Below are 72,089 nucleotides of genomic sequence, written 5' to 3'. Positions count from 1 at the left end.
CCTGTCTGCAGCCACCACTAGGGGGAGCTCTCTGTATACAGAGATACATGATAAGATTCTGTCTGCAGCCACCACTAGGGGGAGCTCCCTGTATACAGAGATACATGATAAGGTTCTGTCTGCAGCCACCTCTAGAGGGAGCTCCCTGTATACAGAGATACATGATAAGGTTCTGTCTGCAGACACCTCTAGGGGGAGCTCCCTGTATACAGAGATACATGATAAGATTCTGTCTGCAGCCACCACTAGTGGGAGCTCCCTGTATACAGAGATACATGATAAGATTCTGTCTGCAACCACCACTAGGGGGAGCTCCCTGTATACAGAGATACATGATAAGATTCTGTCTGCAGCCACCACTAGGGGGAGCTCCCTGTATACAGAGATACATGATAAGGTTCTGTCTGCAGCCACCTCTAGGGGAAGCTCCCTGTATACAGAGATACATGATAAGGTTCTGTCTGCAGCCACCTCTAGGGGGAGCTCCCTGTATACAGAGATACATGATAAGATTCTGTCTGCAGCCACCACTAGGGGGAGCTCCCTGTATACAGAGATACATGATAAGATTCTGTCTGCAGCCACCACTAGGGGAAGCTCCCTGTATACAGAGATACATGATAAGATTCTGTCTGCAGCCACCACTAGGGGGAGCTCCCTGTATACAGAGATGCATGATAAGATTCTGTCTGCAGTCACCACTAGGGGGAGCTCCCTGTATACAGAGATAATGATAAGATTCTGTCTGCAGTCACCACTAGGGGAAGCTCCCTGTATACAGAGATACATGATAAGATCCTGTCTGCAGCCACCACTAGGGGGAGCTCCCTGTATACAGAGATACATGATAAGATTCTGTCTGCAGCCACCACTAGGGGGAGCTCCCTGTATACAGAGATACATGATAAGATTCTGTCTGCAGTCACCACTAGGGGGAGCTCCCTGTATACAGAGATAATGATAAGATTCTGTCTGCAGTCACCACTAGGGGAAGCTCCCTGTATACAGAGATACATGATAAGATCCTGTCTGCAGCCACCACTAGGGGGAGCTCCCTGTATACAGAGATACATGATAAGATTCTGTCTGCAGCCTCCTCTAGGGGGAGCTCCCTGTATACAGAGGTACATGATAAGTGTAGCGTCGGCGTCCCTGCCTCCTGCTAGGCAGGGACGCTGTTCCCCTCACCTCTCCGCTCTGTGCCCGGCGTCTTCCTCCCGCTCTGCTGGCAGCACGAGCTGCTTCCCGGCCACGGTGCTTAGGGCGCTCGCTCCCCCTCTCTTAAAGGGGCCGCGCGCGTCGTCCTAAGGAGTCCCTGGCCAATGGCCGGAGGACTTCACCATATATAAGGCACCTCCTCCAAAATGGAGGTGCCCGAGCAATGTTGTTGCAAAGCCTTCACTCTGCTTCAGCCCTCAGGTCCCATTACCAGTTACCTGCCAGTCACCTGTCAGATTCCTGCTTGATACCTGCCAGATATCCGTTTACCTGCTTGCAAGCCTGCGGTCCGACGGTCTGCCTTCCGACACCTGCCAGTCTGTCTATGGACCAGCCTGCCCGCTCACCTGGGAGCGCCCATCTGCTGCCTGCCTGCTAGCCTACCTGGAGGCTCCGCCTTCACTTGCCGTGACCACCTGCCTGTCCAGAGACTCTCGCCTGCTCACCTAGGAGCGCTCACCTGCTACCTGCTTGCTAGCCTACCTGGAGGCTCTGCCGTCACTAGCCGTGACCACCTGCCTGTCCAGAGACTGTCCCTGTCAATTGCCGTGAGTTCCCGTCCTTCTACCCAGAGACTGTCCCTGTCACTTGCCGTGACTACCTGCCCTGCTACCCAGAGACTGTCCCTGTCACTTGCCGTGACTACCTGCCCTTCTACCCAGAGACTGTCCCTGTCACTTGCCGTGACTACCTGCCCTTCTACCCAGAGACTGTCCCCGTCACTTGCCGTGATTACCTGCCCATCTTCCCTGGGAGCCACCCGCTTCCTTACAAGGACCGCCCCCTTGTATAGTTGCTCAGAGGTTCCGCCTCCCAGACCCGTTACAATAAGATTCTGTCTGCAGCCTCCACTAGGGGGAGCTCCCTGTATACAGAGATACATGATAAGATTCTGTCTGCAACCACCACTAGGGGGAGCTCCCTGTATACAGAGATACATGATACGATTCTGTCTGCAGCCACCACTAGGGGGAGCTCCCTGTATACAGAGATACATGATAAGATTCTGTCTGCAACCACCACTAGGGGGAGCTCCCTGTATACAGAGATACATGATAAGATTCAGTCTGCAGCCACCACTAGGGGGAGCTCCCTGTATACAGAGATACATGATAGGATCATGTCTGTAGCCACCACTAGGGGGAGCTCCCTGTATACAGAGATACATGATAAGATCCTGTCTGCAGCCACCACTAGGGGGAGCTCCCTGTATACAGAGATACATGATAAGATCCTGTCTGCAGCCACCACTAGGGGGAGCTCCCTGTATACAGAGATAGATGATAAGATTCTGTCTGCAACCACCACTAGGGGGAGCTCCCTGTATACAGAGATACATGATAAGATTCTGTCTACAGTCACCACTAGAGGGAGCTCCCTGTATACATAGATACATGATAAGGTCCTGTCTGCAGCCACCACTAGGGGGAGCTCCCTGTATACAGAGATACATGATAAGATTCTGTCTACAGTCACCACTAGAGGGAGCTCCCTGTATACATAGATACATGATAAGATCCTGTCTGCAGCCACCACTAGGGGGAGCTCCCTGTATACATAGATACATGATAAGGTCCTGTCTGCAGCCACCACTAGGGGGAGCTCCCTCTATACAGAGATACATGATACGATTCTGTCTGCAGCCACCACTAGGGGGAGCTCCCTCTATACAGAGATACATGATAAGATTCTATCTGCAACCACCACTAGGGGGAGCTCCCTGTATACAGAGATACATGATAAGATTCAGTCTGCAGCCACCACTAGGAGGAGCTCCCTGTATACAGAGATACATGATAAGATCCTGTCTGTAGCCACCACTAGGGGGAGCTCCCTGTATACAGAGATACATGATAAGATCCTGTCTGCAGCCACCACTAGGGGGAGCTCCCTGTATACAGAGATACAAGATAAGATCCTGTCTGCAGCCACCACTAGGGGGAGCTCCATGTATACAGAGATACATGATAAGATCCTGTCTACAGTCACCACTAGGGGGAGCTCCCTGTATACAGAGATACATGATAAGATTCTGTCTGCAGCCACCACTAGAGGTAGCTCTCTGTATACAGAGATACATGATAAGATCCTGTCTGCAGCCACCACTAGAGGTAGCTCTCTGTATACAGAGATACATGATAAGATCCTGTCTGCAGCCACCACTAGGGGGAGCTCCCTGTATACAGAGATACATGATAAGATCCTGTCTGCAGCCACCACTAGGGGGAGCTCCCTGTATACAGAGATAGATGATAAAATCCTGTCTGCAGTCACCACTAGGGGGAGCTCCCTGTATACAGAGATACATGATAAGATTCTGTCTGCAGCCACCACTAGGGGGAGCTCCCTGTATACAGAGATACATGATAAGATCCTGTCTGCAACCACCACTAGGGGGAGCTCCTTGTATACAGAGATACATGATAAGATTCTGTCTGCAGCCACCACTAGGGGGAGCTCCCTGTATACAGAGATACATGATAAGATCCTGTCTGCAGCCACCACTAGGGGGAGCTCCCTGTATACAGAGATACATGATAAGATCCTGTCTGCAGCCACCACTAGGGGGAGCTCTCTGTATACAGAGATACATGATAAGATTCTGTCTGCAGCCACCACTAGGGGGAGCTCTCTGTATACAGAGATACATGATAAGATCCTGTCTGCAGCCACCACTAGGGGGAGCTCCCTGTATACAGAGATACATGATAAGATCCTGTCTGCAGCCACCACTAGGGGGAGCTCCCTGTATACAGAGATACATGATAAGATCCTGTCTGCAGCCACCACTAGGGGGAGCTCTCTGTATACAGAGATACATGATAAGATCCTGTCTGCAGCCATCACTAGGGGGAGCTCCCTGTATACAGAGATACATGATAAGATCCTGTCTGCAGTCACCACTAGGGGGAGCTCCCTGTATACAGAGATACATGATAAGATCCTGTCTGCAGTCACCACTAGGGGGAGCTCCCTGTATACAGAGATACATGATAAGATCCCGTCTGCAGTCACCACTAGGAGGAGCTCCCTGTATACAGAGATACATGATAAGGTTCTGTCTGCAGCCACCTCTAGGGGGAGCTCCCTGTATACAGAGATACATGATAAGATTCTGTCTGCAGCCTCCTCTAGGGGGAGCTCCCTGTATACAGAGGTACATGATAAGATTCTGCCTGCAGCCTCCACTAGGGGGAGCTCCCTGTATACAGAGATACATGATAAGATCCTGTCTGCAGCCACCACTAGAGGTAGCTCTCTGTATACAGAGATACATGATAAGATCCTGTCTGCAGCCACCACTAGGGGGAGCTCCCTATATACAGAGATACATGATAAGATCCTGTCTGCAGCCACCACTAGGGGGAGCTCCCTGTATACAGAGATAGATGATAAGATCCTGTCTGCAGTCACCACTAGGAGGAGCTCCCTGTATACAGAGATACATGATAAGGTTCTGTCTGCAGCCACCTCTAGGGGGAGCTCCCTGTATACAGAGATACATGATAAGATCCTGTCTGCAGCCACCACTAGGGGGAACTCCCTGTATATAGAGATACATGATAAGATCCTGTCTGCAGCCACCACTAGGGGGAGCTCCCTGTATACAGAGATACATGATAAGGTTCTGTCTGCAGCCACCTCTAGGGGGAGCTCCCTGTATACAGAAATACATGATAAGATCCTGTCTGCAGCCACCACTAGGGGGAGCTCCCTGTATACAGAGATACATGATAAGATCCTGTCTGCAGCCACCTCTAGGGGGAGCTCCCTATATACAGAGATACATGATAAGATCCTGTCTGCAGCCACCACTAGGGGGAGCTCTCTGTATACAGAGATACATGATAAGATTCTGTCTGCAGCCTCCTCTAGGGGGAGCTCCCTGTATACAGAGGTACATGATAAGATTCTGTCTGCAACCACCACTAGGAGGAGCTCCCTGTATACAGAGATACATGATAAGATTCTGTCTGCAGCCTCCTCTAGGGGGAGCTCCCTGTATACAGAGGTACATGATAAGATTCTGTCTGCAACCACCACTAGGGGAGCTCCCTGTATACAGAGATACATGATAAGATCCTGTCTGCAGCCACCACTAGGAGGAGCTCCCTGTATACAGAGATATATGATAAGATTCTGTCTGCAGCCACCACTAGGGGAGCTCCCTGTATACAGAGATACATGATAAGATCCTGTCTGCAGCCACCACTAGGAGGAGCTCCCTGTATACAGAGATACAGGATAAGATCCTGTCTGCAGCCACCACTAGGGTGAGCTCCCTGTATACAGAGATACATGATAAGATCCTGTCTGCAGCCACCACTAGGAGGAGCTCCCTGTATACAGAGATACAGGATAAGATCCTGTCTGCAGCCACCACTAGGGTGAGCTCCCTGTATACAGAGATACATGATAAGGTTCTGTCTGCAGCCACCTCTAGGGGGAGCTCCCTGTATACAGAGATACATGATAAGATCCTGTCTGCAGCCACCACTAGGGGGAGCTCCCTGTATACAGAGATACATGATAAGATCCTGTCTGCAGCCACCACTAGGGGGAGGTGCAGGATTCTATATCCTTTCTGCGTTTCCTTCAGGATATCTTATTTGCATGTTTTCCTTTATGTATATAGTTTACTTCTGAACATTCTTATATGTTGCAGTTCAGACTCCTTGCTGTTCCTTTGCTCACACGGCGTTTTCTCAGTAGCTTTTCCTGGTTTTCTGTTTTGAAGACAGCGAGCCGTCATGATCGCTTCACCCCGATATGTGGTTGGGACATCTGCGTCCCGTAGCTTACTTCTTCCACCTTCACTAAGTGTCGGGCTCCTTCTCTCGGCTACACCGTTTCCTTCAGGGTTGTCGTCTCGTTACTTGTACATTCTCTTCCATTATTTGCAGGCAGAGTTTTGGGCATTCTCCCCAATGTCTTACATACTTTAATGAGATATATTTTAAGTCTTTCTGGAACCTCATTTCTTGCTGTGAAGCAGATAGACGTCTGGATATCTTGAAGAATCATCTTTCCAGGAGTTTGAGGACTCATCATTGGACCACAAGCATCTGTGTGTATTAAGTCCAGAAGCTGTTCTGATTTTGTAGTCCTATTTTAGGAAAGGATTTTCTAGACATTGTCCCTTTATGACGGCTCCTACATTTCATTGTCTGATTACACAGATCGACTTTTACATCATCAGCAACTTGTTTTTTAACTAACTTTCTTATTGCTTCATACTGTCTCTATGTGCAAGACGCCTGTGCCGATGTTACGGGTCCAGGTGGTGGCACCTCTGTGCTGTGATACAAGGAGGGACCAGAGGGGCGTAACTAAGTACCTACCGGGACCCACCCTGGCCACACGGCGGCTTAGTCAACTCCGTGAACCAAGGAGGGACCGGGAAGGTGAACCAGGTGCCACTCTGGGACCGACCTTGTGTGAGGGCACGTGACCCCCACGGGACTCATGGCCGAAGCCGATCGGCACAGCAGATGAGCTCGGCTGGTAGACAGACAGGTGATGCAGGTAGACAAGCAGGTGGGCACGGCTGATAGACAGACAGGTGGGCACAGCTGATAGGCTGGCGGGCACGGCTGATAGACAGGCAGGTGATACGGGTAGACAAGCAGGCGGGCACGGCTGATAGACAGGCAGGTGGGCACAGCAGATAGGCAGGCGGACACGGCTGATAGACAGGCTGGCGGGCACAGCTGATAGGCTGGCGTGCATGGCTGATAGACAGGCTGACGGGCACTGGAACCTGAGGACTGGAGAGAGTGTTAGCACACAAACAACAACTTTGCACAGGCATCTCCATTATGGAGGAGGTGCCCTAAGTAGGGGCAGTCCTCTGGCAATTGGCCAGGGACTTTTTAGGATGGCACACGTGTCAACTTTAAGAGGAAGGGAGCGTGCGCGCGTGCCCTAAGTACAGAGACCAGGGATCTACGTGCGGTGCGCTCACCCCGGACAGATGCTGCGATGAGGCCGAGGGGAGGAGAGAGGAACGCCGGACCGGAGCCACAGTGGTGAGTAGATCGGCGTCTCTGCCTGGCAGGAGGCAGAGACGCGGATGCTACTCCCCCCCCCCCCCCTTTACGCCCCCTCCTCTTCAAGCCCGCAAGAAACTTTTCAAGAAGAAGAGGAGCATGAATGTTCTCCCTGGGCTCTCATGACCTCTCCTCAGGACCAAACCCCTTCCAATCCACAAGAAAGAAGGTTTTTCCTCTTACCCTCTTGGTAGCCAGAATGTTCTCTACCTCAAAAACGTCCTCAGCACTGACTGGAACTGGAGCAGTATCCAGATCATCAGAGAAAGGATTGAGGACCACAGGCTTGAGAAGTGATACATAGAAGGAGTTGGGGATTCGTAATGAGGCAGGAAGTTTCAACTTGTAGGCCACCGGATTCATTTGGCTCAGAATCTCGAACGGGCCAATGAATCGAGGACCCAATATGTAAGAAGGCATCTTGAGGTGAATATACTTAGAGGAAAGCCAGACCTTGTCTCCCGGACGGAGATGAGGCGGATCCAGACGTCTCTTATCAGCGTGTTTCTTCATTCGCTCAGAGGACTGTAGAAGCGCAGATCTAGTGTCTTCCCAAATCACCGAAAAGTCACTGACGAGAGACTCTGCGGCAGGATTGTCCACTGAAGAAGAGACGGGAAACGAAATTCGGGGGTGTTGACCGTAAACCACAAAAAAGGCTTAGCAGAGGACTCACTCACATGGTTGTTATAAGAACACTCGGCCCAAGGCAGACGTTCTACCCAATCGTTATGGTGAGCGTTGACAAAGTGCCGAAGAAAACTGGTGAGGATCTGATTAATACATTCCACCTGACCATTGGACTGAGGATAATAGGCCGAAGAAAAGTCCAAAGTGACATCCAGCAACTTGCACATGGCTCTCCAGAAGCGAGAAGTGAACTGAATTCCTCTGTCCGAGACAATGTGGAGGGGTAAGCCGTGGAGACAAAAGATGTGACGGATGAAGTCCATAGCCAGCACAGATGCGGATGGAAGACCAGTCAAAGGAATGAAGTGAGCATCTTGGAGAAGAGGTCAGCGATCACCCATATGACACTAGAACCGGCAGATACCAGAAGATCAGTGATGAAGTCCATAGCAATGTGTTGCCAAGGAGCAGAAGGCATGGGGAGAGGAAGACGACCAACTGGAAGGTGCTTAGGTATCTTGTTACAGGTACAGGAGGAACAAGCCGCGATAAAATCTGCAACATCCTTGCGCAGGGTGGGCCACCAATAATGTCGGGCAATAAGCAGAAGCGTCTTCCTCTGGCCGGCATGAACAGCCAGTTTGGACGAATGACCCCAGAGTAAGACCCTCTTCCGATCCTGAGCCACAACAAAGGTCTTACTAGGAGGAAGATGAGACAGGTCAAACGGAGCAACAGTCACTATTCTGGAGGGGTCAATGATGTGTAGAGGCTCCTCCTCTTGGTCGGTAGACAGGAAAGAGCGGGATAGAGCGTCAGCTTTAATATTCTTATCTACCGGGCAGTAATGGAAAGTAAAGTTGAAACGAGCAAAGAACAGAGACCATCTGGCCTGACGCGGATTTAGCCTTTGGGCGGTCTGCAAGAAAGCGAGGTTTTTATGGTCAGTGTAAATGACCACTGAATGCAGGGCCCCTTCAAGGAAGTAGCACCACTCCTCCAGCGCTAATTTGATGGCCAGCAGTTCTCGAACTCCTTTGGAGTAATTGTGCTTCGACGGAAAAAAAGAGTTTGGAGAAGAAGCCGCCGGTCACCTTTCGCCCGGACGAGGATTTCTGGGTGAGCACTGCTCCGGTCCCGGAGGAAGAGGCATCAACCTCCAAGAAGAACTGTTTATTGCAATCTGGACGATGTAGCACTGGAGCGGAGGAGAAGGCTTGCTTAAGAGAGAAAAAGGCACTTTCCGCCTTGGAAGTCCATTTTCTGGGATTTGCCCCTTTACGGGTGAGAGCAGAGATGGGAGCATTCCGGGAGGAGAAATGAGGAATGAAGAGGCGGTAATAGTTAAACCGCTGAATAGCCTTCAACCCCTCAGGTCGGGGCCACTTTAAGACGACAGACAGCTTCTCGGGATCCATCCGCAGTCCTGTCTCAGAGATGATATACCCCAAAAATGGTAGGGAGGTCTGCTCATTTCTCGTACTTAGCATAAAGGTGATTCTTCCGGAGCCACAGCAGTACCTGACGAACATCCATTCAATGAGAGGACAGATCAGGAGAGAACACCAAGATATCGTCCAGGTACACCACCACGCAGGAATACAGGAGATCTCAGAAGATGTCATTCACTAACTCCCGGAAGACGGCTGGAGCATTACAGAGATCGAAGAGCATCACGTGGTACTCGTAGTGACCATCCCAAGTGTTGAATGCCGTCTTCCACGAGTCTCCCTGGCGAATTTGGACCAGATTGTACGCCCCACAAAGATCGAGCTTAGTGAAGATCTTCGCGCCTTTTAGGTGGTGAAAGAGCTCCGAGATGAGAGGCAGGGGGTACTTATTTTTGATGGTAATCTGGTTTAGATCCCTGTAGTCGATACATGGACGAAGAGAGCCATCTTTCTTTTTGACAAAGAAGAATACTGCTCCAGCCGGAGAGGTGGATTTCTGGATAAATCCCCTAGCAAGACTCTCTTCTTTGTACTCAGACATAGCACGGGTCTCAGCCAGCGAAAAGGGGAAGATTCGCCCACGAGGAGGTGAAGCACCAGGTATTAGGTCGATGGGGCAATCATACGGCCTATGAGGTGGTAGTGTCTCTGCCTCCTTTTTATCAAAGACGTCCGCATATGACCAGTAGAGTGGCGGCAGGCCAGGTAGGTTATCTGGAGTAGACGGAGGTCGAGCAGGATGAACAGGAACCAGACAGGACTTATGACATTCCTGACCCCAGAAGAGCACCTCACCCGAGCTCCAATTCAGGATGGGCTCCTGTCTCTGTAACCAAGGCAGGCCAAGCAAGAGGGGGTGAGAGAGACCTGACAGCACATAGAAGGAGATCTTCTCCGAATGTAGCATTCCCACCTGAAGAGTTACAGGCTCAGTGACAAACAAGATGGTCTCAGAGAGGCTTTCCATCCACGGAGGAAACCGCTAAAGGATCAGCCAGACATATGGTAGGAATCGATATCGCTCCACAACTGTTATGATCTGCAACATAAACTAGGGAAAGAAGGGGAAAGCTGTCCCTATAGTAAGACTAAGCTGAGTCCCTACGTTGTAGCGGGCTGCCTGTTCCTTGTGAACAGACCCGCCTTCGTCCTCGCCTAGTCTGAACGAAGACCTATAGAATAAAGGGAAGGGTCCCTAAAAGAACTAAGGACTGGGACAAAAATGGGACACCTCCTAACAGAAGTTGTTGCAGAGCAAAAGATAAACTGACAAAAAGTACTAGAGGTCCCAGAGGACCAAGCAAACTAGACAGAGAAAGGCACCGAAGCACCTGGCTAGAGAGACAGTCAAAACAACACTGAAGTCCAGCAAAGCCAGAAGGGCGGAGCTGGAATATATAGGCAGCTGGTCACGTGACCGCAAAACGCAAGATAGAAACAAAAACAAACAGGAGGGTTCTAACAGTACCCCCTCTTTTATGGGGATCCTCCGGATCCTCCAGGCCCAGGCCTATCCGGAAATCTCCTGTGGAAAGCTCTAACAAGCCTAGGAGCAGAGACATCATCCGCCCTTACCCAGGAGTTATCCTCGGGACCGAAACCTTTCCAAGCGACGAGATACTGCAATCTCCCTCTATGCTCTCTGGAATTCAGGATACGAGAAATTTCATATTCGCCGTCTTCCACCACAGGTGGAACTGTGACAGTGGCGTCCCTATCCGATACATCAGCCTTTTTTAACAAGGAAACATGAAACACCGGATTAATCTTCCAGGAGGAGGAAACCTCCAACCTAACCGCAGACGGGTTAACCACCTGAAGCACCTTAAATGGACCCACAAACTTAGGACCCAGTTTTTTAGAGTGAATCCTCAACCGCAGGTTCTTCGAGGACAACCAAACCATGTCACCCACAGTAAACAAAACCTCTTTACGTTTCCTTTCAAAGTACCTCCTGGACTTCTTGTTAGCGTCTTGAAGGTTACAACGTACATTAGTCCAAACTCTCTCCAAATCACCAGAAAAATTCTCCTCCTCCGGCACAGCCGACCCCAATTTGGAGAACGAACCAAACGACGGATGTCTCCCAGTACAACAAAAAAAAGGAGAACACCCAGCAGAGGAGGATATATGATTGTTAAGAGCAAATTCTGCGAGAGGCAGAAACTCAGACCACCCCTCTTGATTGTCCGCCACAAATCAACGCAAAAACTGCTCAACATCCTGGTTCTTTCTTTCAGTCTGTCCATTAGACTCAGGATGATAACCAGACGATAATGACAAATGGACTCCCAACCTGTCACAAAAGGCACGCCAAAAGCGAGCCACAAACTGAGGTCCTCTATCAGAAACAATATCCGTGGGAACGCCATGGAGTCTGACAATTTCCTTAACAAACGCCTTAGCGAGTGTCTTGGCGCAGGGTAGCTTAATGAATGGAACCAAATGATCTTGCTAAAACGGTCCACGACCACCCAGATGACAGTAAAACCCTCAGACACAGGAAGGTCAGTAATAAAATCCATAGAGAGATGCGTCCAAGGCGCACTAGGAACCTCCAGAGGGCAAAGCAACCCCGCAGCAGGAGCATGCGAAGACTTAGATCTAGCGCACACAGTACACTGACGCACCCACTTGATGACTTCCTTCTGCCATCCAGGCCACCAAAAACTGCGACTGATAAGTCTCTGAAATTCCTGGATGACCTGCCAACCGAGACTCATGACACTCCACAAACAAGTCTCTCCTAAAGGTCCTAGGCACAAACAACCTCCCATGGGGAGTGTTAGAGGGAGCATCATCTTGAGCATTCAGAATCCCATCTTCCAAAACGGAGTCCAAAGCCGCCACCACAACTCCTTTCTGTAAAATGCTCTCCTCCTCCTCGGCACCGACCGTAGGAGAGAAGCTGCGAGATAAAGCATCGGCTTTAACATTCTTAGTACCAGGGATATAGGTAACAGAAAAATGAAACCGATAAAAAAAAAGTGCCCACCTAGCTTGACGGTCATTCAAGCGCTTGGCAGCATCCAGATAGATCAAATTCTTATGATCTGTGAAAACCTGAATAGGAAATCTAGCACCTTCCAAAAAATGACGCCAATGTTCAAACGCGAGTTTATTAGCCAGCAATTCCCGATTTCCAACATCATAATTCAGTTCGGTTTCCGAAAATTTTTTCGAAAAGAAGGCACAAGGATGTATTCCACCCTTGTTCTCCTGAGACAAAACTGCTACGACCCCCACCGATGAAGCATCGACCTCGACCAAAAAAGGCTTGGTCTCATCAGGCTGCATAAGGATAGGGGCAGAACTGAACCTCTCCTTGAGATACACAAAAGCTTCAATGGCCTCAGTAGTCCACTGAACCGCATCAGCACCTTTCCTGGTGAGATCGGTTAGAGGTTTAACAATTATAGAAAAATTCTTAATGAATTTCCTGTAATAATTGGCGAAACCCAAAAATCTCTGTATCGATTTCAAACCAATAGGCCTAGGCCATTCCTGTACAGCCTGAACCTTAACCGGATCCATCTCAAAGCCCTCGCTGGAGATAATGTAACCCAAAAAACTAATTCTCTGCACAGCGAACTCACATTTCTCCAGCTTAGCAAAAAGTGAATTATCACTCAATAACTGCAAAACTTCACGTACTCTCCGCCAATGAGACTCCAGATCTGGTGAATAAATCAAAATGTCATCCAAATACACAACCACATTCTTACCAATTAAAGGTCTAAGGATGTCATTAATAAGGTTCTGAAAAAATGCTGGTGCATTGGTAAGACTAAAAGGCATCACCAGATTCTCAAAATGACCTACCGGGGTGTTAAAAGCAGTTTTCCATTCATCACCCTCCTTCATGCGCAACAAATTGTATGCCCCCCGGAGATCAATCTTAGAGAACCACTTGGCCCCCACTAACTGGTTAAACAAGTCAGGAATTAACGGCAATGGGTAGGAATTGCGTACAGTAATTTTATTAATTTCGCGAAAGTCCAGACATGGACGTAAACCGCCGTCCTTTTTTTTTTACAAAATAAAATCCAACAGCCACAGGCGACTTAGAAGGTCTAATGTGACCAGCAGCCAGGCTAGTCTGTATGTACTCCTCCAAGGCTTTTCTTTCAGGGATAGTCAGATTAAATAAGCGACTCTTGTGAAGAGTATCTCCAGGAACAAACTCAATGGTGCAATCATAGTCCCTATGAGGAGGTAGAATTTGCGACTCCTCCTCTGAAAAAAACTTCCAAAAATCCTGAATAGGTACAGGTAATTCCCCTCTTTCCACAGCAGCAATGCGACCGTTACAACATTTATCATAACACTTAGGACTCCAAGATTTAATCACATTAGTAGACCAGTCCAATAAAGGATTGTGCAGTTTTAACCAAGGCAAACCTAAAACGACTGGAGAGGGTAAATTATTTAATACCACCAAATCCAAATTCTCTTGGTGAACTCCATTGATAGTGAGGGGAAATGCAGCAACCTTGTGAGTAATACATTTCAAAGGAGTGTTATCAATTCCAACCACAGAAATAGGAGATAACAAAAGTTTGGATTCCAATTTAAGTTTTTCCAAAAATCCCTTATCAATCACATTCAGTGTAGAACCACAATCCACAAATACCTGAAATTCAATCAATTCCTCCTGTAATGATGTACTCCCTGAAAGAAATACTCCCTTAGAGTTTAAACAAGCAATACGGGCGTAACTGACCTCTTTTTTTTTTTCTTTGTTTAACAGAAGCTCACAGTTCTTAACAAAATGGTCAGATTTACCACAGTAAAAACACAATCCCTTGGAAAACCTGCGGTCTTTTTCCTGAGAGCGGAGTGGCATCACCCCAATCTCCATTGTTTCTCCGTCGTCCGAGCAGACCCTCTGATGACTAGGAGCTGCCATAGCAGGAGTTTTCTCCTCATTAACCCTGGCACGCAGTCTCCTGTCCACCCGTATAGCTAACTGCATGGCTTCTTGCAAGTTTCCAGGTGCAGGGAAAGCAATCAGCAGATCCTTAACCCTTTCACCTAGACCAGCAAGAAACAAACATTTTAACGCAGAATCAATCATTCAGAAGACCACCTTCTGAAGTGTGTACAATAATTTTCAACATCCCCTGACCCCTGCTTTAAACGTCTCAGTTGTGTCTCAGCAGAAGAGACTCGATCAGGATCGTCATACAACAACCCCATAGCAGAAAAAAAATCTTCCACTGATCTAAAACACGGATCATTAGGTTGGAGAGAAAAGGCCCATCCCTGTGGCTCCTTGCGCAAAAGTGACATGATAAACCCAATGCGCTGTGATTCATTCCCAGAGGACCTGGGTCTCAAATGAAAATATAATAAACAAGCATTTTTAAAGGAAAAAAAATCTTGTTGTTTACCATAAAAAAAAATCAGGCAGTCCTACCTTCGGTTCAACAAAATGCGCTCCAGGACAGATACTCACGTGTTGCTGGAGCTCGGCCACCTCAAGAGACAATCCCTGCAGGCATTGAGCCAATTCCTGAACAGACACCATGCTGATCTCCGGATCTCTTTCCTTAGGATTATTATTTTTTTTTTTATTTTGGGCTGGACTTACTGTTATGATCTGCTACAAGAACTAAGGAAAGATAGGAAAACTGTCCCTACAATAGGACTAAGCTGATTCCCTACGATGCAGCGGGGGACTTGTTCCTTGTGAACAGACCCACCTTCATCCGCAGCTAGTCTGAACGCAGACCTATAGATATAAGGGAGGGGTCCCTAAAAGTACTAAGGACTGGGACAAAATTGGACAACTCCTAGCAGAAGTTGTAGCAGAGCAAAAAGACAAACAGACAAAAATACTTAGAGGTCCAAGGAACAAGCAAACTATAGAGATGGGTCCAAAGCACCTGGCTAGATTAAGAGTCAAAGTAACACTGAAGTCCAGCAAAGCCAGAAGGGCGGAGCTGGAATAAATAGGCAGCAGGTCACGTGACCACAAAATAGAAAAAAACTAACAGGAGGGTTCTAACACCTGCTGTGTATAGATGGCTACGTGCGGCCTCCTGCTGTGTATGGATGGCTACGTGCGGCCTCCCACTGTGTATAGATGGCGCTGTGCGGCCTCCCGCTGTGTATAGATGGCTTCGTGCGGCCTCACGCTGTGTATAGATGGCTACGTGCGGCCTCCTGCTGTGTATAGATGGCTACGTGCGGCCTCCCGCTGTGTATAGATGACGCCGTGTGGCCTCCTGCTGTGTATAGATGGCTACGTGCGGCCTCCTGCTGTGTTTAGATGGCTACGTACGGCCTCCTGCTGTGTATAGATGGCTCCGTGCGGCCTCCTGCTGTGTTTAGATGGCTACGTACGGCCTCCTGCTGTGTTTAGATGGCTACGTACGGCCTACTGCTGTGTATAGATGGCTCCGTGCGGCCTCCTGCTGTGTATAGATGGCGCCGTGCGGCCTCCAACTGTGTATAGATGGCTACGTGCGGCCTCCTGCTGTGTATAGATGGCGCCGTGCGGCCTCCCGCTGTGTATAGATGGCACTGTGCGGCCTCTTGCTGTGTATAGATGGCGCCGTTCGGCCTCCCGCTGTGTATAGATGGCGCCGTGCGGCCTCACGCTGTCTATAGATGGCTACGTGCGGCCCCCTGCTGTGTAAAGATGGCGCCGTGTGGCCTCCCGCTGTGTATAGATGGCTACGTGCTGCCTCCCACTGTGCATAGATGGCTACGTGCGGCCCCCTGCTGTGTATAGATGGCACCGTGCGGCCTCACGCTGTGTATAGATGGCTACGTGCGGCCTACCGCTGTGTATAGACGGCGCCGTGCGGCCTCCCGCTGTGTATAGATGGCGCCGTGCGGCCTCCCGCTGTCTATAGATGGCTACGTGCGGCCCCCTGCTGTGTAAAGATGGCGCCGTGTGGCCTCCCGCTGTGTATAGATGGCTACGTGCTGCCTCCCACTGTGCATAGATGGCTACGTGCGGCCCCCTGCTGTGTATAGATAGCACCGTGCGGCCTCACGCTGTGTATAGATGGCTACGTGCAGCCTGCCGCTGTGTATGGATGGCGCCGTGCGGCCTCCCGCTGTGTATAGATGGCGCCGTGCGGCCTCCCGCTGTGTATAGATGGCTACGTGCGGCCTCCCGCTGTGTATAGATGGCTACGTGCGGTCCCCTGCTGTGTATAGATGGCTACGTGCGGCCTACCGCTGTGTATAGATGGCGCCGTGCGGCCTCCCGCTGTGTATAGATGGCGCCGTGCGGCCTCCCGCTGTGTATAGATGGCTACGTGCGGCCTTCTGCTGTGTATAGATGGCTACGTGCGGCCTCCTGCTGTGTATAGATGGCTACGTGCGGCCCCCCCTGCTGTGTATAGATGGCTACGTGTGGCCTCCTGCTGTGTATAGATGGCTACGTGTGCTCAATATTGAGTCATACAATTAATGTAAGGCTATGTGCCCACGATGCAGAAATGCTTTGGATTTTTTTTTGAGCGTTTCTGCATCTCCCTGGCAGAAAAAATGCATGCGGATTGTACATGCGGATTGTACATGCGGATTGTGCATGCGGATTGTGCATGTGAATTGTGCATGCGGATTGTACCTGCGGATTGTACATGTGGATTGTACCTGCGGATTGTGCATGTGGATTGTGCATGCGGATTGTGCATGCAGATTGTGCATGCGGATTGTACCTGTGTATTGTACATGCGGATTGTGCATGCGGATTGTACATGCGGATTGTACCTGCAGATTGTACCTGCGGATTGTGCATGCGGATTGTGCATGTGAATTGTGCATGCGGATTGTACCTGCGGATTGTACATGTGGATTGTACCTGCGGATTGTGCATGTGGATTGTGCATGCGGATTGTGCATGCGGATTGTACATGCGGATTGTACCTGTGTATTGTACATGCGGATTGTGCATGCGGATTGTGCATGCGGATTGTGCATGCGGATTGTACCTGCGGATTGTACCTGCAGATTGTACCTGCGGATTGTACCTGCGGATTGTGCATGCGGATTGTGCATGCGGATTGTGCATGCGGATTGTACATGCGGATTGTGCATGCGGATTGTGCATGCGGATTGTACATGCGGATTGTGCATGCGGATTGTGCATGCGGATTGTACATGCAGATTGTGCATGCGGATTGTACCTGCGGATTGTACCTGCGGATTGTACATGCGGATTGTACATGCAGATTGTACCTGCGGATTGTTCCTGCGGATTGTTCCTGCGGATTGTACATGCGGATTGTACATGCGGATTGTACATGCGGATTGTACATGCGGATTGTACATGCAGATTGTACCTGCGGATTGTTCCTGCGGATTGTTCCTGCGGATTGTACATGCGGATTGTTCATGCGGATTGTACATGCGGATTGTACATGCGGGTGTGAAGCGTTCTTCACTTGCATTTCCGCGTGCGAGTTATGAAGTGATTTTAGCATCACTTGGAAAGTGCTTGACAACTTGGTCAAGTTGTGACCGAAAGAATGGTAAAAAATAAATATATACTTACCTTCTGATGGCCTGCTGACATCAGCGGTCGCGTGACCCGTCACATGACTAAATGACATCATGGCAGGTCCTTTTCAGACCATCGTGAGCTGCCGGCAAGCCAGGACACATCGGATAAAGACACCGGGGGCCATCAGAAGGTAAGTATATATTTATTTTTTATTTTATTCTTTTTTTTACAGGTTCTATGGTACCCGGGTCCGGAGGAGAGTCTCCTGTCCTCCACACCCGGGTACCATCCGCACATTGAGACGCATGGATTCTGCATGTACAGATGCAGTGATGCGGATTCCATGCGTTCCAATGAAAGTCAATGGCGGCGAAAACGCCGCGCTTCCGCAACATAATTGGTAGTGCTGCGTTTTTTTCCGCAATGATAATCCGCAGTGGAAATTTCTGCAGCATGTGCACAATACATGCGGATTATCATTGGGGAACATGGCAGCCCTTCTACCAAGCGTTTATTAAGCGTTTCTGCAGCGGAATTGCTTAAAAAACGCATTGTGCGCACACAACCTAAAAAAAATTATTAGAATTAATATTGTGCCAAATTAATTTCACGTGAACTATCACATGACCTATCACAGGGGCTCATGTGACATGTCACGTGATACATCAGGTGTAAGGGGGGGAGGGCCGCGCCTTCTACACTGCCGGGGCCCTTGCTACTCTTAATCCACCCCTGATCATGTTATTATGTCTCTTATATTATTATTAACGTATTATATTACGTTCTCCCTGTATTTGATCCCTTTGTCTTCTCCTCGCTTTGTCTGTGTCGTGGCCTCAGTGTGAACGAGCTCTTACACTTTGCACGTCTTGCGATGACATAGAGTGTACTGGCCCTTTAAGGGCTTAGCAGTTGAGGCGGTTTCCTGCGGTTGCTCTCTGGCAGGTGAGTCCACCTCTCCGTACACCTGCGGCAGTTGGAGGCGGAGGAGGTGAACAGCAGCACAAGGTGCCCTGAACGGAGGCGGCGACATGTGGAGACAAGTGCTGGAGAGCGGCAGGTGAGGGGCCCCCGAGAACCACATTGTACCCACAGCCATGGGGCCCGGCTCCTAGGAGCCGCCGAGCTCTGCTGCTGCTGCTGCACGGACGAGGCAGCGACCTCCTGAAGATCAGCTGGCGAAGATGTGTGGAGATGTGCTGCAGATCTGTGGAGGTCAGAGGTGTAATAATCTGCAGGATATATCACTATGCATCTGTCAGGAGGTGGGAGAGCGATACTCTACAGATCTGTGGAAATCAGAGGTGTAATAATCTGCAGGATATATCACTGTATCTGTCAGGAGGTGGCGGAGCAATGTTCTGCAGATCTGTGGAGGTTAGAGGTGTAATAATCTGCAGGATATATCACTGTATCTGTGAGGAGGTGGAGGAGCCATGTTCTGCAGATCTGTGGCGGTTAGAGGTGTAATAATCTGCAGGATATATCACTGTATCTGTCAGGAGGTGGCGGAGCAATGTTCTGCAGATCTGTGGAGGTTAGAGGTGTAATAATCTGCAGGATATATCACTGTATCTGTCAGGAGGTGGCGGAGCAATGTTCTGCAGATCTGTGGAGGTTAGAGGTGTAATAATCTGCAGGATATATCACTGTATCTGTGAGGAGGTGGAGGAGCCATGTTCTGCAGATCTGTCTCGGTTAGAGGTGTAATAATCTGCAGGATATATCACTGTATCTGTCAGGAGGTGGCGGAGCAATGTTCTGCAGATCTGTGGGGGTTAGAGGTGTAATAATCTGCAGGATATATCACTGTATCTGTCAGGAGGTGGCGGAGTGATGTGCTGCAGATCTGTGGAAATCAGAGGTGTAATAATCTGCAGGATATATCACTATGTATCTGTCCATAGATAGAGGAGTGATGTTCTGCAGATCTGTGGAAATCAGAGGTGTAATAATCTGCAGGATACATCACTATGTATCTGTCAGGTGTAGGATCGATACTCTGCAGATCTGTGGAGGTCAGAGGTGTAATAATCTGCAGGATATATCACTGTATCTGTCAGGAGATGGCAGAGTGATGTGCTGCAGATCTGTGGAAATCAGAGGTGTAATAATCTGCAGGATATATCACTATCTGTCAGGAGGTGGAGGAGCAATGTTCTGAAGATCTATGGAGGTCAGTGCTGTAATAATCTGCAGGATATATCACTATTTATCTGTCCGTAGATAGAGGAGTGATGTTCTGCAGATCTGTGGAAATCAGAGGTGTAATAATCTGCAGGATATATCTCTATGTATGTCAGGAGGTGGGGGAGCGATGTTCTGCAGATCTGTGGAGGTCAGTGGTGTAATATTCTGCAGTATATATCATTCTGTATCAGGAGGTGAAGGATCAATAGTCTGCAGATCTGTGGAGGTCAGAGGTGTAATAATCTGCAGGATATATCACTGTCAGGAAGTAGTGGCGCAATGTTCTGCAGATTTGTAGCGGTAGGGCCGGCGTCAGCACCCGGGCAAGTGCTGGGGCCCTGGACCATCAGGGGGGCCCACTTGCCGTCGGGCCGCTCCCCCAGCAGCTGTGCGGGGCCGTTGTGTTTTTATGAATTTGTCTTCAAATATGAACGTATGCCTGTATGTGTACGTGTGTGTGCGCGCGCGTCTGCGTACTGTGTGTGCGTGTCTGCCTACTGTGTGTGCGTGTCTGCCTACTGTGTGTGTGTGTGCGTGTCTGCCTACTGTGTGTGTGCATGCATGTCTGCGTACTGTGCGTGTCTGCCTACTGTGCGTGTCTGCCTACTGTGTGCGCGCGCGCGCGTCTTCCTACTGTGTGTGTGCACCCATGTCTGCGTACTGTGCATGTCTGCGTACTGTGTGTGCACGCATGTCTGCGTACTGTGTGTGTGCACGCATGTCTGCGTACTGTGTGTGTGCACGCATGTCTGCGTACTGTGTGTGTGCACGCATGTCTGCGTACTGTGTGTGTGCACGCATGTCTGCGTACTGTGTGTGTGCACGCATGTCTGCGTACTGTGTGTGTGCACGCATGTCTGCGTACTGTGTGTGTGCACGCATGTCTGCGTACTGTGTGTGTGCACGCATGTCTGCGTACTGTGTGTGTGTCTGCGTACTGTGTGTGTGTCTGCGTACTGTGTGTGTGTCTGCGTACTGTGTGTGTGTCTGCGTACTGTGTGTGTGTCTACGTACTGTGTGTGTGTCTACGTACTGTGTGTGTGCATGCATGTCTACGTACTGTGCGCGTCTGCCTACTGTGTGTGCGCGCGCGTGCGTCTGCCTACTGTGTGCGCGCGCGCGTCTTACTACTGTGTGTGTGCACCCATGTCTGCGTACTGTGCGTGTCTGCACGCATGTCTGCGTACTGTGTGTGTGCACGCATGTCTGCGTACTGTGTGTGTGCACGCATGTCTGCGTACTGTGTGTGTGCACGCATGTCTGCGTACTGTGTGTGTGCACGCATGTCTGCGTACTGTGTGTGTGCACGCATGTCTGCGTACTGTGTGTGTGTCTGCGTACTGTGTGTGTGTCTACGTACTGTGTGTGTGTCTACGTACTGTGTGTGTGTCTACGTACTGTGTGTGTGTCTACGTACTGTGTGTGTGTGCGTGTCTGCCTACTGTGTGTGTGCATGCATGTCTACGTACTGTGCGCGTCTGCCTACTGTGTGCGCGCGCGCGTCTGCCTACTGTGTGTGCGCGCGCGCGTCTTACTACTGTGTGTGTGCACCCATGTCTGCGTACTGTGCGTGTCTGCACGCATGTCTGCGTACTGTGTGTGTGCACGCATGTCTGCGTACTGTGTGTGTGCACGCATGTCTGCGTACTGTGTGTGTGTCTACGTACTGTGTGTGTGCGCGTGTCTGCCTACTGTGTGTGTGCATGCATGTCTACGTACTGTGCGTGTCTGCCTACTGTGTGTGCATGCGCGTCTGCCTACTGTGTGCGCGCGCGCGTCTGCCTACTGTGTGCGCGCGCGTCTGCCTACTGTGTGTGCGCGCGCGCGCGTCTTCCTACTGTGTGTGTGCACCCATGTCTGCGTACTGTGCGTGTCTGCGTACTGTGTGTGTGCACCCATGTCTGCGTACTGTGTGTGTGCACGCATGTCTGCGTACTGTGTGTGTGCACGCATGTCTGCGTACTGTGTGCACGCATGTCTGCGTACTGTGTGTGTGTCTGCGTACTGTGTGTGTGTCTGCGTACTGTGTGTGTGTCTGCGTACTGTGTGTGTGTCTACGTACTGTGTGTGTGTCTACGTACTGTGTGTGTGTGCGTGTCTGCCTACTGTGTGTGTGCATGCATGTCTACGTACTGTGCGCGTCTGCCTACTGTGTGCGCGCGCGCGTCTGCCTACTGTGTGCGCGCGCGCGTCTTACTACTGTGTGTGTGCACCCATGTCTGCGTACTGTGCGTGTCTGCACGCATGTCTGCGTACTGTGTGTGCGCACGCATGTCTGCGTACTGTGTGTGCGCACGCATGTCTGCGTACTGTGTGTGCGCACGCATGTCTGCGTACTGTGTGTGCGCACGCATGTCTGCGTACTGTGTGTGCGCACGCATGTCTGCGTACTGTGTGTGCGCATGCATGTCTGCGTACTGTGTGCGCACGCATGTCTGCGTACTGTGTGTGTGCACACATGTCTGCGTACTGTGTGTGTGCACGCATGTCTGCGTACTGTGTGTGTGCACGCATGTCTGCGTACTGTGTGTGTGCACGCATGTCTGCGTACTGTGTGTGTGCACGCATGTCTGCGTACTGTGTGCGTGTCTGCCTACTGTGTGTGTGCATGCATGTCTACGTACTGTGCGTGTCTGCCTACTGTGTGTGCATGCGCGCGTCTGCCTACTGTGTGCGCGCGCGCGTCTGCCTACTGTGTGCGCGCGCGCGCGTCTGCCTACTGTGTGCGCGCGCGCGTCTGCCTACTGTGTGCGCGCGCGCGTCTGCCTACTGTGTGCGCGCGTCTGCCTACTGTGTGCGCGCGCGCGTCTGCCTACTGTGTGCGTGCGCGCGCGTCTGCGTAGGTTGTGTGTGTGTATATCTCCATATGTGAAGGATGAGGGGCAGGTTGGGCCCTGTGTACCTATATTTCTCTTTGCGGTATCTGTGGATCATGAATGGTGGTTTTGTGGCGCCCCTGAGGGTTCAGGCGCCACAGAAGTACTGCACCTCACCCAGAGGTGTGGCATCTCCTTCTCTCAGGTAAGGATGGAGTACTGCCCCGGGACCCCAACACCTGCATCCAACACTACACTACTCCAGGCCGGCTGGAAGGGCATTATGCACTTCTTCTGCTGCCCCGTTCCTGACTGGAGTGGGGGGAACCAAAAGTGAGGGGGGACCAGTAGTGTGTGTGGGTGGAGGACGCAGAACAGGGGAGCACTTGAAGATATATATATATATGACGCGCCCCCAGGGCCGTGGGGTACTCGGTGTCCGGGCCTATAGATGCTGGGGAAGGGATATGTCACAGTGGCGGCAGCCCGATCTGTGGCCCAGGGTGGTCAACAAAAAAGGGGGAAATATTTATATGGGATTTGTAGTTCTTAGGAAGTGTTTGTGACGCCCCCTGTGGTTTCTGGTAATAAATACCAGCGCTGCTTCAGACCTCTGAGGCGGTTGGAATGGCTCCCCACACGTGGAGCGAGCCCCGGGGCAGTGTAGAATGGTAGGTGGTGATGCTGGGGCTTGTTGTGCAGGAGAGATGGCACAGCGGAAATAACTGACGGAGGCAGTGGAGTGCTGTCATCCGAGTTTACTCACAGTTCTGTTCAAGTTCCTCAGGTACACTGTACGGGTGTCAGCCTCCCGCATCGCACTGCGTCCACCAGACAAGGGGTCCAGCACTTTCTCAAGTATATCAGGAGCACTTGATGGAACCCCGCTTTCTTTATGTTCCTTACTAGACCGTGTTCACGCTGGGTCTTCTCCCTCCTGCCCTGTGCTTCCCCACACACAGTCCCGATCGGGTGCTCTGAAGTCCCTCTGGGCAACCTGGAGTTCCCGGACCTACTTGATGCCCTTCACGGTGACTAGGGTGAGGTTGTGACAACTGCACCATGGAAGTGCAGAAGCGTCCGGCTTTCCAACCGAGACCTGGAGTAACACGGCTGGTCCAGGGACCGGTTCCCTTCTTGCGGCCTGATCCCTCTGACACTTGGCAGACTCGGGCGTACGGGTGCTGTCCTGCACTCACCATACCCCCTGGGATCCCTTATTTACCGGAGTCTTCCTCCTCTGCTCCCCTCCTGGGCCTCTCTTACTGGGCCCCACTTATGGAGCAGAGCTCCTGAAGAGACTCTGCTCCCCTCCTCTCCTCACTGACTGTCTGACCTCTGTCCTCACTCTCCTGCCACCCTAAGATGGCTTCCCTTTATATACCTCCTATAATGGTGCTCCCCTACTCTACATCCTCCACCCACACCCACTACTGTTTCCCCCTCTCTTTGGTCCCCCCCCACTCCAGCCAGGGACAGGGCTTCAGCAGAACACAGTGCATCTTGCCCTTCCAGCCAGCCTGGAGCAGTGTAGTGTTGAATGCGCCCTGAGGGGCGACTGAACCCTCAGGGGCGCCACATATATATAGGGGAAGCCATCTTTTTTAAGGGACTTGAAGAGTGAGTCAGAAGAGGAGTAGTGAAGGGAGCAGAGGCTCTGCAGGAGCTCTGCTCAGGAGGCAGGCTCAGCCTGTGATGCCCAAGACTGGGAGAGGAGTGGGAGCAAGAGAGGAAGGCTCCAGGAACAGAAGGGAGGCCCAGGGGGTACGGTGATTGAAGGACGGCACCCGTACGCCCGAATCTGCCAGGCGTCAGAGGGATCAGGCCACAAGAAGGGAACCGGTCCCTGGAACAGCCGAGTTACTTTAAGTCTCAGCTAGAAAACCGGAGGCTTCTGCACTTTCAGGGTGTAGTTGCCACATCCGCACCTAAGCCGCCGAAAAGGGCACAAAGCCAGGTCCGGGAACTTCAAGTTGCCCAGAGGGATCTCAGGGTACCCGATTGGGACTTTGTGTGGCGGGGCGCAGGGCAGGAGGGAGAGACCCAGCGTAGGAAGTCGGCTAAGAAAGGAACATAAAGAATGGGGGTCCCGTTAAGTGCTCTTGAGATAATTGAGGGAGTGCTGAACCCCTGCCTGGTGAACGCAGCGCGACGTGGGAGACTGTCAGCTATCTAGTGCTACCTGAGGAACCTAAATAACTGTGAGTAAACTCGGATGACTGCACTCCATTGCTTCTGTCAGTTATTTCTACCATGCTATCGCTCCTGCACTACAATGCCCAGCATCACCATCTGCACCTACACTGCCCTGGAGAGCCGCACCAACCCAGCTGCCCTATCATCTGCTCCAGAGGTCTGCAGCAGCGCCGGTACTCATTACCGGGGACCACAGGTGGCGTCACGAGACAAAACAAATATTCATCCCATCGAGTGACAAGCCCCTTTTGAAGAGTGACCCCAGGGTACGGGCCCGGGAGAAAACCACCGCGACAGCCCAAGAAGGTAAAGGCCCGGGTACCGAGTCCCCCATATCCCCCTGGGCGAGTCAGTTTGTGTTAATGGGGCCCCTGAGACTCTTTTTCCATGGGGCCCATGAAGACCTGGAGCCGCCCTGTGCAGAGGTCCGGGGTGTAATAATCTGCAGAGTAGATATCGATCATGTGGATCTCTTTTCTCCGCAGGGCGGCGTTCCAAGATCACTGGCCTCACAGTGCGCTGGTTCCGGTCGGGGTTGGCGGCGCCGTACTCTGCTGGATGTTATGTGGACGTATAAAGAAAACCATAGAGATGGGGGATGGGTGGTGGGGTGCAGGGGTGAGACCCCAGAAGATGGAGGACACCAGTGTGAGACCCTTCCGTATTGAGGCGTCTGAGGAGGATATTAAGGTACGAGGGCAGCTGGGGTGACGCCGGCGCTCGTGGAGTGGAGTGGCAATCGCTCTATGTTGTACATATACCCCAACACTTATCACAGCTGGAGGTTTGTTACAATGTATCCAGTCTGATAATCCTCTGTAATAGCCAGGACTCCAGACTGCTACAATGTATCAAACAGTGAGGAAAAATGAGAGGACTGTACTGCCGAGAGACTGCTACATTGTAACATAGCCCTCAGCTGTGAGAGGAGGACAAGTAAGGGCTGGATGTCATTAGTTTCCACATGGTGAATTGCTCTCATGCCCCGCCCCTGCTCTCATGCCCCGCCCCTGCTCTCATGCCCCGCCCCCTGCTCTCATGCCCCGCCCCCTGCTCTCATGCCCCGCCCCTGCTCTCATGCCCCGCCCCCTGCTCTCATGCCCTGCCCCTGCTCTCATGCCCCGCCCCTGCTCTCATGCCCCGCCCCTGCTCTCATGCCCCGCCCCTGCTCTCATGCCCCGCCCCTGCTCTCATGCCCCGCCCCTGCTCTCATGCCACGCCCCTGCTCTCATGCCACGCCCCTGCTCTCATGCCACGCCCCTGCTCTCATGCCACGCCCCCGCTCTCATGCCACGCCCCCGCTCTTCTCTCACACAAATCAATGATCTGACTCTCGTGTGGCCTCCAGGATCTCCATCACCGCCTGGATCAGACCCGCTATGTCTTCCCACTGGAGGACGCCCAGTTCCATTATGGTTTTAAAGGAACAGCGCTCCAGTTTGTCGTCTCCTACTGGAGGAACACGTTCAATTGGGGCAAACAGGTGGAGATCATCAATAAATACCCGCACTACAAGACCAAGATCGAGGGTGAGTCCTCTGGCCACCAGAGATGAAATGACGTCACGTATTACATTACACTATGTATACGATCATACAGTATATACTCCTCAATACTGAGACTACAGCACCAAGGAGAAGTGGTGGATAGTGGAGATCACAGGACGGCGGCGTCACTGATCGGCAAATGGTGGAGAAATGGAAACAAAATCATCTGCAGTCTGAGCCCTGTGCATAAGTCTCGGCACCTCCAGCCTCGGCTGCTGTCACTGAGATCATTAATGGTGGTGTGAGGAACCTGCAGGTTGGCCATCAGGAGGTATCTGCATGACCTTGAACGTTTAGCTATTTGGCAACAGATGTTCACTGACCTCACTGATCTCAAATGTGATCATGGTGCAGAGTACGACGCCAATGGAGGCCCGTTGTCTTCAGCGATGAATCCAGCTTTTGTCTTGGATGCAGTGATAGCCGGAGATTGGTTTGGTGACCACGTGAAGGATATCATGAAGAGGCTTCTCGAGGGAACATCACATCAGTCCAACTCCTGGGATTATGGTGGGTGGCATAATATATGGTAGCCGGACCCCTCTAGTTTTCATTCCCGGTCCCTAACAACAGCTCAGAGTTACATTGATTGGTGGTGGAGACAGCGGTGCGGCCATTTCTCCAGTGTCCCAAAAGACATTTTTCTACACGATGACACCAGGCCACATGTTCCTCGCACTACTGTGAGCCACCTGCGTGGCCTAAACCTGCTCCCATCGCTGTGTAGTCTCCGGACTTGTCTCCATCGAGCACATCAGGGATGTCATTAGTCAGTGATCACACAGGAGCTGCCGGCAGCGTCTCCGGACTTGTCTCCATCGGGGAGGTTATTGGTCGGTGATTACACAGGAGCTGTCTGCAGCATCTCCAGACTTGTCTCCATCGGGGAGGTTATTGGTCCGTGATTACACAGGAGCTGTCTGCAGCATCTACGGACTTGTCTCCATCATTGGTCATTGGTCCGTGATTACACAGGAGCTCCCGGCGGCATCTCTGGACTTGTCTCCATCATTGGTCATTGGTTGTTGATTACACGGGAGCTCCTGGCAGCATCTCCGGACATGTCTCCATCATTGGTCATTGGTCGGTGATTACACGGGAGCTCCTGGCAGCGTCTCTGGACTTGTCTCCATCGAGCACATCGGGAATGTCTTTGGTCTGTGATCACACAGGAGCTGCCAGCAGCGGATCCTGATGGTTTCCTTCCACAGTCGTCCATTAATGACCTCCGTGACAGCAGCCGAGGCCGGAGGTGCCGGGATTTCTGCCCGAGGCTCTGACTCCGGAGGTTGTGATAACGTTGTTTCCATTTCTCCACCATTTCCCGATCAGTGACGTCTCCGTCCTGTGATCTCCAGCCTCCACTTCTCCTTCATGGTGTTTCGGTTAGGGCTCGTGCAGACGACTGTATATTTTCGGTCAGACTCTGATCCATCAAAACATCTGATCGCACTCGGAGCAATCTTATTCTATGGGGCCGTGCACAATTTGCTTCTGATAATGGAATGGCGCATGCCCGTTCATAACTATGGGTCACTGGAAAACATCGGGTGACATCTGAGTGCGGGGTCATTTTCACGGACTGACTGAATGGAGAAACTTTTTTTTTCTATTCTTAATTCTCCACATCCAAGAAGATGGGATCCTGCTCGGATCAACCTGATGAGTCTGATGACTGCTTCTCTGCAATGGAGGACACACAGCCTTCTGTACCTGCCCTTCCAATATTAGGCCGAGTATTACGCTATTGACGCGCCCCCTGGGACATATTCCGTTTTGAGGGGAATACCCGGCACCGGATCAGATGGGGGGGGGTTGTAGTCTCCGAGCGGCTGTGACCCGGTCCCGTGCCCAGGGCGTCAAGCTCAGGGTTATGTGGCAGTCTTTACTGATGTTATTAAAGTTCGTTGTGTCGACTACGCCACCCGTTGTGATGCGGTCACTGTGGCCGCCGCTGCAGCAGGGTCCGCTGAGGCTGATGGTGGATGCGCAGCTTGGTGGGATAACCCCCAACGGGAGGGGTATAGCCTCAGAGGGGACAGGCGCAGAGGATGGGGGTTGTGGTGGTGCGGTGCAGCCGGTAATGATGACAGACTCGGGTAGTGCAGTTAAGGGTCTTTACTTACTGCAGATGTTCCTGGTCACTCTAGCTCCAAGTGACCTCCCGAGCCGTGCTGCGTCCACCAGGTCCTGGATCCGGCCAACCCCCAAACAAGTCCGGAGCGTGGCCCTGAGCTCTCCCTCTGTCCTTCCTTCAGCCGTCCCCACCAGTGATCCGCCTAGGTCCAGCTCCCTCGGGCCTTCTGTGGGGCAACCTTTGGCCTCAGGTTCCCTGACCCTTCATGTGGTAAGCCTTCAGGGTGGATGTAGTGGGTGGCCGTGGCAGATGCTGCCCACAGCCTCCGGTCTCTGGCTAGGGATGTGTTTTCTGCCCCCACCAGTTTGGGTTCCGGTACCCTTGTGCTGACTCCTCACCCGGTGATCTGATTTGGGTTCTTGGGTCCCTTCTTTGTCCCCCTCTGGGTCTTTCTGTACTCCACTCTCTCACTCTTCAGGCTCAGGTCTGTTCTGCTCCCTTGCTGCAGGCTGACTTCCTCTGCAGCAGACTTGTTCTCTGCACTGACTGACTTGTGCTCAGCGTCTGACAGGCTCCTCTGCGTCTGAACCTGATCTTTGATGGTGCCCACCTTATATAGCCCTCTATGTGTGAGCTCAGGTGACCAGCACCCAATGAGCTCCTAACACTACCCAGACTGCTCCCCCTATCTGCCCCTACACTACATGGGATGTTCCTCCCCCCTCCCACTCCAGCCAGGAACAGGCTCGGTCGCACCTGCACATTTCTAAGTGGGAGTGCCGTCGGCCTGCTCCTCTGGAATGGGATGTATGTAGTGCATGCAGTCTATCTGAGCTCAGTTCCACACTCCTTCCTTACCCGGGAGTGGAATATCACACCTCTGGGTTGAGGTGCAATACTCCTGTAGCAGCCGAATCCTCAGGGTGCTACATTCCCCCCTGGTAAATCACAGCACGTCCTCGGGCTGCAAAGACAAAAAACACCAAAACATACAACATTTTTATAAACATGTAAAACATATTAAATATTATACGAAATACTATATAAATATATATATAAACTTTTTCAGGTAAACAACATTCTCGTCGTCTCTTTCTCTCTTCTGTTCCTCTGGTCACCGTGCAACTCGTGACCAGGTAGAGTGCGACAGTCTTTTGTAAAACAGTTTCCCAAATAAAACCGGTAGGGGGCGCTTTAGCAAGCGCAACTATGTACAGGGAAATTTTGGCCGTTCTCAGTCCCCGGCCAGGTAAAGGGAAAGGGATGGCTGCTCACAGTCCTCAGCCTGGTATGGAAAGGGTTACAGGTAACAGTTCGCTGGTCCCAACGGGGACTATTTTAGCAGCAACAACAGTTCCAGTTTCAGTTTCAGTTCCGATTCACTGTGCCCCGACAGGCAACTATATACAGTCTCCTGCTCTGCCGCACTCAACGGCGTCTGCCTCCTGCTCTTATCTTACGGCTGGTGGTTTCTTCAGACCCGTCCGGGTCCTCTTGCTCCTCCTCCTCGCACCGCAACTCCTCCTCCGTCAAGCGATGCACGTGGAGGGCGTAAGGTCCCTTGGCACACTTGTGCCGGGTGAACGTTACCTCATCACCGACGTAGAGGTCACGGCCTTTGTGACCCTCTGGCAGGTGGGACTCGACGTCCCGTCGTGTAACGAAGACGTCACCCATGGTGTTCCGGTCCCTTATGAAGCCCCACCCATGCTGCGCATTAAACTTTATTACCGTCCCGATGGTACGGGGACGATCTGCTGCACGGGGGTCCCTTCTGGTCCGACTCTTTTGCTCCGCGCTGCGGGTCTGGGCCCATTGCTCTTTGGCCTGCCTCTCCTCCCGCTCTCTCTTGAACTCTGCCAGCTGTTGACGGCAACACTCTGTGCGCGCTGCTGCAGCTGCCCGAGTCTCTCCGGTGAACCCCATCAGATCTTCTCCCTTGGGGTCCCACGCAAATTGAGCCTCTTCTAGGGGAGGCGAGACCCGAGTCACGGGCTTTGGAGCCGGGATCAGGGGCTCACACAGGGGACCTAGTTGCTTCTGCCGCTCCAGCTCCAAGAATCCTTCGGGCCAGATGAAAGGCCGACCGTCCGGCCACGTTAGCTGGCTGAAGGGGTCCTCTCCCAGATGTGGCACCCTAGGTATTACGGGCGCGGGCGCGGTGGTGGTGGCGCCCGGGTTGCCCAGGCCTTGCGGCCAGGCCTGGGGCACCTGGAAGGTGAAGGGCACCGTTAGGACGGCGGCGCCCTGGGTTACCTGGCCTTGCGACCAGGCCGGAGGCTCCGCGGAGGTAGATGGCTCTGCTTTGGATGCGGCGCCCGGAAATGCTAGGCCCTGTGACCAGGCCGGAGGCTCCTCTTCCGGCGCCACGCTCCGGGTCACGATGCGTGACGTCATCGGGGTCGCGACGGCGGCTTCCGGTCGGGGCCTAGTCGGTGGCGATGTCATGGCGGTCTCGGGTACGGCCGGGGGACCTTCGGGCTCTGCGACGGGGAGCTGGGGCAGGTAAGCGGTCTTCCGGTATGGGGTATAGGCATCCCCCTTACCTGCTGCCATGCGTCTCGCTCCCTCTTCTGCGCCGTCTCCGGCCTTGGGTCCTCCCGCGTCATCCGCAGAGGCAGTCGATGTCTTCTTCCAAGGGAGCGGGTTAAGTGGACGGGTTCCAGCTTGCTGGGCCATCTCCCGGCCCCACTCCGCCAGGATCTCCCTCTGCACTCGGGCCATCCTTCCCGCGAGGCCCTCCAGGGCACTCCGCGCGCACTCCCGATCTCGGGGAAGCTGCGCCAGGATCTCCGCTAAGCCTAGCGGGGTTGTTGACTCCAGCAGGCTCCTGACCATCGGGTCGGTGCTGCTCTGCTCTGCTTCCGGCAGGCTCCTGGCCAGCGGGCCGGTGCTGCTCTGCTCTCCTCCTTCTTCCCCCAGCAGGCTCCTGGCCAGCGGGCCGGTGCTGCTCTGCTGCCGCTCCATTCCCGGGTCCACTCTTTCTCTCCTCGACTCCGGGTGAGCTTCTCCGCTACTCCTCATTAGACCTCTTGCCTCCGGGTGCGCTCGTTCTACACTGCTCCAAGCGACACCCATCTTTGCTCTTTTCTTTCGTCTCCTCCCACTTCGAGGGCGGTCCCGGGGCCACTCGGTGACTGTCAGCTCCAGGGGTAGTTCTTTCACGCTGACAGACACCTTCAGCATCACAGTCTCTGTTGGTGGGGGCGGTTTCCACTTTTGGCGCCATTTTCTGTCCCGGCCCACGATGGGATGTGGCCTCTTGCCCTCCTTTGGCACGCCCATAATGGCGTCCGCTGCTCTTCCAAGGCGGGAAATCTGCGGTTTTGGCGGGAAGCGTCGCCCAGTGGCGGGAAACTCTGCAGATGGCGGGAACAAGCTGGAAATGGCGGACAATCGGCGGGAAACGACTGGTGATGGAGTCCGATGGCGTGGACCCTCCGGAACCGGCAGGAGTCTTCTTTCTAAGGTAAACTTGCACTTTTCTTCAGGCACGCAGTACCCGGGTGTTGCGGGCACGTAATCCTGCCGACTACGCCAAAGTTGACGCGCCCCCTGGGACATATTCCGTTTTGAGGGGAATACCCGGCACCGGATCAGATGGGGGGGGGTTGTAGTCTCCGAGCGGCTGTGACCCGGTCCCGTGCCCAGGGCGTCAAGCTCAGGGTTATGTGGCAGTCTTTACTGATGTTATTAAAGTTCGTTGTGTCGACTACGCCACCCGTTGTGATGCGGTCACTGTGGCCGCCGCTGCAGCAGGGTCCGCTGAGGCTGATGGTGGATGCGCAGCTTGGTGGGATAACCCCCAACGGGAGGGGTATAGCCTCAGAGGGGACAGGCGCAGAGGATGGGGGTTGTGGTGGTGCGGTGCAGCCGGTAATGATGACAGACTCGGGTAGTGCAGTTAAGGGTCTTTACTTACTGCAGATGTTCCTGGTCACTCTAGCTCCAAGTGACCTCCCGAGCCGTGCTGCGTCCACCAGGTCCTGGATCCGGCCAACCCCCAAACAAGTCCGGAGCGTGGCCCTGAGCTCTCCCTCTGTCCTTCCTTCAGCCGTCCCCACCAGTGATCCGCCTAGGTCCAGCTCCCTCGGGCCTTCTGTGGGGCAACCTTTGGCCTCAGGTTCCCTGACCCTTCATGTGGTAAGCCTTCAGGGTGGATGTAGTGGGTGGCCGTGGCAGATGCTGCCCACAGCCTCCGGTCTCTGGCTAGGGATGTGTTTTCTGCCCCCACCAGTTTGGGTTCCGGTACCCTTGTGCTGACTCCTCACCCGGTGATCTGATTTGGGTTCTTGGGTCCCTTCTTTGTCCCCCTCTGGGTCTTTCTGTACTCCACTCTCTCACTCTTCAGGCTCAGGTCTGTTCTGCTCCCTTGCTGCAGGCTGACTTCCTCTGCAGCAGACTTGTTCTCTGCACTGACTGACTTGTGCTCAGCGTCTGACAGGCTCCTCTGCGTCTGAACCTGATCTTTGATGGTGCCCACCTTATATAGCCCTCTATGTGTGAGCTCAGGTGACCAGCACCCAATGAGCTCCTAACACTACCCAGACTGCTCCCCCTATCTGCCCCTACACTACATGGGATGTTCCTCCCCCCTCCCACTCCAGCCAGGAACAGGCTCGGTCGCACCTGCACATTTCTAAGTGGGAGTGCCGTCGGCCTGCTCCTCTGGAATGGGATGTATGTAGTGCATGCAGTCTATCTGAGCTCAGTTCCACACTCCTTCCTTACCCGGGAGTGGAATATCACACCTCTGGGTTGAGGTGCAATACTCCTGTAGCAGCCGAATCCTCAGGGTGCTACACTATAGTATATTACAAGTTGTGCATTACATCACGCCGTACATTATATGACACGGTCTCCTTATACCATACATCATATATCAAAGCCCCATCCAGCGTTTCTTTGTTTTTTATTGCTGCGCTGTAGTGGTGCTGGTGCCTCTAATCTGAGGTCCCTGACCGTAGCCTGGAATACTCACCCACCACCGTCTTCACCTTCTATCACCGCCACTCCAGTTGGTCTCCAGCGCTTTGTGACCTAACGGATCGCTTCACTGTTTGGTGGACAAGCCGGAGGTCACTTTTCAGTGCAAGTCTATGGGAGCCTGGTCCTGGCATCGCTCTGGCCTAGATCTGGCCTGGTCCTGGCCTCTCTCGGGCCTGGGCCTGGCCTCGCTCGAGACTGGGCCTGGTCCTGGCCTCACTCTGTCCTAGATCTGGCCTGGTCCTGGCCTCTCTCGGGCCTGGGCCTGGTCCTGGCCTCTCTCGGTCCTGGCCTCTCTCGGGCCTGAGCCTGGTCCTGGTCTCTCTCGGGCCTGGTCCTGGTCTCTCTCGGGCCTGGGCCTGGTCCTGGTCTCTCTCGGGCCTGGGCCTGGTCCTGGTCTCTCTCGGGCCTGGGCCTGGTCCTGGCCTCTCTCGGGCCTGGGCCTGGTCCTGGCCTCTCTCGGGCCTGGGCCTGGTCCTGGCCTCTCTCGGGCCTGGGCCTGGTCCTGGCCTCTCTCGGGCCTGGGCCTGGTCCTGGCCTCTCTCGGGCCTGGGCCTGGTCCTGGCCTCTCTGGGGCCTGGGCCTGGTCCTGGCCTCTCTCGGGCCTGGGCCTGGTCCTGGCCTCTCTCGGGCCTGGGCCTGGGCCTGGCCTCTCTCGGGCCTGGGCCTGGGCCTGGCCTCTCTCGGGCCTGGGCCTGGGGCTGGGCCTGGGCCTGGCCTTGTTCTGGCTCTCATAGACTTGCATTGAGAGTTTGACCGTTACGTCTGACTTCCGATCAGAAGTTGCGGTCACAAGATGGTGCCACAGGACCGGGGCGGCGCCAATAGAAGGTGAAGATGGAGGTGGGTAAGAATAAGACTACGGTCAGGGACCTCAGATCCAGCGCTGAAAAAACCCAAACCACTGGAATGCTACTTCCAGGTCCCAGGTGATCATAGGGGTCCTCAATAAGAGTTTTCCCGACATTCCCCCATAATGGCCATGCACCTTCTCAGAATACGTCTTGTTTGGCTCCTTTAGGTCTGGACGTCCATTTTGTCCATGTGAAGCCCCCAAACCTTAAGCCGGGACAGAAAGCCATCCCCCTGCTCATGGTGCATGGCTGGCCAGGGTCCTTTTATGAATTCTACCGTATCCTCCCTCTGCTGACAGACCCCGGGAACCATGGACTGGACCCCAATATCACATTCGAGGTCATTTGTCCGTCCATCCCAGGATACGGCTTCTCTGAAGCTCCGCACAAGAAAGGTAAGCCGGGGCAGGGGAGAGGGGCGGAGTAACACACGAGACCTCGGCCTCACCTGCCAGGGGGCGGAGTAACAGCAATGACCACTCCCTCACCTGCCAGGGGGTGGAGTAACAGCAATGACCACACCCTCACCTTCCAGGGGGCGGAGTAACAATGACCATTCCCTCACCTGTCAGGGGCGGAGTAACAACAATGACCACACTCTCACCTTCCAGGGGGTGGAGTAACAGAAATGACCACACCCTCACCTGCCAGAGGGCAGAGTAACACCAGTGACCACGCCCTCACCTGCCAGAGGGCGGAGTAACAGCAGTGACCACACCCTCACCTGCCAGAGGGCGGAGTAACAGTAGTGACCACGCCCTCATCTGCCAGGGGGCGGAGTAACAGCAGTGACCACTGCTCCTCCTGCTGCGTCTGTATTTTACACATCTCCCTGTGTCTTTTAGTCTTTGTTGCCTTTAGCAACCAATCACAGCGCAGCTTTCATTTTATCAGAACCATTTTAGAAATGAAATCTGCGCTGTGATTGGTTGCTATGGGAGATGGATGCTTTCGCTTTCTGATTGCAGATACCGGCCTATATACTGTATATTGGCAGGAGGCGGCCATTGTTATAACAAATGTCCATACTCTTAATGAGAATGGTCAGTGGTTTAGTGTGAGGGACATCTGCGCTCGCTCTGCTGCGTCCAGCACATAGGGCTGCACTGTTCCTCCTGTGACACATGTCCGCCATGTGCCTTGAGAACGGACAATCACACAAGACCCCACTGCCCGGCGATAACTGGTGTCCACTGAGCACGTGCAATCTCATCACCTGCTGGACGGATCCTTTGGCGCCAAAGCCCCCGACATGATGGTTTTTAGGGGCAGTATCCGGAGCAGCAAACACGAGTGATTGCATCTGTCACCTCCATATAGTTTAAGATTTTTAAGCAACGATTAATATTGTAGGAAATACCCATTAAATGTGGACATTAGAAGGTAAAGTGCCCCCCCAATATCCGTCCACCTTCTTCCCCTGATGGAGAGCAGAGATGGCACTGACGGACTGTACTTACAGGATACTAAGACCTACTATACATGGAGGAAAGTCCTGGAGCACAAATCATAATAACCAAGGCTGGATCCCCTGCCTGCAGCCGTACATCACCAAGCACAATGCCGAGCGTCGGATGGAGTGGTGTAAAGCCGCCACCACTGGACTCTGGAGGAGAGGTGTTCTGTGCAGTGATGGATCTCATGTCTCTGTCTGCATCTGATGGAGGAGTCTGGTGATTCCAGGAGGACGTTACCCCCCGACTGCATTGTGCCCCTGTACAGATGGAGGAGGGGGATAATGCTATGGGCTGTTATCAGGAGGCGGCCGCGGACCCTCGGCTCCAGTGATGGGAAATCTTCATCTTCAGCAGAAGACATTGTGGACAATTGTAATTTCAGCTTCAGAACCGTTTGAGGAAGACCCTTATCTGTCCCCCATAACTGTGCCCAAGATCCATACAGACATGGAGGAGAACATGAGCGGCCACACAGAGCCCCATACAGACATGGAGGGAGAACATGAGGGGCCGCACAGAGCCCCATACAGACATGGAGGAGAGAACATGAGGGGCCGCACAGAGCCCCATACAGACATGGAGGAGAACATGAGCAGCCGCACAGAGCCCCATACAGACATGGAGGAGAACATGAGCGGCCGCACAGAGCCCCATACAGACATGGAGGAGAACATGAGCGGCCGCACAGATCCCCATACAGACATGGAGGAGAACATGAGCTGCCTCACAGAGCCCCATACAGACATGGAGGAGAACATGAGCGGCCGCACAGAGCCCCATACAGACATGGAGGAGAACATGAGCGGCCGCAGAGAGCCCCATACAGACATGGAGGAGAACATGAGCGGCCGCACAGAGCCCCATACAGACATGGAGGAGAACATGAGCGGCCGCACAGAGCCCCATACAGACATGGAGGAGATCATGAGCGGCCGCACAGAGCCCCATACAGACATGGAGGAGAACATGAGCGGCCGCACAGAGCCCCATACAGACATGGAGGAGGGAGAACATGAGCGGCCGCACAGAGCCCCATACAGAAATGGAGGAGAACATGAGCGGCCGCACAGAGCCCCATACAGACATGGAGGAGAACATGAGCGGCCGCACAGAGCCCCATACAGACATGGAGGAGATCATGAGCGGCCGCACAGAGCCCCATACAGACATGGAGGAGAACATGAGCGGCCGCACAGAGCCCCATACAGACATGGAGGAGGGAGAACATGAGCGGCCGCACAGAGCCCCATACAGAAATGGAGGAGAACATGAGCGGCCGCACAGAGCCCCATACAGAAATGGAGGAGAACATGAGCGGCCGCACAGAGCCCCATACAGACATGGAGGAGAACATGAGCGGCCGCACAGAGCCCCATACAGACATGGAGGGGAGAACATGAGCGGCTGCACAGAGCCCCATACAGACATGGAGGAGAAGATGAGCGGCCGCACAGAGCCCCATACAGACATGGAGGAGAACATGAGCGACCGCACAGAGCCCCATACAGACATGGAGGAGAACATGAGCGGCCGCACAGAGCCCCATACAGACATGGAGGAGAACATGAGGGGCCGCACAGAGCCCCATACAGACATGGAGGAGAACATGAGCGGCCGTACAGAGCCCCATACAGACATGGAGGAGAACATGAGCGGCCGCACAGAGCCCCATACAGACATGGAGGAGAACATGAGAGGCCGCACAGAGCCCCATACAGACATGGAGGAGAACATGAGCGGCCGCACAGAGCCCCATACAGACATGGAGGGGAGAACATGAGCGGCCGCACAGAGCCCCATACAGACATGGAGGAGAACATGAGCGGCCACACAGAGCCCCATACAGACATGGAGGGAGAACATGAGCGGCCGCACAGAGCCCCATACAGACATGGAGGAGAACATGAGCGGCCGCACAGAGCCCCATACAGACATGGAGGGAGAACATGAGCGGCCGCACAGAGCCCCATACAGACATGGAGGGAGAACATGAGCGGCTGCACAGAGCCCCATACAGACATGGAGGGAGAACATGAGCGGCCGCACAGAGCCCCATACAGACATGGAGGAGAACATGAGCGGCCGCACAGAGCCCCATACAGACATGGAGGAGAACATGAGCGGCCGCACAGAGCCCCATACAGACATGGAGGAGAACATGAGCGGCCGCACAGAGCCCCATACAGACATGGAGGAGATCATGAGCGGCCGCACAGAGCCCCATACAGACATGGAGGAGGGAGAACATGAGCGGCCGCACAGAGCCCCATACAGACATGGAGGAGAACATGAGCGGCCGCACAGAGCCCCATACAGACATGGAGGAGAACATGAGCGGCCGCACAGAGCCCCATACAGACATGGAGGGGAGAACATGAGCGGCCACACAGAGCCCCATACAGACATGGAGGGGAGAACATGAGCGGCCGCACAGAGCCCCATACAGACATGGAGGAGAACATGAGCGGCCACACAGAGCCCCATACAGACATGGAGGAGAGAACATGAGCGGCTGCACAGAGCCCCATACAGACATGGAGGGGAGAACATGAGCGGCCACACAGAGCCCCATACAGACATGGAGGAGAACATGAGCGGCCGCACAGAGCCCCATACAGACATGGAGGGGAGAACATGAGCGGCCACACAGAGCCCCATACAGACATGGAGGGGAGAACATGAGCGGCCGCACAGAGCCCCATACAGACATGGAGGGAGAACATGAGCGGCCACACAGAGCCCCATACAGACATGGAGGGAGAACATGAGCGGCCACACAGAGCCCCATACAGACATGGAGGGAGAACATGAGCGGCTGCACAGAGCCCCATACAGACATGGAGGGGAGAACATGAGCGGCTGCACAGAGCCCCATACAGACATGGAGGAGAACATGAGCGGCCGCACAGAGCCCCATACAGACATGGAGGGGAGAACATGAGCGGCCACACAGAGCCCCATACAGACATGGAGGGGAGAACATGAGCGGCCGCACAGAGCCCCATACAGACATGGAGGAGAACATGAGCGGCCGCACAGAGCCCCATACAGACATGGAGGGGAGAACATGAGCGGCCACACAGAGCCCCATACAGACATGGAGGGGAGAACATGAGCGGCCGCACAGAGCCCCATACAGACATGGAGGGAGAACATGAGCGGCCGCACAGAGCCCCATACAGACATGGGGGGAGAACATGAGCGGCCACACAGAGCCCCATACAGACATGGAGGGGAGAACATGAGCGGCCACACAGAGCCCCATACAGACATGGAGGGAGAACATGAGCGGCCGCACAGAGCCCCATACAGACATGGGGGGAGAACATGAGCGGCCACACAGAGCCCCATACAGACATGGAGGAGAACATAAGCGGCCGCACAGAACCCCATACAGACATGGGGGGAGAACATGAGCGGCCACACAGAGCCCCATACAGACATGGAGGAGAACATGAGCGGCCGCACAGAGCCCCATACAGACATGGAGGAGAACATGAGCGGCCGCACAGAGCCCCATACAGACATGGAGGAGAACATGAGCGGCCGCACAGAGCCCCATACAGACATGGAGGAGAACATGAGCGGCCGCACAGAGCCCCATACAGACATGGAGGAGAACATGAGCGGCCACACAGAGCCCCATACAGACATGGAGGAGAACATGAGCGGCCGCACAGAGCCCCATACAGACATGGAGGAGAACATGAGCGGCTGCACAGAGCCCCATACAGACATGGAGGAGATCATGAGCGGCCGCACAGAGCCCCATACAGACATGGAGGGAGAACATGAGCGGCCGCACAGAGCCCCATACAGACATGGAGGAGATCATGAGCGGCCGCACAGAGCCCCATACAGACATGGAGGAGAACATGAGCGGCCACACAGAGCCCCATACAGACATGGAGGAGAACATGAGCGGCCGCACAGAGCCCCATACAGACATGGAGGAGAACATGAGCGGCCGCACAGAGCCCCATACAGACATGGAGGAGATCATGAGCGGCCGCACAGAGCCCCATACAGACATGGAGGGAGAACATGAGCGGCCGCACAGAGCCCCATACAGACATGGAGGAGAACATGAGCGGCCGCACAGAGCCCCATACAGACATGGAGGAGAACATGAGCGGCCGCACAGAGCCCCATACAGACATGGAGGAGAACATGAGCGGCCACACAGAGCCCCATACAGACATGGAGGAGAACATGAGCGGCCGCACAGAGCCCCATACAGACATGGAGGAGAACATGAGCGGCTGCACAGAGCCCCATACAGACATGGAGGAGAACATGAGCGGCCGCACAGAGCCCCATACAGACATGGAGGAGAACATGAGCGGCCACACAGAGCCCCATACAGACATGGGGGGAGAACTTGAGCGGTCACACAGAGCCCGGACCCCAACCAACACCTATAATAGAGATTGTAGCCAGGCCTCACCCCAACATCAGTGTCTGATCTCACAAATGCTCTACTGGATGAAGGGGTAATGTCACACAGGGTGTGGGAAAGTCTTAGTGCAGCACAGAAGGAAGAGAGAAAGGGAGCCCAGACACTAGGGAACGGGGAGTGGAGACCTTCTTGTCTGGTCTAGTGTCACCCTGTCTCAACTACCTTCTCTATATTGGCTCTTCACCAATCGCCGCACGCGTGCCTTGCTCTGACTTTCCCTGGCGTATGGCTAAGGCTAGGGAAGGGTGGAGATGAGCACTAGTCGTTCTCCACTAAATTCTGTAGACAACATGGGTAGATAAACAGGGGGAGGATTGCTTAGCTTTAGACGAATCCAGCCAAATGTGCCTCAAGCTCCAGAGAGGACGAAGTACTGCTCTTGCTAAAGCCTCACAAGAAGTAATGAATATCGCCTGCACCTCCCTCTCAGACACACCAGGTATTTATACACTCAGGCCAGGGAGCTAATTAGCCAGAGGGAGGTAGCCACTGGGTCCTAGAGACAGCCAGCCTCTAAGAAGATGTCTATAATGCCAAACGTAGAGATCTCCTGCAACCAACTGCAGGGTGACTGTCTGTCACCTCTTACACAACCGTGACAGGTAAAAATTCTTGCAGACGTCACAAATATTTTGTAGAAATCCTTTCCAGAAGAGCGAGAGCCGTTATATCTGCAGAGGAGAGTCTCCCAATTAATTACAGAGAAACCCCTAGAGGTGGATGTGGGGGGCACTTACTTTTCTCCATATTGATGTCTATGGAATGTGGTAGATCAGCTCACTCAGCTGCACACGATGGTAGATTCAGGAACACTGTCTCTTTAAATATTTTGTTGGTTGTAAGGTGGCTAATGGTCGTGTTGTTGATGGGTGGTATGTATCACAGAGATGACTGTCCTCTGTGATGTAAGCCGGAGTATTTTCTCTAGGGCATGCCTGCACTAAGAGGACTAATTGATGCACCTGGGACCAGGTTACGGGTAGCTAGGAGAGATGGGAGGGTCCAGCAACCCACATACCTCACCTCTGGGTGTGGTTTACAGCCTATATAATGGAGGCTGTTGTTTGTCACATGGTCTGTGTGTCTGGAGGGAGAAGGCCTACTGTATGTTTTGCCTCCAGACCGAGCCAGGACACTGGACCTACACCAGCCTGTGTGCCACAGCGCCGGCCATTCAGAGACTTTGCTATAAGGACTGTTATCTTTGCTTTTGTCTGCACTAAAGGCTGTTGTGTTTGCATTATTCTTCTGAACGGTTTATGAAGCCAATAAACCACTATGGACATTTAAAAGAACTTGCCTCCTGTTTGCCTCAAACCAGACCTGAGTGAACGGCAGCAGATGCAGCTTCTGGCAACCGCCATCCAGGGCGGGACGAGTGCCCCAACCCCGAGTCAGGCTGATGACTCTCACGTCTGGAAGGCGGTAAGACGGGCTTTGCAGAAAATGACCCCGGGGGATGACGTTGAGGTCTTCCTGACCGTGTTTGAAAGGGTCGCCGAGAGGAAGAAACTTCTGCCTGAGCAGTGGGCAGAGCTGCTGGCGCCATACTTGACGGGAGAGCCCCAGAAGGCGTACTATGATTTAGCTTTGCAGGACGCCAAAGAGTATAGCAAGCTAAAAACTGAGATTCTTGCACGTTTGGGGGTGACAATGACTATCAGGGTGCAGCGGGTGGTGATGGACCATTTTGTGCATTCCCTGCCGTGGTCCATACAGACTTGGGTTGCCCAGGGTGATCCCCGAAATGACGATGAACTAATTGGACTGGTCGAGAGATACCAGGGGGTTGAGGGTTCCTTGGAGAGGCAGCCCACTTCATACTGAGGGGGCCCCAGCAAGGAACGGAGGCCCAAAAGGGGGTGTCCAAGGTCCAAAGGGGCAAGGGAGGTGGTGTTCAAGGTCCCTACGGGTGATGTGATTGGCTGGAGGTGCCACGGCCCAGGCCATATAGCCGCCCGTTGTCCCCTGACCCCCGAGCCGATGGACTGCAGCATAGGACGCCGTTATTCCTATTATGCATATCCGGCCTGCAGTGTGAACTGTCCACCCAGCGAGGGGACACAAGCATGTCCTGTGAAAGTGAACGGGTGGCAGGTAACAGCACTGCTAGACTCCGGGAGTCTGGTGACCCTTGTGAGGGCCACTCTATCCCTCCACCTGATCCTGGGGAAAAAAGTCAGCGTACGGTGCTTTCATGGCGATGCTAAGGGCTATCCGATGGTTAGAGTGAATTGCTATGGACCTGGTCGGTCTCCTGGTTAAATCTGCTCATGGGCATCAATATATATTGGTCATCCTCGACTATGCCACACGCTATCCTGAAGCGATTCCACTAAGAAAATCCTCTGCAAAGAGTATAGCCCGCGAGTTGGTCCACGTTTTTTCTCAAACAGGCTTACCAAAGGAGATACTGACTGACCAGGGAACTCCCTTTATGGGTAAGGTGATGAAAGAGCTATGCAAAGTCCTGCAAATCTCCCAACTGAGGACTTCAGTATACCATCCTCAGACAGATGGCCTTGTGGAAAAGTTTAACAAGACTCTGAAGAGTATGCTGAGGAAGGCCATAGAAAAAGACGGTAGAGACTGGAACTGTCTGCTTCCGTGTTTATTGTTCTCCATCCGAGAGGTTCCACAGGCTTCTACGGGGTTCTCACCATTCAAACTCCTGTATGGCCGACAGCCACGGGGTCTCCTGGATGTCGCAAAAGAAACCTGGGAAGCCGAGGTCACACCCCACAGGAGCATCATCGAGCACGTCGCTCTGATGCAGGAGAGGATTGCGAAGGTGATGCCCATCATAAAAGAACATCTCCTCCAGGCACAAGAAACTCAGGCCAGGGTCTACAACTGGTCAGCCAGGGTGAGGCAATTCAATCCGGGAGACCGAATCCTTGTGCTAATACCTACGGTAGAGAGTAAGTTCTTGGCCAAATGGCAAGGGCCATATGAACTGATGGAAAAAGTTGGTGAAGTGAACTACAAGGTTCATCAACCAGGACGACGTAAGCCGTATCAAATATACCACGTCAACCTCATCAAGCCCTGGCAAGACAGAGACGGTGGAGACTCCATGCTTGCTGGGAAAACCAGAAGGTGACATTGGAGTAGTCGCAATAGCGGAAACGCTAATGAAGGCCCAGAAAAAGCCGTGTTGGGAGTTGCTACAGAAGAACCGGGATCTGTTTTCGGAACTGCCAGGCTGCACAGGGGTCATAGAACACGGGTTCTGACGGAGCCACATATGCAGGTGAACTTGAAGCCCTATCGGATACCTGAGGCCTGACGAGAGTTGATCTCCAAAGAGGTAGCTCGCATTCTGAAGCTCGGAGTCATTGAGGAATCCAAGAGTGGGTGGTCGAGACTGATTGTCCTGGTTCCAAAGTCGGTGGGGAATGGCGGTTCTGCAACGACTATTGGAAGTTGAATGAGATCTACAAGTTCGATGCGTATCTGATGCCACGCGTCGATGTGCTGATCGAGCGACTTGGACCAGCAAGGTACATAACCACCTTGGATTTGACGAAGGGATATTGGCAGATCCCCGTGGCATAGGGAGCCAAAGAGAAGACTGCGTTTTCTACGCCGGATGGATGCTTCCAGTATGTCCGGATGCCATTTGGACTGCAGGGGGCCCCTGCAACCTTCCAGAGAGGTATGGATCGAGTTCTTGTACCCCATAAGCAATACGCCGCGGCATACCTGGATGATATGGTTATCTTCAGCCCGGACTGGGAGAGTCATCTGGAAAAGGTCCAGACAGTGTTTGATGCTCTCAGGAAGGCGAGGTTTTCAATAAACCCAAAGAAATGTGCCATGGGGAAAGAAGAGGCCAAATACCTGGGTTGTGTGGTCGGTAGAGGCTAGATCAAACCCCAAATTAGTAAAGTGGAAGCAATCCAAACCTGGCCGAGACCTCTGTCAAAAAAACAGGTTAGAGACTTCTGGGGGATCGTGGGATACTACAGAAGGTTCATCCCAAACTTCGCCATGATGGTCGCACCCCTGACTGACCTTCTTAAGGGGACAAAATCAGCCATGGCCAAGTGGACTGCAGAGGCGGAGACGGCCTTTCAAGAGATGAAAGTGGCTCTGTGTAGGCAACCAGTCGTGGTTGCCCCTGACTTCAAGAAAGAGTTTATACTCCAGACAGAAGCCTCAGATGTCAGTTTGGGAGCAGTCCTTTCTCAGAAGATACACAGGGAGGAGCACCCTGTCCTCTGTCTGAGTAGGAAGTTGTCCTCCTGTGAGAAAAATTATGCGGTCATAGAGGAGTGCTTGACCATAAAGTGGGCGGTGGACACGTTGCGGTACTATCTGCTAGGTCGAAAATTTAGATTGGTATCTGACACTCAGATGGATGAGGGAAACAAAGGGGAAAAATGCCAGGGTCACCCGCTGGTTTTTAGCCCTATAGGATTTCAACTGCTGATACCCTCTCGAGAATCCCCTGTCTAGTGGTAGAAGGTGTCAAGCCCCACGGCTTTAGGCAGAGGGGGGAGGTATGTAAGGTGGCTAATGGTCGTGTAGTCGATGGGAGGTATGTATTGCAGAGATGGCTGGTTTCTGTGATGTAACCCTGTGTATTTTCTCTAGTGCATGCCTGCATTAAGAGGTCTAATTGTTGCACCTGGGAGTCGGGGTACGTGTTGCTCGGAGAGATGGGAGGGTCCAGCAACCCACATACTTCACCTCTGGGTGTGGTTTCCAGCCTATATAATGGAGGCTGTTGTTTGTTACATGGTCTGTGTGTGTGGAGGGAGAAAGCCTCCTGTGTATGTTTTGCCTCCAGATTAAGCCAGGACACTCCACGCTACACCAGCCTGTGTGACCACAGCGCTGGCCATCCAGAGACTTTGCTATAAGGACTGTTATCTTTGCTTTTGTCTGCACTAAAGGCAGTTTGTTTGCATTTTCCTTTTGAATGGTTTATGAAGCCAATAAACCACTATGGACATTTAAAGGAACATGCCTCCTGTTTGCCTCAAACCGCACCTGAGTGAGTACCATCCCTACATGGTTTATTTTAAAAAAAAGACATAAACCAACATAAAGTTCATCAAATCAAATGCAGCCCTTCTGGCATAACGGCAAAACAAAAGAAACTGTACCGCATAGTCCATAAATCAGCGAGAATCCGCCCTCTCTGGATGTAGCACAACACACGGTTCAGCTTATACAAACGCAAGCTCCTCTCTCTGGAGCTAGCCTCTCCAGATACACCGAACAACACATGATTCAACAGGCTGGCTATTTATATCCCAGACCACACCCTGGGTGGAGATATGGTGAACAGCCTCCCACCTGCTCTACAGCTGTTCACATAAAACCTAACCCATTAAAAATGGCTGATTAAACCCTCTCAGCGCTTAGTGTGCTGGAGGAAACTTCTAGGTTTCAGATCATATATATATAATATCGCCAGCAGGAACCTTCGACATTACCTCCCCCGTCCCTTTTGATCTTGTACACCCTATCCCCTTTTGGGCCTCTGCCCCCTGTTGGAACCCCCAGTATGGAGTGGGCTGCTTTCCCAAGGTGCTTAGTGTGCTGTAGCAAAATTCTAGGTTATAAATCACTGAAGCCAATAGCCTCAGTGAAACATATCTCCCCTCCAGTACTTTCCAGTGACTTTGACACAAGATGTAAATAATGTCAGACAAACCCCCAGATGTGGATGTGGGGGGCACATACTTTCCTCCATATTAATGTCTATGGATGTAGATGAGGACAGAGAAGCCCCCGGAGGTGGATGTGGGGGGCACATACTTTCTCCCTGCAGTGTATTGTGCAGTGATACATTATATTCTTTCTCCTCCTCAGGGTTCAGCTTTGTTTCGGCCGCCCGCGTCTTCTATAAGTTGATGTTCAGACTCGGGTTCAGTGAGTTTTACCTGCAGGGCGGTGACTGGGGCAGTGTGATCACCACCGCGCTCGCACAGATGAAACCAGAGTAAGTTGCCAGCAGAGACCTGCAGAGAGCGGGGGCTGCGTTGTATGTTACTATGTGGGGGCAGTCGCTATATTAGAAACACGTCACCACTTCTGTATTATCACCCATCCTGGTTACAAACATTGATGTGAAATACTGACCGTGTGAACGTGGCTATATTCTCAGTTTACATTATGGCAGTAGTGTGGAATACTCAGGCTGCGCTGGGGTCTCGAGTGCTGGGGGTCTGCTAAACTGAGATCTTGTGTATTGGGGTCTCCTGTGCTGGGATGTCCTGTATAGAGGACTACTGTATTGGGGTCTGCTGTACATGGGGTCTTCTATACTGGGCTGTGCAGTTCTGGGATCTCCTGTACTGGGGTCTTCTATACTGGGGTGTGTGGTTCTGGGGTCTCCTATTCTGGGGTGTGCAGTTCTGGGGTCTCCTGAACTGGGGTCTTCTATACTGGGGTGTGTGGTTCTGGGGTCTCCTGTACTGGGGTCTTCTATACTGGGCTGTGCGGTTCTCGGGTCTCTTGTTCTGGGGTCTTCTTTACTGGGCTGTGCGGTTCTGTAATCTCTTGTTCTGGGGTCTTCTATACTGCGGTCTCCTGTTCTGGGGTCTTCTATACTGCAGTCTCCTGTTCCGGGGTCTCCTGTTGCTCAGGCCCCTCGGTTCACATCCCTGAGGGTCTTTCTTGATATCTCTCTTCATCAGGTCGGTGAAGGGTCTCCACTTGAACATGTACATTATTACTAAGGGTGGGCTGAAGATGCTGCTGTGCCTGCTCCTCGGCCGCTATCTGCCCTGGCTGGTCGGCTTCACCAGAGAGGACGTGGCGCGCGTCTACCCGTACATCGAGAAGTCGGGGTACGCCATAATGCTGGAGTCGGGATACCTCCATATTCAATCCACCAAACCGGATACAGTTGGTAAGTGTAAGCTCTGTTATACAGCTGAGGGTTTACACAAGTCTGATTCATGTCCTGGCTAGTGTTGAGCATTCCGATACTGAAATATCGGGTATCGGCCGATATTCACTGTATCGGAATTCCGATACTTAATTCCGATACTTTTATAATATCGAATACCGGAATCGGAAGTTCCCATAATGCCTGCGCTCTGCAGTGTCTGTGAAGGATGACAAGCTGGATGGCAGCGCTCAGCTGCGATCCAGCTTGTCATCAGAATGCCATCCCAGCGTGGGAGAATTCTCCTGATTGTTTAAAAGCCGGCGGGCGGTAAAAAGCCGCCGGCTTTTAAACAATCACACAGCCCCATACTGCTTCCCCGCAGCCTCCCACCCCGATCCTCCGCTCCCCTCGCCACCTCCAATCCCAATCGTAAATTAGGACCGGGCGGGGAGCGCGGCACCAAGGAGCGAAGGACCCGGGCGGGGAAGCCGGCAGTGAAAAGACTTCACCGCCGGCTTTCCCGTTCTGTGCTGCGCTTTCCCGCCGGTTATTTCAAATGAACAGCTGAGGTATCAGGTGATGCCGATCAGCTGTTCATTTGAAGTAGCCGCGGTGCCCTCAGAGGGTTCACGTGAGTTCATGCTTGACTGCATGAACTCACATGAACTTTCCCACGGCCGCACAGGTCAGCCTCACCTCCCAGACCCGTCATGATTAGTGTGTGCGGGGTGTGTGTGCGCGGGGTGTGTGTGTGTGCGGGGTGTGTGTGTGCGGGGTGTGTGTGTGTGCGGGGTGTGTGTGCGCGGGGTGTGTGTGTGCGCGGGGTGTGTGTGTGCGCGGGGTGTGTGTGTGTGCGGGGTGTGTGTGTGTGCGGGGGGTGTGTGTGTGCGGGGTGTCTGTGCGTGCAGGCAGACATAGGCCGATGTGACACTACTACTCCCATCGGCCTATGTCTGTCCCCCGTCCACTCCTGCCAGCAGGATCAGCTTGATGGGAGCAGTAGTTCCCATCAGCCTGATCCTGCTATATAAATTGCCCTACTGTGTCCCCAATAAATGTTAGATACATGTCATTGGTGGCCAGTGGTTACCTAAAAGAAATTAGTTCATACATTACCTGTCCCCGCCGATCGCCACCTAAAATAAAGTAAAAAATAAAAAACTACACCTATACTCACCTAGACACCTAATTCCCCGAAGCCATCGATCTCCTGTAATAAAATATAAAATAATAAACCACAACCTTATCCTTACCCCTCCGTAGCAGTCCACGAGTGTCCCACGAAGATCTCCAGTTCAGAGCAGCCACATAGAATGTGACCGCTCTGAACCGCTGCCGCCGCTAGAATGACGGGGCCGTAAGGGTTCACCGGAGTTCAGGCAGCGCTGCTCCGGTTAGCTCCTTTACGGCCCTGCTGTATCGTGAGAAATTCCCACGGTACAGCAGTGCCGTAAAGGGGGTCTCCGGAGCTGCGCTGCCTGAATGCACTCCGGTGACCTCAGTCAGTGGCTCCCGCTGCCGGGAGCGGACGTGTTCCCGGCAGCGTGAGCTTACAGCAGCCATGCACAGCTGTCACCATCTCCAGATGTGACAGCTGTGCATGGGAGATCAGCGCAGGAACGTGGACAGGTAACTATTTTTTTTTACTAAACTAAGAATTAAATAAAATGGTGTGTTTTATTTCAAATAAATTATTTTTTTCTGGGTGTAGTGTGTTTTTTCTTTTTAACACTTTGTAGGTTAGTAATGGGGGTGTCTTATAGACGGCCATCATTACTAACCTGGGATTCATGGCAGCTGGCGCTGACATGAACCCCACCACTATTACCCCCTGCCACCGCACCAGGGCAGCGTGGAAGAGCGAGGCTAAGTGCCAGAATTGGCGCATCCTATGGATGCGCCATTTCTGGGGCGGCTGACGGCTGGTGTTTCTAGCCTGGGAGGGGGCCAATATTCATGGCACCCTTCCTGAGCTATTAATATCAGCCCCCAGCTGTCTGCCTAGCCTTTGCTAGCTATTAAAATAGGGGGGACCCCACGTCATTTTTTTGGGGGGGTCCCCCATTTTAATAGCTAGTAAAGGCTATATATTCAGCTGGGGGCTGATATTAGTAGCCTGGGAAGCTCCGTGGGTTTTACCCCCTTCCCAGGCTTCAAACATCTGCCCCAGCCGTCTGCTTAACCTCCGCTAGAGACTAAAATTATGGGGGATCCCACGCCATTTTTTTTTTAAATAAATCCTTTATTTTAACACTAAATGACATTTGAGGAGTTAATAAAGATGCAGTCCCTAAATTATTATTTATTTTTTAATAAATTTTTCCCAAAACTTTTGACGTGGGCTTCGCCATATTTTTGTATGCCAGCCAGGTACAGCATCCAGCTTCTATGAACGCGCCATTTTCCGGGGCGGCTGCGGACTGCAATTTTCAGCGGGGGGCAGAAAGCTTGGGCCTCCCTGCGCTGCAGATTCCAGCCCCCAGCTGCCTAGTTGTACCTGGCTGGACACAAAAATAGGGAGAAGCTCCACGTTTTGTTTTTTTTTAATTATTTCATGAAATTCATGAAATAATTAAAAAAAAATTATGTGGGGCTTCGCCCTATATTTGTGTCCAGCCAGGTACAGCAGGCAGGAACGGGCTGCCCCCAACCACCAGCTGCCTATTTGTACCTGGCCGGACACAACAATATAGGGAAGCCCTTTTTTTCTTAATTATTCCATGAATTTCATGAAATAATTAAAAAAAAAAATGTGTGGCGCTTCGCCCTATTTTTGTGTCCAGCCAGGTACAACTAGGCAGCTGGGGGCTGGAATCTGCAGCGCAGGGAGGCCCAAGCTTTCTGCCCCCCCCCCCCCCCCCGCTGCAAATTGCAGTCCGCAGCCACCCCGGAAAATGGCGCGTTCATAGAAGCGCCATCTTCTGGCGCTGTACCCAACTCATCCAGGGCCCTGGTGCGGTGGCTCACTGGGTAATAAAGGGGTTAAGGCCAGCTTGGCATTATCAGCTGGCCCTAAGCCCGAAATTCATGGGGTCACGCCAATATTAGACATGACCACCATGAATTTCTAGTAAAGTATTTAAAAAAACACAACACCCAGAATAAAGTCCTTTAATTGAAATAAACACACAATTCTTTATTGTTCTAAATTAAACCATACTTACCATCACGCCCATTCCAGCTGAAGCCAACGATCTCCTGCAATAAAAGTAAAATAATAAAGCAACATCATCCTTACCTTTCCATGGTTCCCACGACAGCTTCAGCTCTGCTACATCGAGATGACAGGCTGGACCGCAGCAGAACGCTGCCATCCATCCTGTCATCCCGCAGACACTGAGAAGCGCAGGCATACTTCCACTCCTCAGTGTCTGGCTGTGACGGCATCCAGATGAGCCGAGGTCATGTCCAATGAACTCAGCTCACCTCATGCACGTCACTGACAGCGTGGGAAAATTCTCCTGCACTCAGCGCTTCAGCGTGAGAATTTTCCCACGCTGTCAGTGACGTGCATGAGGTGAGCTGAGTTCATTGGACATGACCTCACCTCATGTATGTCACTGACAGCGTGGGAGAATTCTCACGCTGAAGCGCTGAGTGCAGGAGAATTTTCCCACGCTGTCAGTGACGTGCATGAGGTGAGCTGAGTTCATTGGACATGAACTCGGCTCATCTGGATGACGTCACAGAGAGACACTGAGGAGCGCAAGTATGCCTGCGCTTCTCAGTGTCTGCGGGATGACAGGCTGGATGGCAGCGTTCTGCTGCGGTCCAGCCTGTCATCTCGATGTAGCAGAGCTGAAGCTGTCGTGGGAACCATGGAAAGGTAAGGATGAGGTTGCTTTATTATTTTTCTTTTATTGCAGGAGATCGTTGGCTTCAGCTGGAATGGGCGTGATGGTAAGTATGGTTTAATTTAGAACAATAAAGAATTGTGTCTTTATTTCAATTAAAGGACTTTATTCTGGGTGTTTGTGTTTTCTTTTAACTTTGACTATGGGGTTAGTAATGGGGGTGTCTTATAGACGCCTCTCCATTACTAACCTGGGCTTGATGTCAGCTGGCATTATAAGCTGACATCAACCCCAACCCTATTACCCCCTGCCACCGCACCAGGGCAGCGTGGAAGAGCGAGGCTAAGTGCCAGAATTGGCGCATCCTATGGATGCGCCATTTCTGGGGCGGCTGACGGCTGGTGTTTCTAGCCTGGGAGGGGGCCAATATTCATGGCTCCCTTCCTGGGCTATTAATATCAGCCCCCAGCTGTCTGCCTAGCCTGTGCTAGCTATTAAAATAGGGGGGACCCCACGTCATTTTTTTGGGGGGGGTCCCCTATTTTAATAGCTAGTAAAGGCTAGGTATTCAGCTGGGGGCTGATATTAGTAGCCTGGGAAGCTCCGTGGGTTTTCCCAGGCTTCAAACATCTGCCCCAGCCGTCTGCTTAACCTCCGCTAGAGCCTAAAATTACGGGGAACCCCACGCCAATTTTTTTTTAAATAAATCCTTTATTTTAACACTAAATGACAAGTACAGTAATCAACACTGTCACTGTACTTCATATATATGTGACTGACATGTTTCTATCTATCTAATCTATGTGTGAAGCTCTATTCTTTCTGTTGTAAATTGTCGGGTACCGGTGTATGCCGCTGCTGAATTGCCGGTTTTTCATGTCATTCTACATTATTCTTAGTTGTTTTACTTCATGTAGAATTAACCTACAAGGAAAGAAAGGGTTTATTTTCATTCCGATATTTGTGTCCCATTGACTTGCATTGGTTTCCGGTATCGGAAGGTATCGCTCAACACTAGTCCTGGCTGATGGGTCTCGCCTGCACAGATACAATGTCACAAACCTGCAGCTGTGTCAGCAGGACGAGGAGGCAGGCAGCACCAGCATGCAGAATTATATGGAGACCAGGGTGGGGTCCCATAAGTCAGGGGTCTCTAACCTGCAGCTCTCCAACTGCTACAAAATTCCAATTCTCCAGAGTCCTAGCTTGCTGGGAGTTGTAGTCCTGCAGGTTGGCACTACTGTGGCCGCGATTTGTAGGAGACCCCCTTACCACCATGAATGCGCGGCTGATGTTCTCCTCCATCCCCCCAGGCTCCGCTCTGAATGACTCCCCCGCGGGCCTGGCCGCCTACATTCTGGAGAAGTTCTCTACGTGGACAAATCCGGAGTACAGAAAACTAGAGGACGGAGGCCTGCAGAGGTCAGTCATACCCGGGCGTGCATCCTTCACTAGTCAGAGGTATGCATTTTACATATTGGCCACTAGATGTCAGCACAACCCATACGTCCAGCAAGGATTCTCCCTTTACAGCCTGCTGAAAAACTTGAGTATTATCTCATCAGCGGAAGGAGGAGAGGCCGAGCGGAGGCCGAGCCTCGTATTGTTTCTCCTCAGCCAGCGTTATATATGTAAGGACAGAAAAATCACCACATTGTCCCGCTTGTATCACAGGAAATACTCCATGGACGATCTGCTCACCAACGTGATGATCTACTGGGTGACGGGATCCATTACATCCTCCATGAGGTTCTACAAGGAGAATTTCACTCGAGACTTCCAGACGTCTCCCTCCATGAGGTAAATTACCAAGGAACCCAAATATATCAGAAAGTACCCAGGTTATACCAGCTGTACATATATAATTATATACAGGAGATGCCCAGGTTATACCAGCTGTACATATATAATTATATACAGGAGATGCCCAGGTTATACCGGCTGTACATATATAATTATATACAGGAGATGCCCAGGTTATACCAGCTGCACATATATAATTATATACAGAAGATGTCCAGGTTATACCGGCTGTACATATATAATTATATACAGGAGATGCCCAGGTTATACCAGCTGTACATATATAATTATATACAGGAGATGACCAGGTTATACCAGCTGTACATATACAATTATATACAGGAGATGCCCAGGTTATACCAGCTGTACATATATAATTATATACAGGAGATGCCCAGGTTATACCAGCTGTACATATATAATTATATACAGGAGATGACCAGGTTATACCAGCTGTACATATACAATTATATACAGGAGATGCCCAGGTTATACCAGCTGTACATATATAATTATATACAGGAGATGTCCAGGTTATACCGGCTGTACATATAGAATTATATACAGGATACACCCAGGTTATACCAGCTGTACATATATAATTATATACAAGAGATTTCCGGGTTATACCGGCTGTACATATATAATTATATACAGGAGATGCCCAGGTTATACCGGCTGTACATATATAATTATATACAGGAGATGCCCAGGTTATACCGGCTGTACATATATAATTATATACAGGAGATGCCCAGGTTATACCAGCTGTACATATATAATTATATACAGGAGATGCCCAGGTTATACCAGCTGTACATATATAATTATATACAGGAGATGCCCAGGTTATACCGGCTGTACATATATAATTATATACAGGAGATGCCCAGGTTATACCGGCTGTACATATATAATTATATACAGGAGATGCCCAGGTTATACCGGCTGTACATATATAATTATATACAAGAGATGCCCAGGTTATACCAGCTGTACATATATAATTATATACAGGAGATGTCCAGGTTATACCAGCTGTACATATATAATTATATACAGGAGATGCCCAGGTTATACCGGCTGTACATATATAATTATATACAGGAGATGCCCAGGTTATACCGGCTGTACATATATAATTATATACAAGAGATGCCCAGGTTATACCAGCTGCACATATATAATTATATACAAGAGATTTCCGGGTTATACCGGCTGTACATATATAATTATATACAGGAGATGCCCAGGTTATACCAGCTGTACATATATAATTATATACAGGAGATGCCCAGGTTATACCGGCTGTACATATATAATTATATACAGGAGATGCCCAGGTTATACCGGCTGTACATATATAATTATATACAGGAGATGCCCAGGTTATACCAGCTGTACATATATAATTATATACAGGAGATGCCCAGGTTATACCAGCTGTACATATATAATTATATACAGGAGATGCCCAGGTTATACCAGCTGTACATATATAATTATATACAGGAGATGTCCAGGTTATACCGGCTGTACATATAGAATTATATACAGGATACACCCAGGTTATACCAGCTGTACATATATAATTATATACAAGAGATTTCCGGGTTATACCAGCTGTACATATATAATTATATACAGGAGATGTCCAGGTTATACCGGCTGTACATATAGAATTATATACAGGATACACCCAGGTTATACCAGCTGTACATATATAATTATATACAGGAGATGCCCAGGTTATACCAGCTGTACATATATAATTATATACAGGAGATGCCCAGGTTATACCGGCTGTACATATATAATTATATACAGGAGATGCCCAGGTTATACCGGCTGTACATATATAATTATATACAAGAGATGCCCAGGTTATACCGGCTGTACATATATAATTATATACAAGAGATGCCCAGGTTATACCAGCTGTACATATATAATTATATACAGGAGATGTCCAGGTTATACCAGCTGTACATATATAATTATATACAGGAGATGCCCAGGTTATACCGGCTGTACATATATAATTATATACAGGAGATGCCCAGGTTATACCGGCTGTACATATATAATTATATACAAGAGATGCCCAGGTTATACCAGCTGCACATATATAATTATATACAAGAGATTTCCGGGTTATACCGGCTGTACATATATAATTATATACAGGAGATGCCCAGGTTATACCAGCTGTACATATATAATTATATACAGGAGATACCCAGGTTATACCGGCTGTACATATATAATTATATACAGGAGATGCCCAGGTTATACCAGCTGCACATATATAATTATATACAAGAGATTTCCGGGTTATACCGGCTGTACATATATAATTATATACAGGAGATGCCCAGGTTATACCAGCTGTACACATATAATTATATACAAGAGATTTCCGGGTTATACCGGCTGTACATATATAATTATATACAGGAGATGCCCAGGTTATACCAGCTGTACATATATAATTATATACAGGAGATGCCCAGGTTATACCGGCTGTACATATATAATTATATACAAGAGATTTCCGGGTTATACCGGCTGTACATATATAATTATATACAGGAGATGCCCAGGTTATACCAGCTGCACATATATAATTATATACAGGAGATGCCCAGGTTATACCAGCTGTACATATATAATTATATACAAGAGATTTCCGGGTTATACCGGCTGTACATATATAATTATATACAGGAGATGCCCAGGTTATACCGGCTGTACATATATAATTATATACAAGAGATTTCCGGGTTATACCGGCTGTACATATATAATTATATACAGGAGATGCCCAGGTTATACCAGCTGTACATATATAATTATATACAGGAGATACCCAGGTTATACCAGCTGTACATATATAATTATATACAAGAGATTTCCGGGTTATACCGGCTGTACATATATAATTATATACAGGAGATGCCCAGGTTATACCAGCTGCACATATATAATTATATACAGGAGATGCCCAGGTTATACCGGCTGTACATATATAATTATATACAAGAGATTTCCGGGTTATACCGGCTGTACATATATAATTATATACAGGAGATGCCCAGGTTACACCAGCTGTACATATATAAATATATACAGGAGATGCCCAGGTTATACCAGCTGTACATATATAATTATATACAGGAGATTCCCAGGTTATACCAGCTGTACATATATAATTATATACAGGAGATGCCCAGGTTATACCGGCTGTACATATATAATTATATACAGGAGATGTCCAGGTTATACCGGCTGTACATATATAATTATATATCAGAAAATACCCAGGTTATACCGGCTGTGCATATATCATTATATACAGGAGATGTCCAGGTTATACCGGCTGTACATATAGAATTATATACAGGATACACCCAGGTTATAGCAGCTGTACATATATAATTATATACAGGAGATGTCCAGGTTATACCAGCTGTACATGTATAATTATATACAGGAGATGCCCAGGTTATACTAGCTGTACATATATAATTATATACAGGAGATGCCCAGGTTATACCAGCTGTACATATATAATTATATACAGGATATGTCCAGGTTATACCAGCTATACATATATAACTATATACAGGAGATACCCAGGTTATACCAGCTGTACATAAATAATTATATACAGGAGATACTCAGGTTATACCAGATGTACATATATAATTATATACAGGAGATGCCCAGGTTATACCAGCTGTACATATATAATTATATACAGGAGATACCCAGGTTATACCGGCTGTACATATATAATTATATACAGGAGATGCCCAGGTTATACCGGCTGTACATATATAATTATATACAGGAGATGACCAGGTTATACCGGCTGTACATATATAATTATATACAGGAGATGACCAGGTTATACCGGCTGTACATATATAATTATATACAGGAGATGACCAGGTTATACCGGCTGTACATATATAATTATATACAGGAGATGACCAGGTTATACCGGCTGTACATATATAATTATATACAGGAGATGCCCAGGTTATACCGGCTGTACATATATAATTATATACAGGAGATGCCCAGGTTATACCGGCTGTACATATATAATTATATACAGGAGATGCCCAGGTTATACCGGCTGTACATATATAATTATACACAGGAGATGACCAGGTTATACCGGCTGTACATATATAATTATACACAGGAGATGACCAGGTTATACCGGCTGTACATATATAATTATATACAGGAGATGCCCAGGTTATACCGGCTGTACATATATAATTATACACAGGAGATGACCAGGTTATACCGGCTGTACATATATAATTATATACAGGAGATGCCCAGGTTATACCAGCTGTACATATATAATTATATACAGGAGATGACCAGGTTATACCGGCTGTACATATATAATTATATACAGGAGATGCCCAGGTTATACCGGCTGTACATATATAATTATATACAGGAGATGCCCAGGTTATACCAGCTGTACATATATAATTATACACAGGAGATGACCAGGTTATACCGGCTGTACATATATAATTATACACAGGAGATGCCCAGGTTATACCGGCTGTACATATATAATTATATACAGGAGATGCCCAGGTTATACCAGCTGTACATATATAATTATACACAGGAGATGCCCAGGTTATACCGGCTGTACATATATAATTATATACAGGAGATGCCCAGGTTATACCGGCTGTACATACAATATATACGGGATGTACCCAGATGGTCACATATAAATATATAATATCCGTCTGTATTTTAGGACCCCCGTGTATGTTCCCACCGGTTTGGCTGCTTTTCCCAGTGAGGTGGCTCACGCTCCCAGGGTTTTGGCTAAAGACAAGTACCGGAACATTGTGACTTACACCTTCATGCCACGTGGAGGACATTTTGCTGCCTTCGAGGAGCCTGAGCTTCTCGCCCCTGACATCCAGAAGTTTGTATCCGCAGTGGAGAAGAAATAGAAGCTCTGTCCTCCGTCCTCTGACCCCCACCCGCTGTCCTCCATCCTCTGTCCTCCGTCCTCCATCCTCTGACCTCCATCCTCCGTCCTCCACCCTCTGACCTCCACCCGCCATCCTCCATCCTCTGACCTCCACCCTCCATCCTCTGTCCTCTGACCTCCACCCTCCGTCCTCCATCCTCTGACCTCCACTTGCCATCCTCCGTTCTCCATCCTCTGTCCACCATCCTCTGACCTTCACCCACCATCCTCTGACCTTCACCCACCATCCTCTGTCCTTCGTCCTGCATCCTCTGTCCTCCATCCTCTGTCCTCCATCCTCTGTCCTCCATCCTCTGTCCTCCATCCTCTGTCCTCCACCCGCCGTCCTCCATCCTCTGTCCTCCATCCTCTGACCTCCACCCGCCATCCTCTGTCCTCCATCCTCTGACCTCCACCCTCCATCCTCCGTCCTCCATCCTCTGACCTCCACCTGCCATCCTCCGTTCTCCATCCTCTGTCCACCATCCTCTGACCTTCACCCACCATCCTCTGACCTTCACCCACCATCCTCTGTCCTTCGTCCTGCATCCTCCGTCCTCCATCCTCTGTCCTCCATCCTCTGTCCTCCACCCGCCGTCCTCCATGCTCTGTCCTCCATCCTCTGACCTCCACCCGCCATCCTCTGTCCTCCGTCCTCCATCCTCTGACCTCCACCCGCCATCCTCTGTCCTCCATCCTCTGACCTCCACCCGCCATCCTCTGTCCTCCATCCTCTGACCTCCACTCGCCATCCTCCATCCTCTGTCCTCCACACGCCATCCACCGTCCTCCATCCACCGTCCTCCATCCTCTGACCTCCACCCGCCATCCTCCGTCCTCCATCCTCTGACCTCCACCCGCCATCCTCCATCCTCCGTCCTCCATCCTCCGTCCTCCATCCTCCGTCCTCCATCCTCCGTCCTCCATCCTCTGTCCTCCATCCTCTGACCTCCACCCGCCATCCTCCGTCCTCCATTCTCTGACCTCCACCCGCCATCCTCCGTCCTCCATCCTCTGACCTCCACCCGCCATCCTCCATCCTCCGTCCTCCATCCTCCGTCCTCCATCCTCTGACCTCCACCCGCCATCCTCCGTCCTCCATTCTCTGACCTCCACCCGCCATCCTCCGTCCTCCATCCTCTGTCCTCCATCCTCCGTCCTCCATCCTCCGTCCTCCACCCGCCATCCTCCGTCCTCCATTCTCCGTCCTCCATCCTCCGTCCTCCATCCTCCGTCCTCCATCCTCCGTCCTCCACCCGCCATCCTCCGTCCTCCATTCTCTGACCTCCACCCGCCATCCTCCGTCCTCCATCCTCCGTCCTCCATCCTCTGACCTCCACCCGCCATCCTCCGATAATAAATTCTCCAGTCATTACCGCTCTGACTTCTGTGCTGCGCTCGGGGTGGGGGGGCTCAGTGCAGAATCTGTCCTGGGGGTCCGCTCCAGTACTGGCCATGCTCCTGTGCCCCCCGCAGGGATCACTTTCATGATTCTCGACAAAACATCCAACTGGGCGATGTTAATCCATACAAATAGTTCCAGCTCCAGAGGGGTAAAATAATCCCCTTTGATGAGAGAATTAAAACGTCATAATCCAAGTGGAGAAACAGAAGAAAAACCAACTGGTTTCAGATGTGAGAGTCCTTAATCACGGCCTAAAAGTCCGCGGACGGCGGGTTATGTATGGGCGACCATCTATGAGGATGAGAAGCAGGTGTGAACATAACCCTAGCAATACTCTGATTGATTGAAGATGGTTAAGAACAAAAATCCTTTTATCAGAGACAAAGAAGCCCCATTATCTGTAACGAAACATCATGAAATAACAGCGATACTCAATGACGACACATTAAATAAAGAGCTGGAACTATTTCTATGGATTAACATTGCTCAAATTACACTAACATTTAATAGTAAAAGAATACGATATACAATGTGATATAAATACTTCATATATAGCACACATAATACCGCCATGTAGTGTCCACATTTATACATTTAATTAGCATACAGTACAGACCAAAAGTTTGGACACACCTTCTCATTTAAAGATTTTTCTGTATTTTCATGACTATGAAAATTGTACATTTACACTGAAGGCATCAAAACTATGAATTACCACATGTGGAATTATATACTTAACAAAAAAGTGTGAAACAACTGAAAATATGTCTTATATTCTAGGTTCTTCACAGTAGCCACCTTTTGCTTTGATGACTGCTTTGCACTCTCTTGGCATTCTCTTGATGAGCTTCAAGAGGTAGTCACCGGAAATGGTCTTCCAACAATCTTGAAGGAGTTCCCAGAGATGCTTAGCACTTGTTGGCCCTTTTGCCTTCACTCTGCGGTCCAGCTCACCCCAAACCATCTCGATTAGGTTCAGGTCTGGTGACTGTGGAGGCCAGGTCATCTGGCGTAGCCCCCCATCACTCTCCTTCTTGGTCAAATAGCCCTTACACAGCCTGGAGGTGTTTGGGGTCATTGTCCTGTTGAAAAATAAATGATGGTCCAACTAAACGCAAACCGGATGGAATAGCATGCCGCTGCAAGATGCTGTGGTAGCCATGCTGGTTCAGTATGCCTTCAATTTTGAATAAATCCCCAACAGTGTCACCAGCAAAGCACCCCCACACCATCACACCTCCTCCTCCATGCTTCACGGTGGGAACCAGGCATGTAGAGTCCATCCGTTCACCTTTTCTGCGTCGCACAAAGACACGGTGGTTGGAACCAACGACCTCAAATTTGGACTCATCAGACCAAAGCACAGATTTCCACTGGTCTAATGTCCATTCCTTGTATTCTTTAGCCCAAGTCTCTTCTGCTTGTTGCCTGTCCTTAGCAGTGGTTTCCTAGCAGCTATTTTACCATGAAGGCCTGCTGCACAAAGTCTCCTCTTAACAGTTGTTGTAGAGATGTGTCTGCCGCTAGAACTCTGTGTGGCATTGACCTGGTCTCTAATCTGAGCTGCTGTTAACCTGCGATTTCTGAGGCTGGTGACTCAGATAAACTTATCCTCAGAAGCAGAGGTGACTCTTGGTCTTCCTTTCCTGGCGCGGTCCTCATGTGAGCCAGTTTCTTTGTAGCGCTTGATGGTTTTTGCAACTGCACTTGGGGACACTTTCAAAGTTTTCCCAATTTTTTGGACTGACTGACCTTCATTTCTTAAAGTAGTGATGGCCACTCGTTTTTCTTTACTTAGCTGCATTTTTCTTGCCATAATACAAATTCTAACAGTCTATTCAGTAGGACTATCAGCTGTGTATCCACCTGACTTCTGCACAACACAACTGATGGTCCCAACCCCATTTATAAGGCAAGAAATCCCACTTATTAATCCTGACAGGGCACACCTGTGAAGTGAAAACCATTTCCGGTGACTACCTCTTGAAGCTCATCAAGAGAATGCCAAGAGTGTGCAAAGCAGTCATCAAAGCAAAAGGTGGCTACTGTGAAGAACCTAGAATATAAGACATATTTTCAGTTGTTTCACACTTTTTTGTTAAGTATATAATTCCACATGTGGTAGTTCATAGTTTTGATGCCTTCAGTGTGAATGTACAATTTTCATAGTCATGAAAATACAGAAAAATCTTTAAATGAGAAGGTGTGTCCAAACTTTTGGTCTGTACTGTAGTTGCTTTCTTTAATAAAAGTATATGATTAAAATTTGGCGATCCCTGTCCATACATACTTCTTTCTTCTTGCATATGATTTTAGGAGTTGGAGTCCGTCCATTTTATACCGACTCCAACTCCACAGCCCCGATTATTAGATCGGGAAGCTCCATGGATATTTGCCCCTTCCACAATAATAACAGCAGCTCTCCGCTGTCTGCTTTCCCTCAGCTGGTTATAGACATAGGGGGGGACCGCATGTTTGTCTGCTTTGCCTCAGCTGGTTATAGACATAGGGGGGGACCGCATGTTGTTTTTTTTCATCTATTTATTTAATTATTAGCTAAATTCAAGTACAGAAAACTGCACATACAAAGCACTGATTATATATCTCAATGACACATTTCTATCTATTCTGACGGGGCGGGCTGTGGATTTACTGTACATGGCTGATGAAATTTTGAGATATGGGCACAGGCATGAACTGGCCCAAAGAAGAACAGGGGAATCCTCCGGTGGGCCACCACCCTCTTATAGGAGCAGTACTTGGCACAATATACCTGAATCACTATGTACAGATAAAGGCGGCATCTTATTCATGTAACAATCTCCCCGGTTCATTGTTACATAAATCTGTGATTGAGGATAATGTCACATTGGCATGTATCAGAAAAATTGGTTACTGGTGTTCCGTCGGCATCCCAGTCTGACACTGTGTGTGCGTGACAATCAGACGGCATTTTTTTTCTCGCACCCATTAACTTGCATTGGCGACTACGTTCCGATTCTTGCAGATGATCCGAGCCGAGTAGAAACTGTCAGATCAGCGTAGTAGATTGGTCAGAGCGCAGGGCGATGGGTCCTCACATTCCTCCGTCTTATACGATAATGTGAGCGAGCCCTAACCCGGTCATACAGCTTACACGTAATACATCGTATATAGCACACATATAAACATAACAATATAACCTAAGCGGTCAGACATGTTAATAGGAGGCAACAAAACAAACCAAAAAGTCAATTCAAAGACACTCCTCTCCAAATGGTGAATAAAAAAATCTATACTAACTACAGAGACGGAATAAAAACAGTTAAAAAAGGTTATTGCAGAGAAAACACGTGGGGGGGATATCCTACAGAGAAATGATATCCAGCACCTCCCACTAAATATTCTCCCTGAGGCTCCGATTGTCTCCAAATAAATCTTCTGAATGTTGTAACAATTGTAAATAGAATTTAGTAAGAAGATGAAAATATAGATCCCCTAAAGAAAAGTGTATGAGATCAGAGATCCAGAGAAAGGATCTATCTATCTAGGGGGCGCCGGTGGGTCAGAGTGACGTCAGCGGCGTGATCGGGTCATGTGAGGCGCGGAGATAATCGGTGGTAAGTGCTCTCCTCCCGATCTGAAGACACTGGAGATATATTGTAATGGAGGGGAGATTTAGGGATTTAGTGTGGGGGGTGATTTATTGTCTTGGTGTGGGGGGGGATTTAGTGTGGAGAGGGGTGGGGTATATTTTGTGTGGGGGGATGGATGCAGATACAGTATGGTGAGTGGGGGATGTGTGAGGGGTTAAATATATGAGGAGACAGTATGGTTAGCAGGGTGATGGGAGAGAAGACAGTTTGAGGGAGGGGGAAACATGTGAGGAGACTATTGAGGGGAATAGTGTGAAGAGACAGTATGGGGGCAGAAGAGGGTGAGTGGGCACAGAATAGAGACTGAGTAGTGTGGGGATGTAATATGGAGGGGGGCAGTGTAAGGTCACAGCCAGGAGGGGACAGTATACCAAGGAGGGGGAGTGTGATGAGGGGGCATAGTATAGAGACTGGGCCCTATAGGTGGGACACAGTGTGAGAGGACAGTGTGAGGAGGGGGCCCAGTATGGAAAGGAGGGGGCAGTGTGAGGAGGGGGCCCAGTATGGAAAGGAGGGGGCAGTGTGGAGAGCATGTACCATAAGAGGGACAGTGTGGGGGTGATATTTTGTGTGGGGAATGTAGTGAGGGGCAATTATTTATTCAGGGGCTCAGTGTAGGACAGATATTATTATTCAGGAGCGTTATAATGACTCTGCTATCTATAAGAGCATTGTGTCGGGATGTGCTGCAGAAGAGCGGAGAAGATGGAAGTCTGCAGAGACGAGGTGTGGATGAGAAAAGTCATCATGGCGTCTGGACAAGATGAAGAAAAGAAAGAGACGACTCCAGAGACAGCGCCATCTATCAGGTACCTGGATGTAAATGTTTTTTGTGATACTAATTCTCATATTTTTATCTTAGGAGCATTAAAGGGGTTCTTCAAGTTTGTGATGAGTCTGCAGTCATTCTATGTGACTGCAGACTTCTGACTTCTCGCAGTGCGCACTGCACGCTGTCAGGATTCTCTGGGGCCGGCGATTTGTATACAAGCAGTCACATGCCGACTAGACATGCGTGGCCTCACTCAATGACAATGAAATGAGCAAGGCCGGACAAGTCTAGTGAGAACTCAGAAGCCTGAAGACACATACAGTACTGTGACTGCTGACTTTCATTTCAAACCTGGACGAGCCCTTTAGTTATAAAATGACGCCCTGCAGCCGATCCGGACAGCGTGTAATATCCTCACTGTCAGGACTCAGCTCTGCTTGCAGGCTCCAGCAGTCATCACATGGACACTTCACTCATATGTGATTTTCTCACTGACGGTGATGTGACATCGAGCTTCTCTTCTGCTTCTCTCAGGTTTTCTCTGAACATTTAGTGAGCAAATCCCATATGTGTTCGGGGGGCGGCAAACTGAATTCTTACCTCGGGTGCCAGAAAACCTGGATACACCTCTGCTTAAACCTGGATACACCTCTGCTTACACCTGGATATACCTCTGCTTACACCTGGATACACCTCTGCTTACACCTGGATACACCTCGGCTTACACCTGGAAACACCTCTGCTTAAACCTGGAAACACCTCTGCTTACACCTGGATACACCTCCGCTTAAACCTGGATACACCTCTGCTTACACCTGGATACACCTCCGCTTACACCTGGATACACCTCTGCCGACACCTGGATACACCTCCGCCTACACCTGGATACACCTCCGCCTACACCTGGATACACTTCCGCCTACACCTGGATACACCTCCGCTTACACCTGGATACACCTCCGCTTACACCTGGATACACCTCTGCTTACACCTGGATACACCTCCGCCGACACCTGGATACACCTCCGCCTACACCTGGATACACCTCCGCTTACACCTGGATACACCTCTGCTTATACCTGGATACACCTCTGCTTATACCTGGATACACCTCTGCTTAAACCTGGATACACCTCCGCTTAAACCTGGATACACCTCCGCTTACACCTGGATACACCTCTGCTTAAACCTGGATACACCTCTGCCTACACCTGAATACACCTCTGCTTACACCTGGATACACCTCTGCTTACACCTGGATACACCTCTGCTTAAACCTGTATACACCTCTGCTTACACCTGGATACACCTCTGCTTACACCTGGATACACCTCTGCTTACACCTGGATACACCTCCGCCTACACCTGGATACACCTCCGCTTAAACCTGGATTCACCTCCGCTTAAACCTGGATACACCTCTGCTTACACCTGAATACACCTCTGCTTACACCTGGATACACCTCCGCCTACACCTGGATACACCTCCGCTTAAACCTGGATACACCTCTGCTTACACCTGGATACACCTCTGCTTAAACCTGTATACACCTCTGCTTACACCTGGATACACCTCTGCTTAAACCTGTATACACCTCTGCTTACACCTGGATACACCTCGGCTTACACCTGGATACACCTCTGCTTAAACCTGGATACACCTCTGCTTACACCTGGATACACCTCTGCTTAAACATGGATACACCTCTGCTTACACCTGGATACACCTCTGCTTAAACCTGGATAAACCTCTGCTTACACCTGGATACACCTCTGCTTAAACCTGGATACACCTCTGCTTAAACCTGGATACACCTCTGCTTACACCTGGATACACCTCTGCTTACACCTGGATACACCTCTGCTTAAACCTGGATAAACCTCTGCTTACACCTGGATACACCTCCGCTTAAACCTGGATACACCTCGGCTTACACCTGGATACACCTCTGCTTACACCTGGATACACCTCTGCTTAAACCTGGATACACCTCTGCTTAAACCTGGATACACCTCCGCTTACACCTGGATACACCTCTGCTTACACCTGTATACACCTCTGCTTAAACACATAGAAGAAAGTTCTGTATATGAATAAAGATAAACCAAACATCAGAATACTATAGAAACATAACAGGCACCAGACAATAAATGAAGAACGAAGCACTCAGGAGAAAATGTAAGAACATAACAGCTACCACTATGGCTTCTTCAAAAGGGGTGTTTTTTATTGTAAGCATAACTCTACAAAATCGTATCCCTGTATACAGGGAGCTCCCCCTAGTGGTGGCTGCAGACAGAATCTTATCATGTATCTCTGTATACAGGGAGCTCCCCCTAGTGGTGGCTGCAGACAGGATCTTATCATGTATCTCTGTATACAGAGAGCTCCCCCTAGTGGTGGCTGCAGACAGGATCTTATCATGTATCTCTGTATACAGGGAGCTCCCCTAGTGGTGACTGTAGACAGAATCTTATCATGTATTTCTGTATACAGGGAGCTCCCCCTAGTGGTGGCTGCAGCAGGATCTTATCATGTATCTCTGTATACAGGGAGCTCCCCCTAGTGGTGGCTGCAGACAGGATCTTATCATGTATCTCTGTATACAGGCAGCTCCCTCTAGTGGAGGCTGCAGACAGAATCTTATCATGTATCTCAGTATACAGGGAGCTCCCCCTAGTGGTGGCTGCAGACAGAATCTTATCATGTATCTCTGTATACAGGGAGCTCCCCTAGTGGTGACTGTAGACAGAATCTTATCATGTATTTCTGTATACAGGGAGCTCCCTCTAGTGGTGGCTGCAGCAGGATCTTATCATGTATCTCTGTATACAGGGAGCTCCCCCTAGTGGTGGCTGCAGACAGGATCTTATCATGTATCTCAGTATACAGGGAGCTCCCCCTAGTGGAGGCTGCAGACAGAATCTTATCATGTATCTCAGTATACAGGGAGCTCCCCTTAGTGGTGGCTGCAGACAGGATCTTATCATGTATCTCTGTATACAGGGAGCTCCCCTAGTGGTGACTGTAGACAGAATCTTATAATGTATTTCTGTATACAGGGAGCTCCCCCTAGTGGTGGCTGCAGCAGGATCTTATCATGTATCTCTGTATACAGGGAGCTCCCCCTAGTGGTGGCTGCAGACAGGATCTTATCATGTATCTCTGTATACAGGCAGCTCCCTCTAGTGGAGGCTGCAGACAGAATCTTATCATGTATCTCAGTATACAGGGAGCTCCCCCTAGTGGTGGCTGCAGACAGAATCTTATCATGTATCTCAGTATACAGGGAGCTCCCCCTAGTGGTGGCTGCAGACAGGATCTTATCATGTATCTCTGTATACAGGGAGCTCCCCCTAGTGGTGACGGTAGACAGAATCTTATCATGTATCTCTGTATACAGGGAGCTCCCCCTAGTGGTGACTGTAGACAGAATCTTATCATGTATCTCTGTATACAGGGAGCTCCCCCTAGTGGTGACTGTAGACAGAATCTTATCATGTATCTCTGTATACAGGGAGCTCCCCCTAGTGGTGACTGTAGACAGAATCTTATCATGTATCACTGTATACAGAGAGCTCCCCCTAGTAGTGGCTGTAGACAGAATCTTATCATGTATCCCTGTATACAGGGAGCTCCCCCTAGTGGTGGCTGCAGACGGAATCTTATCATGTATCTCTGTATACAGGGAGCTCCCCCTAGTGGAGGCTGCAGACAGAATCTTATCATGTATCTCTGTGTAACATACCTGGCGGCGTCCTTGCATGGTGGTCCATCTCCCACTGTGCAAGAGCGCGCACTTGATCTCCAGTCCAGAATGTCTCTCTGGCTTCCCTCCTTGCTGTCTGTTTGTCTGTTTTGGCTGCATAGGGCGACGCCCGCTGAACTTCCTGTTTCTTGTACCTGCTGCGGACACGCCCCTGTTGCACCTTCAGCCTATTGCTGTCCATCTTTGGGTATTTATACCACCTTCTTCCTCAAGATGGTGCCTGAGCATTGTGTCCTGTCAGTCGGCTTTTTGTCTCTGACATGCCAGGTCCTATCCTGTTTTCCTGCCTGTTCTCCAGTTCTGTGTCTGAACTGTGGTCTGTTCTTGTGAACATGCTTCTAGCCTGTTCTTTCGCCTTCTAGGGGCTGTATTCCTAGATCTGCCTGTCTGTGCCTTGCGGTATCTGTTACCGTCTGAACAGAGTCCTGTTTGTGTCCCAGCCTTGCTGTATTTGTTCCCGTTCCTCGGTTCCTAGTTGTCTGTGCCTCGTTTCTACTTTTGCCTTTTCTCCCTTTTCCCTCTTTGTCTGTTTTCTGCGTCTTTCTGCAGAGTCTGAACTTGCTCCTAAATTCCTTCTCGTCGTCTCTGTACCTCTGTTGTGAATTTAGTGTACGCTCGCTACTTCTTTGTAAGTACTGTGTGTGCTTCTGGTTCTGCCTTTCCTTCTCCGTCTGTTCTTTGTGAACAGAGTCCTATCCCCCTGCCTTGTCTGCCGCTCTGCGGTTTCCGCTCTGCTCCTGCCTTGTCTGCTGCTCTGCGGTTTCCGCTCTGCTCCTGCCTTGTTCGCCGCTCTGCGGTTTCCGCTCTGCTCCTGCCTTGTTTGCCGCTCTGCGGTTTCTGCTCTGCTCTTGCCTTGCTTGCCGCTCCTGCGGTTTCCGCTCTGCTCCTGCCTTGTTTTCCGCTCTGCGGTTTCCGCTCTGCTCCTGCCTTGTTTGCCGCTCTGCGGTTTCCGCTCTGCTCCTGCCTTGTTTGCCGCTCTGCGGTTTCCGCTCTGCTCCTGCCTTGTTTACCGCTCTGCGGTTTCCGCTCTGCTCCTGCCTTGTTTACCGCTCTGCGGTTTCCGCTCTGCTCCTGCCTTGTTTGCCGCTCTGCGGTTTCCGCTCTGCTGCGGCCTTCTTAGCCGCTCTGCGGTTTCCGCTCTGCTCCTGCCTTGTTTACCGCTCTTGCGGTTTCCACTCTGCTCTTGCCTTGCTTGCCGCTCCTGCGGTTTCTGCTCTGCTTCTGCTCGCTGCTCCGGCAGTCCTGTCCTGCTATGCTTCTGCTCGCTGCTCCGGCAGCCCCGTCCTGCTCTGCATCTGCTCGCTGCTCCGGCAGTCCTGTCCTGCTCTGCTTGTGCTCGCTGCTCCGGCTGTCCCGTCCTGCTCTGCTCTTGCCCACCGCTTCGGACGTTCCCTCTCTGCTGTGTTTGGCTACTGCATCTGCGGTTCTGTTTCTGTGACCCAGTCTGTACTGGGTCTTGTCCTCTCTGTGCTCCAGCCCGTCCTTTCGGCCAGTACCTCCCTGCCTGCATACTCGCCTGTATCCACCCGTCTGCATACCTGCCGTGTTCGCTTATATCCACCAGTCTGTGCCAGCCTAACCTGCCTGTTCCAGTAATCCCTGTGTGGGTCAACCCCCGTGTCCGGAGTTTGACCTGGAGTAGCACCTGGTCCCTCTGCCCGGTTTCTCCCTGGTGCACTGGCGTCGTATGCCGTCGTGCCATCTTGGTCGGATCGGCCAGATACTTAGTCACGCCCCTCCAGGCACTCTCCGGTTCATGGTCCAGTGGAACCACTTCTCCCGCACACGCCAGTCAGTCCGGGCGTGTGCATAACAGCATGCTCAGGCCATGGTTCCCGTTGAGCCCCACGGCCTTCGCTCTCTGAGAAGTTTTCCAGCGAATACGTGCATTAAAAATAAATAAATAATTTTTTTTTTCTCAGCTGAGTTCCAGGCGAATTACGCACCCGTCCAGATGGATCTATCTGCTCTCGTTCCTGTGGATCCGCCACGTTACTATGGGGATCCAAGACAAAGTCGTGCATTTGTGGAGCAATGCATGCTACACTTCAAGTTCTACCCTCTATGTTTTCCCACCGATCGGGTTAAGGTGGCATTCATTATGTCTTACCTGGCGGGTGATGCCTTGGAATGGATCAACCCCCTATATGAAACACAGGATCCGATCCTCCTGGACCTAATGGCCTTCCTGGTGGCCTTTCTAATGGTCTTCGATGATCCTAACCCGGAGGCTCCTGCTGAAGCTTCACCTCCCAATATCCCGGAGCAGCCCCGATGGGTAATGTGTGTGGGTAGCGCAATAGTCCTCCAGCCCAATGAGACTACTGCCCACCCAGAATCCTCACAGGGTGACTACGCTTTCCGGAATACTTCTCCCAACCTCAAGAGGCAGTCCAGACGTGCTAGACGTAGAGGCAAGCCGTCACGCCAGGGTCTGTCCTCCCTGAGACCTCCTGACCCCAACCTTGAAGTCCCCACTGAAGCTTCATCTCCCTGTATCCCGGAGAAGCCCCAACGGGTAATGTGCGTGGGTAGTGCTCCGGTTCTCCTGCCCGAAGAGACTTCTGCCCATCCAGACTCCACACAGGAGAACTTCCTGCACCCGGCATCAGATGCTTCACCCACTTTAACTGGTGTGCATGTCCAAGGATGCTCCGAAGCTGTGGTTACCTCTGAGTCTGTGCACCTCTACTACCTGGCGGAGGACCCCCTGTTGCCTCCTGAATCCTCCGGGATACCACTCGATGACAAATGGAGAGAGACTTCTCTACACTCGGTACTCGATACTTTGTCCGCTTCGTCCTGTGAGCCTGACAATGGGTACCCCAAAGTGGTAGTTACCCCCGAGTCTCTACACCCCTCCGACCAGGCGGAGGACCTCCAGTTGTCTCCAGAACCCTTCGGGGTGCTACCTGGTAGCGAAAGGACAGAGACTCTCCTATACTCTGTACCTGATACCTCGCTCGCTTCGTCCAGTGAGTCCAACCTAGTGTACTCCGAAGCAGAGGTTACTCCCGAGTCTCTACACCCCTCCGACCAGGCGGAGGACCTCCAGTTGTCTCCAGAACCCTACGGGGTGCTACCTGGTAGCGAAAGGACAGAGACTCTCCTATACTCTGTACCTGATACCTCGCTCGCTTCGTCCAGTGAGTCCAACCTAGTGTACTCCGAAGCAGAGGTTACTCCCGAGTCTCTACACCCCTCCGACCAGGCGGAGGACCTCCAGTTGTCTCCAGAACCCTTCGGGGTGCCACCTGGTGGTGAATGGACAGAGACCTTCCTATATCCTGGATCTGATACCTCGCTTGCTTCGTCCAGTGAGTCCGACCTTGTGTACTCTGAAGCAGAGGTTACCCTTGAGTCTCTACACCCCTCTGACCAGGCGGAGGACCTCCAGTTGTCTCCAGAACCCTTCGGGGTGCCACCTGGTGGTGAATGGACAGAGACTTTCCTATACTCGGTACCCGATACCTCGCCTGCTTCCTCCAGTGAGTCCGACCTAGTGTACTCTGAAGCAGATGTTTTCTCTGAGCCTCTGCACTCTTCTGACCCAGCGGAGGACCTCCAGTTGTTTCCTGAATTCTCCGGGGTACCACCAGATAACAAAGAGACAGTGACTTTTCCTCATTATGTACCTGATAACCCGTCTATTTCTTCCTGTGAGCTTGACAAGATGTACCTCGAAGCAGAGATTACCCCCAAGTCTCTGTCCCCCTCCAACCCGGTGAAGGACTTCCAGTTGTCTCCTGTACCCTCTGGGGTGCCACCTGAAAATATGTGGAGAGAGACTTCCTTGTGTGCTGTTCCTGGTACTCCACCCGTTTCGTCTGTTGCTGAGGATGGCTGGATAGGAGGTAGCATCCTAGCTAACCAGATGAGATCAATTTTTCCTGTGGACAGTGGAAGTGATCTCCTTGAAGTGAACGACTGGTCCTCTAATTCCCTGCGGAAGATTCTGGCAGGCCTGAAGAAGAGGGGGCGTAAGGGGGGGGGGTACTGTAACATACCTGGCGGCGTCCTTGCATGGTGGTCCATCTCCCACTGTGCAAGAGCGCGCACTTGATCTCCAGTCCAGAATGTCTCTCTGGCTTCCCTCCTTGCTCTCTGTTTGTCTGTTTTGGCTGCATAGGGCGACGCCCGCTGAACTTCCTGTTTCTTGTACCTGCTGCGGACACGCCCCTGTTGCACCTTCAGCCTATTGCTGTCCATCTTTGGGTATTTATACCACCTTCTTCCTCAAGATGGCGCCTGAGCATTGTGTCCTGTCAGTCGGCTTTTTGTCTCTGACGTGCCAGGTCCTATCCTGTTTTCCTGCCTGTTCTCCAGTTCTGTGTCTGAACTGTGGTCTGTTCTTGTGAACATGCTTCTAGCCTGTTCTTTCGCCTTCTAGGGGCTGTATTCCTAGATCTGCCTGTCTGTGCCTTGCGGTATCTGTTCCCGTCTGAACAGAGTCCTGTTTGTGTCCCAGCCTTGCTGTATTTGTTCCCGTTCCTCGGTTCCTAGTTGTCTGTGCCTCGTTTCTACTTTTGCCTTTTCTCCCTTTTCCCTCTTTGTCTGTTTTCTGCGTCTTTCTGCAGAGTCTGAACTTGCTCCTAAATTCCTTCTCGTCGTCTCTGTACCTCTGTTGTGAATTTAGTGTACG

The 72,089-nt window shown here is 51.0% G+C and overlaps 1 protein-coding gene and 1 long non-coding RNA gene across 5 annotated transcripts; one reads left to right on the top strand and one right to left on the bottom strand.

The window, feature by feature from the left end:
• The first annotated feature begins 18,477 nt into the window (after nt 1–18,477).
• LOC141257284 (epoxide hydrolase 1-like) lies at nt 18,478–59,240 on the top strand. Of its 4 annotated transcripts, none has more exons than XM_073671680.1 (9): nt 18,478–18,758; nt 25,501–25,705; nt 26,364–26,544; nt 34,647–34,874; nt 46,222–46,351; nt 47,049–47,263; nt 52,353–52,500; nt 52,714–52,839; nt 57,644–59,240. In XM_073671680.1, exons 2-9 carry the CDS (start codon nt 25,574–25,576, stop codon nt 57,843–57,845), a joined length of 1,362 nt encoding a protein of 453 aa, XP_073527781.1. In that variant the 5' UTR covers nt 18,478–18,758; nt 25,501–25,573; the 3' UTR covers nt 57,846–59,240. The 4 variants fall into 4 exon arrangements, with proteins under 4 accessions (XP_073527781.1, XP_073527777.1, XP_073527780.1 ...); XM_073671676.1 differs by having other exon boundaries at nt 18,478–18,873; XM_073671679.1 differs by having other exon boundaries at nt 18,478–19,028.
• LOC141257285 (uncharacterized) lies at nt 57,843–59,710 on the bottom strand. The gene is made up of 2 exons (XR_012318044.1): nt 58,605–59,710; nt 57,843–58,569 (listed from the first exon to the last, which is right to left on the bottom strand). It is a non-coding gene; the product is annotated as an uncharacterized lncRNA (long non-coding RNA).
• Nucleotides 59,711–72,089: the final 12,379 nt, after the last annotated feature.

The sequence above is a fragment of the Phyllobates terribilis genome, unplaced genomic scaffold (assembly GCF_046119375.1).
Source record: "Phyllobates terribilis strain yellow unplaced genomic scaffold, ASM4611937v1 Scaffold_3__8_contigs__length_932513732, whole genome shotgun sequence".
Taxonomy (NCBI): domain Eukaryota; kingdom Metazoa; phylum Chordata; class Amphibia; order Anura; family Dendrobatidae; genus Phyllobates; species Phyllobates terribilis.
The sequence above is the reverse complement of the archived record's forward strand: the minus strand, read 5'-3'. Positions and strand labels throughout refer to the sequence as shown.

Excerpts from the sequence above, each read along its gene's own strand:
- LOC141257284 (XM_073671676.1), top strand. The coding sequence starts at position 18,845 with ATGTGGAGACAAGTGCTGGAGAGCGGCAG. Across the intron at positions 34,875-46,221 it reads TGAAGCTCCGCACAAGAAAG|GGTTCAGCTTTGTTTCGGCC; the intron begins GTAAGCCGGGGC and ends TCTCCTCCTCAG. Across the intron at positions 52,840-57,643 it reads CAGACGTCTCCCTCCATGAG|GACCCCCGTGTATGTTCCCA; the intron begins GTAAATTACCAA and ends TCTGTATTTTAG.